Raw genomic sequence first — 72,089 nt, 5'->3', positions numbered from 1 at the left:
CTATTTATTACTGATTTTTGTCCTGCTTTGCACAATCAGTTCATTTACATTCCTTTCTCCATTTACATTTCTCTCTTTTATCTTTTACTTGAGGATAGTTGGCACTACCGATAAGTAGAAATTCTGCCTGACCCGCAGGAAAAAAGAATTTCAGGGTTGCATGTAACGTCATGCATGTACTCTGACAATAAATCTGAATTTGAACTTTAACCTGTTCTTGACATTCTCTCTGCAAAAAGCGCATGGAATATATGGCTTTCATGAACTAAATTATTAGGCATTTTCAGCATTATAGAGAGTAATTGTCATTCACGACACGCAGGTCTTTCTAATGATGTGTAAAGGATGAACCTCCTAATCTGCTTTGTACAGTAAGTTTTCTTGTCTTATATGAAATAAATGCAACAGCTCAACTATTTTAGAGCAGGAGATTAAATTGAATGCATTCATTTGGAGGTTCATTTAGAAACATGGTCACATTCATTTTTTTGTAAACAGGTTTAATGGAGAAAGCTCGTGAGATGCTGAGATAAAAAGAAAGAACCTTGCTTTGATGCAGTATGTCCATTAATATTTGTTTAAAATATCTTCCAATATCTAATGGCATTATTCCAAACAAACTCCTCCTGTTTTTTAAATAACCAGCAAAATCAGAAAATGCTAGAAAAACACATAGGTTTGACAGCATTCTTCAGGACAGGAGTATAGATGTCATTTCAGGTTGATGACCTTTCATCAGAATCAGAAAAGTGGAAAGGTGCTTTAATTTGCAGAGACAGGGATCTGTGCTATGGTGCAGGCCAAAGTTATCAAGGTAGCCAATATTTTTAACTCTCAATTTAAATACAGCATGGTGAAAGCTGATTCCAGCCATTGAAACCAGTGCCATTTACACTCAATTAACCTACAAACTGGGCATGTTTTTGAAGCATTGGAGAACCCACTGATATGTGGAGAATGTACAAACTCCTTATAGACTTTGCTGGATTTGAATCGGGGTCGTTGGCACTGTAATTGTATTGTGCTAACCATACCGTGCCACTCCAAGTACTGGCTGAAGAGACAGAAGAGAACATGTGTTTAAAGTGAGTAGAGGAAGTTTTTGAGGAGATATTTTTCCTGGAATGCATTTATAAGGGGGGTGGTTGAGACATATAAGGCAATTGAACAACTGAAAAGTGGCAAAGCAGCAGGTATGGATGGAATCCCCCCAGAGGTCTGGAAGGCTGGCGGCAAAACTCTGCGTGCCAAACTGCATGAGTTTTTCAAGCACTGCTGGGACCAAGGAAAACTGCCTCAGGACCTTCGTGATGCCATCATCATCACCCTGTACAAAAACAAAGGCAAGAAATCAGACTGCTCAAACTACAGGAGAATCACGCTGCTCTCCATTGCAAGCAAAATCTTCGCTAAGATTCTCCTAAATACAATAATACCTAGTGTCGCTGAAAATGTTCTCCCAGAATCACAGTGCGGCTTTCGCGCAAACAGAGGAACTACTGACATGGTCTTTGCCCTCAGACAGCTCCAAGAAAAGTGCAGAGAACAAAACAAAGGACTCTACATCACCTTTGTTGACCTCACCAAAGCCTTCGACACCGTGAGTAGCAAAGGGCTTTGGCAAATACTAGAACGCCTCGGATGCCCCCCAAAGTTCCTCAACATGGTTATCCAACTGCACGAAAACCAACAAGGTCGGGTCAGATACAGCAATGAGCTCTCTGAACCCTTCTCCATTAACAATGGCGTGAAGCAAGGCTGCATTATCGCACTAACCCTCTTTTCAATCTTCTTCAGCATGATGCTGAAACAAGCCATGAAAGACCTCAACAATGAAGACGCTGTTTACATCCAGTAACGCACGGATGGCAGTCTCTTCAATCTGAGGCGCCTGCAAGATCACACCAAGACACAAGAGCAACTTGTCCATGAACTACTCTTTGCAGACGATGCCGCTTTAGTTGCTCATTCAGAGCCAGCTCTTCAACGCTTGACGTCCTGTTTTGCGGAAACTGCCAAAATGTTTGGCCTGGAAGTCAGCCTGAAGAAAACTGAGGTCCTCCATCAGCCAGCTCCCCACCATGACTGCCAGCCCCCCCACATCTCCATCGGGCACACAAAGCTCAAAACGGTCAACCAGTTTACCTATCTCGGCTGCACCATTTCATCAGATGCAAGGATCGACAACGGGATAGACAACAGACTCGCCAAGGCAAATAGTGCCTTTGGAAGACTACACAAAAGAGTCTGGAAAACAACCAACTGAAAAACCTCACAAAGATTAGCGTATACAGAGCCGTTGTCATACCCACACTCCTGTTCGGCTCCGAATGATGGGTCCTCTACCGGCATCACCTACGGCTCCTAGAATGCTTCCACCAGCGTTGTCTCGGCTCCATCCTCAACATTCATTGGAGCGACTTCTTCTCCAACATTGAAGTACTCGAGATGGCAGAGGCCAACAGCATCGAATCCATGCTGCTGAAGATCCAACTGCGCTGGGTAGATCACGTCTCCAGAATGGAGGACCATCGCCTTCCCAAGATCGTGTTATATGGCGAGCTCTCCACTGGCCACCGAGGCAGAGGTGCACCAAAGAAGAGGTACAAGGACCGCCTAAAGAAAGCTCTTGGTGCCTGCCACATTGACCATCGGCAGTAGGCTGATATCGCCTCAAACCGTGCATCTTGGTGCCTCACAGTTTGGCGGGCAGCAACCTCCTTGGAAGAAGACCGCAGAGCCCACCTCACTGTCAAAAGACAAAGGAGGAAAAACCCAACACCCAACCCCAACCAACCAATTTTCCCTTGCAACTGCTGCAACCGTGTCTACCTGTCCCGCATCGGACTTGTCAGCCACAAACGAGCCTGCAGCTGACGTGGACATTACCCCTCCATAAATCTTCGTCCGCGAAGCCAAGCCAAAGAAGAATAGGGTTAGTTGCTGCTGGCGACTGTGGTCAAGGGACTCGCACTAGGTGGCAGACTGCTGGAATTGGCTGAAAGGGGGACCAGGTATCGAAACCTCAATAAAAGGTGTTGAGGGTGCTGAGGGCTTCCTGATCATGTCGAAGGTTCGGATCTAGAGCTTGGGTTGCTAATGGTATGGACCGGAGTCTGTGGAACTGCAGAGGCTGTGGGAGAACTGGAGTCAAATCCATGGACACTCCGTGACTCTCAGGGAACTCTCTTTTGCTTCTCTTTCTATGACTGTAAAGAATGCCGGGCAATTTCTGCTGATGGAAAATCTTTGTCTGCCTAACAATTGACAGAAGAAATTTAGTGTAATATTACATTTTCTGCTTTATTACATGGCAATAAAAAATAATCTTGAATTTAAATGATTTAAGCACATGGATGTAAGAAGAATAGAGGTGGGTAAGGGTAGGATTGTTGTGGAGAAGGTTTATTCAGGTTGTTGCCACATTGTGGCCCAAAAAAGGGCCTGTTCTGTGCTATAGTATTCTGTATTTGAGAGAAAAGAAATAAAAGAAAATAAATCTGGATTATTCAGTATCATCTACAGAGTTTTAAAAAAAGCTGGTTACTTGTAGTTGTTGAATTCCATGTGGAATCCAGAGGACTGCAAAATGGGTGGATGAAAGTCAAGCATTGTTCCTTGAGCCTATGTTGGGCATTGCTTTCAAAATTTAGGAGACCAAAGGCAGAGAGATCAGAGTATGTGGGGACAGAAAATAAAAGCATTAGGCATCTGGAAGTTCAGGTCTGCCCTTGTAGATTATCGGTAAAGTAGGCTGCACTTTCCTGATTAATTATGGATATTGTTTGAGCATGAGGGAGGATGGAGAGAAAAATCCGAATCAAAATTTATTGTCATGAACATGTCATTTTTTTTGTTTTTTGTTTTGCAGGAGTATCACAGTGAAATCATTTCTATAAATCTGATGGCAGAGTGGAAAAAACTGTCCTTGTGCAGCTGAGTGCTTGTCTTCAGGCTCCTGTACCTTTGTCCTGAAGGTGTTAGAGTGAGGAGAGAATGGCCTGGTTCGTGGGGGTAGAAATTTTTGAGAGTCTTTGGTGACATATCGAATCTCCTTAAACTTCTCACAAGGTATAGCCACTGACGAGCCTTCTTTTTCTTGACATGGAGGTTCCAGGACAGATCCTCAGAGATGTTGACACCCAGGAATTCGAAGTTCTTGACCCTCTCCACTGTTGACCCCTCGACGAGGACTGGTTTGAGTACTCCTGATTTCCTCGTCAATCATCTCCTTGGTTTTGCTAACGTTGAGTGCCTGGTTGTTGTGACACCACTCGAAGAGCTGATCTATCTCAAATTATTATCTCAAATAATGGCAGAAATGCAGGAAAAAAATTGAAGAATGAATCTGACTGAATTTCTCTTACAGCATTGTTTTATGACCCCAGAGGACTCTAAAGCCCAGCAGCAATAGAAATTCACCAAGACACAGGTTACTTAAACAAAAGTTGTTTTTAATTTTCTTTAAACATAAAAACTGGATCAAACTTTAACTTATTACTATTAACTTAACTTAACCCCATTCTAATTCTAAGCGTGTGTGTAAGTAATGTGTATATGTTCAGGAAAGTTCTTTGTTTTACAGTCCAATCTCACTTCTCTCTTCTCTAAATTCATCAGTATCAGGCAATTCTCATACTGTGCACATAATTCAATATTTATGAATCTCTACCAGGCTCTAGTGCTTAAAGCTAAATGGTTACTGCTCAGGAAGGTTCTGGTTGGCTTCACAGTGTATTTGTTGCTCATTGGATACACACAAAATGATTTCCTCCAATCAGTCACTTCAGTGACTTGTCAAAGAAACCTGCCCCATCATTGTTTTTCCAAGTGATAACCTCTTCTTGCAGGTCACCACAAAGTTCCTCGTTTCCCTTATTTCAGGAGAAATGCTCTAGCCAGCTATTTCCTCTTGTAAGGACCACAAAGGTTTTGAACAGGCTGAACTCAGAACTCACAACCCATCTTCAAAATGGGATCTTTCAACAAGCCTGCCAGCTTGCCATTTTGCAGTCTCAACTGCTACTGTAGAACTGACTTCTCTCTCTCTCTCTCTCCCTAAGAGAAGAATCCTGTTTATTCTTTCCTCTCTCTGCTTGTAAAGCCAAAACCTTTCCCAAGGCTCCAAACCCAATCTTTGAAAGATCTTATAAGCTCTTGAGCCCGGACATTTCCATTTGCACCTGCTTTTGAAGTTCTTTCCAAAACAGTTCCATTGGTTTTGCAAAGCCAACCAAGGCCTGAATGTCTGGCTTCAGCAAAGCATTTGCCTTTTAAATGAGATGAAGTGTTATTCTGTTTGTCAAGTGACCTACACTAAACCCCCATAATCTATCTCTTTTAAAGACCTATTTACTCATAACTATATTAATATAACCTGTAACAGCCCAGATGGCCCAGATGATCTCCTTTCTTATCTCAGCAATTTTATGATTCTGTTTGATGTACAAGTCCCTGGGTAGATGAAGAGTATTGTATTTGATTTTGATTGAGGTGCTTTACATGGTGGTTTCAAACTGAGTGCTAGTTAAACTATTTCAGCTCAAAGTTTACCACATTCAAGGAGGCAATGTAATCTCTTCCACTTATTTTAATTGATTAAATATCAAATTAATGGTTTTGTTTTAGTGATCAATGTTATTAATTTGGTGAAGAAAGTATAATGCATAGTTATTTTCTGCATTACTATTTACTTTAATTTGAGGATCTTTTTAATTTTACTTCCGCTTGGTACAGCCTTTCTAAATTCTTTTAGGAGTCAAATTTATCTTTTGATTCCCTCCACTTTCTTTTCTACCTCCATTGCATACATTTTCCAGGGATTCAGAGAATAACTTAGGTGCTGCACCTTTAGTTTATGTGAATTAAGTTTGATTTCAGTCCTTCATTGATCCATTTCATTCCTTTATCCTTTTGTCCTTTTTCTCTTCAATGTGGTGTACCACCACTCATATTACATTGCCAAAGAACATTAGCAATATTGCTATTTTGTTCAATAATAAAAGGGACTCATTCCCCAGACACAAATATATTTGTACAGATGCCCATCCGAAAACTCTTTTAACCAAAGTGAAAGCTGTAGTTTGACAGTATAGCAGTACACTTGGAGGGAGTGGGCAGAACCAGCGCTAATAGCTCCTCCTATCTACTGGCAATTAGCCATTACTGCCACGAGGCATAGTGATTCAGCAGAACCTGCAGGTCTACTGACAATTGCTCATGTCATGAGGTCGTTTGCCCTTCATATGTCATGACACCAGGTCACATGTTGTGTGTTTATATTAAGCCTGACAGCACAGCAATAAATACTTGTACTCTTCTCTGGCTGACAACTTCGGGTGTGGTCTTGTTATTCCTAACACTTCAACATGATGGCATATGAGCATAATTATTATCCGCCACATTGCTGACCCCAATATGGTATCTAGACCCTACAAAGAACACTCTGCAAACCCAAGCTCAAATTAATTTGCTTGCAGCAACAAGCAGCTTGTTTGTAGAAACAGCAAAAGCCAACATCAAACAATGGACTGCCAAACCCAGCCAGCCATGCCCCTTCCCCACCTTGATGGAAGACTGAGACCCAGGTATTAATATGAGAATGAAAACTTTTTAAAAGTGCTACCTGTCGATGATGATTCTGAGACCTTTGACTGCCGACAAAATAGTTTACAGCAGGTTTCAGTCTCCTGTTCAACACAACATCACCTACCAGCCCAGCGGTTGGCCAGCAGACTTTAAGCACCAATGGATTGTCACTCTGCAGAGTGCCACCTACCAGCTCTTGTGTGTCATTGCAGACTTTAGCAGCTACTTGACTTTCTAAAGTTAACTCTTTGCTACCAGACTTTCGGATTAGCACTGCAGACTCTCACAATTACCAACTACCTGCTTACAGTATGAACTTTCAGTTTTGGTAATGCATCTCAAATGTTTGATACTGTTCTGGATTTCTCATGTGCCTTAACTGTAATTATGTGTAATCAACTCTGACGTTTTGCAAATGTCTGTGATTACCTTTTGCAGAGGTTAAGTGTCTCACATGATTCCTACTGCAATTTATTTGTGTTATAAACTATTGTTTTTCAGCTTTCCAATTGATTGAGCCCTGTTAACATGTTTGATAAATGTCACTTCCACCCCCCGTAGCCTTCACACACAATGCTCCGGCATGGTGCCATACACGGCAAGTGGGTTTCGCTCTCACTACACGATTCTACGTGAAATGGCCACATTAGTTCAAAACCACTGAGCCAATTGGTCTCTTACTGCTGGTTCTGGGGGAACTGTGTAGCAGTATGCTTGGAGGGAGTGGGCAGAACCAGCGCTAAAAGCTCCCATCTTATGACGGCTAGAATCAACAGCCTCCTATCTACTGGCATTTAGCCATTACAGCCATGAGGCATATTGATTCTGTAGAACCCGTTGCTCTACTGAGAAGCCTTGGCCTACTCAACATAGCTATGTCAAGAGGTTGTTCGCACTTCAGATGTCATGATGCTAGGTCACATGATGTGTCTATATTAAGCCTGACAGCACATCAATAAATGCTTCTACTCTTCTCTGGCTGACAACTTTGGGAACTTTGGCTATGGTCTCGTTATTCCTAACAGGATGGCATATGAGCCTAAAGATCATCCGCTACAATGGCTGCCATTAAACCTATGGTTAGAAGAATCACTCCAGCAAAGATTTTCATTTTTTGTTCCATAGTTTTGGCAAGAATGGGGAAAATAACGACAGAATTCTGAATAATAACTGAGGTTTTAAATAGAAGCATGTTTTAGCACTCCATGAGCAGCATTGAAATACAGTATGTGATTTTTATTCTGAGAAATTTTGGCCAGTGTATAATTCATAACATGAAGGCAGAGATACTCTAGCAGCATTCAATTATGTGTTTAGTTTCACTGTGAAAGTAAGTCCCCACCTAACCATGGTAAGACAAAAAAACTCAGCCATTAATTGCTGGCTGTCATAGACTTCATCAAAACAGCTATGTTGTTTAGGGTTTTTCCCAACCAGAAGCCCTGGATGAACAATGAAATCCAGATCCTGCTGAGAACCAGGTCACAGATATTTAAGTCTGGAGATCCAGATCAACACAGAAGGAGCAAGTATGACCTACAAAAAGTCATCTCCCAGCTGAACTGGAGATTCTGGATGAAATTGGAAACAACAAGGGACACCCAACAGCTGTGGCAAGACCTAAATTATATAACCTGCTACAAAACCAAATCCGGACCAGTAGCAGATGGCAAAGATTCACTCACAGAGGAGCTTAATCCCTTCTACACCCAATGTGACCACAGTAACATGTAAGAACCACAACAGCTCTGCACTCAATGTCACCAAAGCCAATTTGCTGATTGTTGACTTCAGGATGGGAAAGCCAAAGGTATATAACCCAGTGATCATTAGGGATCAGAGGTGGAGCGGATGAGGAAATTATGTTCTTGGGAGGCACTATCTTGGATGATCTTTCCTGAACCTAGCACACTAATGCCATCGTAAAGTAAGCACGTTAGCGCCTCTACTTGCTCAGAAGATTGTGGATGTTTGGTATGACATCAGAAAACCTGGTGGAAAGTGTGCTGACTGACTGCATCACGGTCTAGTATGAGGACACCAATACCCCAAGCATAAAACCCTCCAAAAGATAGTGGACACAGCCCAGGATATCACAGGCAAAACCCTCCCCACCATCGAGAGCATTTACAGGGAACCGTGCCGTCAGAGAACCAAGGATCCACACTTCCCAGCACACGCTCTGTTCTCACTGCTACATCAGGAAAGAGGTATAGGTGCCACAAAACTCACATGACTAGGTTCAGGAACAGCTGCTTCCCCTCCACCATCGGATTCCTTAACAACAAACACAACAGGGACTCATTTAATTTGTTGATATTTGTTTTATTCTCTCGCCATTGTACAGACAGTTTGTTTACATTTTTGTTATCTGTTTACATTTTTTTATTTGTTTACATGTGTACGTTGTGTAGAGATTCTTTTCTGAACTCCCAATAAGTGATAATGCTGCCTTACCATATGGTAAAAGAATTCAGGGTTGTCTAAAATCTGTATATGTAAATGAATATATTTGGGCAGATCACACTGAGCAGGTTTTTTTTTTCAGTTTCTTTGTGGATATAGCTACATAACAAAAGCAGAATTCTGATCTGTCTCCTGGCAAAGCCTAATCAATTTTAATTTTTCCCTTGTAGATTTGCAGCCCTGAGGGATATTCTAACAGAAAATGCACATAGACATTGCTAGTAGGAAAGGAAACCAACAAGCAACACATAGGCTGTTAGCAGAGCAAATTCATCATATATATATTTTATTTCAGTGCTGATACCTAGGTGAGATGGTGCTGAGACAGCAACTTTGAGCTCTAAAGCACTGTGTCGTGGAGGAGATGGGATTCAAGTTCAATCCTCCACTTCGCTGGGTTTTCAATCTTAGTTGTGGTGCAGAGAGGATATTGTTAACTAAAGGCCAAGTACTTTTCTGTGGGTGTACGTGCAAAGTGGAATGAAATGGAATCTGCCGCAGACTACTCCCATTTGAATATCCACCTGAAGAAAAGCGCAGAGAATGTCACCCTTAATTCCTGGCCTCACAATGCTGTCAGAAAAATCATTGATTCACAGTGTACTTGAAGAAATAGGTATTAATCAGCCTTAATAAGTATTTTCTTTATTATTGCTGCCACATTCATATGGCTTGCTTCTGATCTTTGAAGGAACCCTGTGACTAATAATTACAGAAAGTGTTTTTTTCTCCATTTTTGACATTAATTTTGCAATTACTCATCCAAATGTATTAGTAATATTTATTACTCACAAGGTGGTTGTTCCTTGACAAGGAAATAAATCCTGAGGTTATTTGGTTCTTACTGTGCACTTTTGAGAATGCAGCACTTAAATTCTTTAAGCAATAATACAACCATATGCTGTACCATATCAAACCATATCCAAGCAAGCCTACATCCGAAATTGATCTGTATTCAATTTGCTGCTTGAGTAAATCTGCCATAAAACTTTGAAATCATTATGAATGCATCAACTGATACTTTAGAATAGATCCACTGTAACAAACTTAAGCTGCAGTGATTTGTAACTCTTGTATTTTATGCAAAACACACAATGCTTGGCATAAATGAGAACTTTGCATGCAAGTGGGATTCAAAGTAATCCTGTCATTTTTTGATCAAATTTGGGCTGGATAAAATATAAAATTGAAGTTGGGCATCTTATGAAATCTAATTAAACTGCAGTCATTGGTGTCTGTCGATTTTATAGTTTTAAATGGACTGGAAAGGATATACAAAAAAAAAAGACTGGTCTGGTTGAAGAGAGCCCAGTCGGCATATATGGTGCTGTTACTCCATTTTGTGGGTGGACTCAGTTTGGCAATGTATGAAGCTATGGATAGACATGTTGGTGTGGGTATGCTTTGTGGAACTGAAATGATTGGGCTCTAGGAGTCCTTGCTATTGCAACAGGTTTCGTTCTCCAACCCCTATCAGCCAAAAGTTTCTCCCTTTTTACACCTCATCCTGCCCTGAAGGTGCTACCTGTTATTGCAGGAGAGTTCCTCTTCCCTTGACCCTTTTCACCCTTCAGCACAGCTCACGATGCCAGCCAATCACAAAGCATATAAGAATTGCAATACATTGATATCTAATCAACAGCATTTCATCACTTCCTTTAAAAATACATTCTATAATTTAAATCAATATTAAAACTTGCATTTTCAGGAGATAAAAATCATTCCATATCATCTTATCGTGTCAAAATACATTCCTTTATCACTTAATTTGGTTCTACTTTTCAAAACAGGAATGCAAAATCTTTATGACCTCGGCTCCCGTTCGACAAACCCTTTCTTGAAAATGATTTGCTTTAATAGTCTGAATGATCAGTGAGCAATAGTATAAATAGTATAATTTTCCATCTATTCTGTTTGTGGTGACAAATCAAGTCATATTTTATTAGTTCAGTATAGAGTAAAAATTGAAACAGCGAGCATATAAATGTGGGTGTTTAACTTTTTTGTGCTGTTTATTACTGATTTGAAAGTATGAAAGCATAAATTATGTTCGCATATTGTGTACATTTACTTATAAAATTAATGATTTAATTTGACTGTTGCATGTAGTATTAGATTAGATATCAATGTATTGCAATTCTTATATGCTTTGTGATTGGCTGGCATCGTGAGCTGTGCTGAAGGGTGAAAAGGGTCAAGGGAAGAGGAACTCTCCTGCAATAACAGGTAGCACCTTCAGGGCAGGATGAGGTGTAAAAAGGGAGAAACTTTTGGCTGATAGGAGTTGGAGAACGAAACCTGTTGCAATAGCAAGGACTCCTAGAGCCCAATCATTTCAGTTCCACAAAGCATACCCACACCAACATGTCTATCCATAGCTTCGTACATTGCCAAACTGAGTCCACCCACAAAATGGAGTAACAGCACCATATATGCCGACTGGGCTCTCTTCAACCAGACGGCATTAACATTGACTTCTGCAATTTCTGTTAACCCCCTTCCCTGAGTCTTCCTCTTTTCTTCTCCCTGTCACTTTTCCTCTAGCCCCTTCCTCCTTCCTCTCTCCCCTCACCTTTTTATTCAGGTGCCTGCCTGCTTTTGGTCTAATGAAGGGCTCAGGCCTGAAACCTTGGCCACCCTCTTCTTCCTCTGGACGCTGTGTGACCTGCTGAGTTTCTCCAGCATGTTGATGTAATGCAAAAGCAAAGCTCCAGCAGTTATTGCTCATTACTGGTACGAATCTTGTGAATAGTAAGCTTATCTGTTTGGTTAGAAGAAAGAGCTTGTGTGCTGTTTATTGACCTTCATTATGTTTATTTTTCACACTCAAATGTATCTGCAGCAATTCCCTTTTATAAAATACAGTGAACCAGTTGCTTCTGTTTCCATAAGGATTAGATGCAGATTTAGATGTGATCACCACCAAAACACATAATTTAATTAAGTTTTGATTATCAAATATTCTGAATTGCAAATCAATAGGATCAGAGTTAGTTTTACCTGTCTTTCCCTCTCAAGTATTTGGCATTTTATGTAACATAAAATACATTTTGTTTTTGTGTTCAAAATGGAAGTTCAGTTCTTGATATTAACATTACAGCCACATTTTCCATGTCTTTTTCAAACTTGGTACAATATAATGCACTACAGTTATTGTTTTTTTGGTTTCCACTGTAAAGAATCAATTGAAATTTGCTTACACCTTCTGCAATTAACTTTGGTTAAAAAAACATCTGAACACAGTAGGGCTTTCAAAATGTTGTAGTTCAAATAAGCTGATAGATAATTGCCCAGTGACTCATTGCCTTTATGTTCCTATGATTGAAAACATCAGAAAAGTCTCCGAAAATTATAGATAGAAGAAAAAAATCTCAAAGTTGTGGTTGGCGAGTGGGACGAATTTTAAAAATTCGGATTTACATCAAGGCTTGATTAAATATTTCTCAATCAATAGAGATTTTTACACAGAAATCCCATGATATTGCCGTAAGGAAGACTCAGCATTAAGCTAACTTTGGTTGTTGGCGCAGAACCGAACAGTTGAGCCACAACTGAGATGCAAGACAACAAACTGGCAATAGCCTCTGGAACCTTGGCTTAGGCTAGCCATTGCTGTGCGGTGGTATGCTACCCTATGTAACTATCAATCCATAATTTGTATTTTTGTGTCAGTGTGGCCACTGAGTGTGTGTTGGTATGCCAAGTTACTGGAGCATTGAAGAAAGTCCTATTTAAACATTTTGGTGACCTGCCAAGTGGTGCACGTCTTTAGGAGGCAATGGATAGAGTTGAAGAATGGAGGGGTCCAATGTGTGCTGGTGCTATTGATGGCACATTTATTCCCATCAGAAACCCTCACCCCCCCCCACCCCAAGGATCCACCAACTTACTATAATCGGAAAGGGTGGCACTCCATTATTCTTCAAGCTGTTGTGAACTACAACCCATGGTAATGATCAAAGCCCAAGTTATAATTATTTGCCTTTATCAATTAATGTGTTTCATATGTCGATCTAAACACAAACTTTTTGTTGCTCCAGCTTTACAGATGAGTATGTGGGTTGGTCTGGTCGCACACATAATGCTCGAGTTTTAGCCAATTCACCAATCTACAGAAAAGCTGAAGATCGGTGGGGGGGTGTGGTTATCTCTTCCCACATGGTAAGTTTATATACCCCTCTGTACAGTAACATGTGTGGATCAATCAAATCAATCAATCAATTAGTTGTGTTTTGTTTTGTCATATAACCATATAGGATATAATGACAATTAAATATAAATATATGTTAAACTGAAGGAATGGCTGACTGACTCAACTTCAAATGAAACATGACAAGTGTAATGGTCAGTTTCTATCCTATTATTGTAAAACGGCCACTAGAAAACATTAGTGTTTGTGATTTCAGAGGTTGCACAAAGTACTTATAACTCTATATTCCTCTGCCCACAGAACTGTTAACAGAGTAGAAATCCCCGTGCATCTAATCGAGGCCCATCTTACCCCCTCAGGAGGTAGCTGATGAAGGGAGTTCACTAACCACTATGCACTCAATCAACGTCAGCAAAGTTTTAAATACCATTTGAGCTCAGCAAAGATGGTGGTAGAAAATGCTTTTGGGCATCTTAAAGATCGTTGGAGGTGCCTGGCCAAGTGACTATATTTGCACCACTTTTATATCAGACGTTATTATTGCCTGTTGTGTTCTATACAATATATGTGAAATCAACAAGGAACACTTCTTGCTAGAGTGGAACACTGAGCTGCCCGATCTCCCTGAGGAGCCTGAGCGAGTTGTTTACTTATCAGGGTGCATAGCCATACAGTCACCAGGCGATTTGTGAGGCAATTATATCCCTATGTAAGCAATTTAAGCAAGAAAATAATAACTTTTAGTAAATATATATTGCACATCAGGTAATTGTAGTGAACAGGAAACATGTAAACAACAATAAAAAGGTTTAATTCAATTGCATATAACTATTTACAACTGTCCAAATATACAAAATACCAATAACCATGTGCTACAATAGTAACTGTCACATCACTCGAGCAGCTGGAGGAAGGAGGAAGAAAAAGGTGATTGAAATGTCTTCTATGCTTTGTCTGTGTGTTGCATGCTGTCATTCTGCTGTGGTGCCAGAGAAATATACTGGAGTGTTTGTTGCAGTACAGTGGGAAGATGACATGAGTCCAATCATTTCCCGCATAAGTGATGGCTGGTTCTGCAGCTCACACTGGAAGTCCTTGAACATATTGCCGAACCCATTCATTTCCTCAGGTCGCTCACATCTATCGGACTTCTGTGCTGTTGTCTCTGCCTCCTGCCTCTGTCTCCTCAGCTGCTCCTCATGAGTCTTCTGGACCTCCAATTGAAGATGCTCCCTCTCCACGTCCTCATGGTCTATAACATCTCCTTCATCTCCCTGGTCACCACCTGGGTTGTGGTAGGTTTCTGTTTTTTCTTCCACAGCAGGCATACTAGAGAACAATAGAACCCCAAGCAATATTAATGAGACCGCTCTTACAAAAATACATGACAAAAATGTTAATCACAAAGGGAATTAAGTTTTTTCTTAGTCCATCATGAGGCACGGATTCTTTTTTGCTGGCCTCTGTATCCATGCTGATAGGTACTCTACTGGACTGCTGCTGGAGGAGGGAGGCACAGCTGGAATGGTCTCAAGGGACGATAGAACCTCCATGCTGCTTAGAAGAGCAACTGAGTTTGCCGAGTGATTTGTGTCCCAGATGGAACAGTACAGATCAAAATATGGCCATTCCAAACACCCTCTACCACTCCTGCCATTGTGGTCGTTTACCTGGTGGCATTTCTTACATAGGGTTTTCAGATTTCTTATCACCTATGACTTGTCCTTAGCCAAGCTGCGGTCTCTAGGTTTTTCAGCAAGCCTCTCCAATAAGCCATCCTTTAATGTGGCATTTAATTTTGTTCTCAGCATGGAGGGTAAGGAGCTCATGATCTCTTTATTTCCACATGCCCTCCCCCCCATCCATTCTCAGACATTGTGACCGTTAGATGCAGAATCCTGACTTGCTTTAAAATTTTCAAATTTCGCATTGATAAATCGCACACATTATGCATCATCACAACGTCATATTCCTTACCCACGTTGGTTCTGGAATGCCAGATTCTCCTTTTACACAGATGGTGTTCGAGGGCTGACTCTGCGCTGGTTGACGGAAAAAATCCCAGGATGGAATGGCCCCACCATTTAGACAGCAGGCATAGTGTAAAAAAAAGCCACAAATATCCCGGAACAAAGCAGCTGTCTAAAAATCTTTAATGATCATTGATTTAATTTTCTGATCTCTGAATATTTCTCTGAGAAGATGGCATGCATTTAACAAAGGGTGACGAGGAGGCAAAGCCTTTATTTCTTTGTAAGAGAAGATGACAAATAAAATTTCCAGAAACTTTATGCATTTTTAAGCTGGCCTCTGAGTCCATTATTTTTTTTTTTTGATAACACAGGGAATGCTACTGCCTCTCAGCTCAAGTGATCTGAATTCAATCTTGATTTCTGATAGTGACAAACTAGAATTTCCATGTTCCACCTGTGATGGGGCGAGCTTCTCTAAGATGCTGCTGTTTTCCCACATTGCATGTTCATTGCAACCTCATCTGGGTGAATGGCAAAGGAATATCAAGGTGGATGAAAGGAGAATTAGAAGGAACTAAAGGAATTTGAGATCACAGGGAAATAAGGGGGAATGGAAATGAGAGTCAGCATTAACTCAATGGGTTGATAGCACCCTTCCATTTGAAAGAAAATATGAAAAATTATAATAATATCAAAGATCCACATATCCAGCTCTGCAGATGATCAAAGGTTGGTAATGTAAAAAACGTTGGAGGGAGAAACTACTGCCTGAAACTACTAAGGATGGAGAGAAAAGCCATTCAACCCAAGAGATCCAAGTAAGCTTCTGGGGGGAAGTTGTTTTAGTCTCTAATACCCATGCTTCACTTTCTCTGTCCATCAATCCCCAATTGATTATTTTTGCCACTAACCTAACCCAAGATAAGATATAATTCACAGAAGCTGTTTAACCTATTAGCATGTCTGCAATTTCAGAGGAAATTAGAGAACACGGTTTCAAGGAGAACATGTAAACTGCACAGAGTTAGCACTCGAGATCAGGAACAAACCCGGCTGGTGCTTCTGCCTCATGGATACAGATTTTGGATTGCTGCAGGTTTTAAGGGAAAGGAGCCAAAATATATGGAGTCAACAATGATCTCAATGAAGGACTTATGGTTTGAATAGCTACATTTGCTCCCGGGTTCCTTTAAACATCTTTTATCTTGCTTCCCGCATTTGTTGTTTTGTAATAATAAATGCCCACCTTTCAAGCAAAAGGCAATTTACTTCCATTAGAAAACCTAATGTTCCAGTCTTCCAAAAAATATATTGCACATTATTAGCAGCTATAAAGTGCAGGAGGTATTTTGCTCATAAACTTGATAATTCATTGCCAAAGCAGGACTGCTATTTTTTTTTTTGTCCTCTCAATCTAAGGCTAAATCCGTCAGCAATAAATCTCATTCCATGCAATGAAGAACAAACAGAATCAAACAAATTGGATCAGTTCTGCAAGCCAGAAATGAGTTGCTTGATGTTTTCAGGTAAATCTAATCTGGTTTCCACTGTTGATGAAAGCTGGAAAATAACTTGGGGAATTTACAGAGTAGACTACATGGTCAAGCAAAAATCATGTACAGTTTCTGATAAAAGAACTCTTAAAATAGGCTGAAGAGGTGAGACAAATCATCTGAGGCTGCAAGTTTTGATTCGGGGGGAAAACACTTCATCAAATTTCACCCTGAAGCATTAGCTCCATTTTATTTTCCAGATTCTGAGGCCTGATCTGCCAAGGGTTTTCAGCAGTTACAGTTTTATTTTAGATTTCCAATCTTATCTGGACACTAATATCAAGCATGTTTAAATGAGTTTATTAGTTGAGAACATGTCAGACCATTAAATAGAAACCGAGAAGAAATGAGTCCTCTTAATTTCAAAGGTTCATCTACTGCAGAATTGTAAATTCGATGCAAAACAAAGCTTTACACTGTATCTCAGTGCTTGTGGCAATAAATAATTCAATTCAATATTGCACCTTTTGTGATTGAGATATTTCATATAATCTTGTTTACATAACTTGTTTGATGAAACTTGGTTGTGTTGGGAAAGCAAACTATTTATTAGAATCTTCTCAAAATATGTTGGATGATCATAATGGATTCTGTTTTGTTTCAAAGTCTGTGTCACTATATCAGTTAAGAATCAGCAGATGATGTAATGTGGATGACGGCCTTCTGTTCTGGTGAGATTGAAAAAACAGTCACTGGTTTCCTTGGAGCACAAGATGTTAGCGAGAGCCTTCGCAAAGGCGTTTAAACATAGAAGGCAGGAGCTGTGACAAACAGAGCATTCAAGTTGAAGATAGCACTTTTCAACAATAATTTTCTAAAGGTTTGCTTCCTGAAAAAAAAATGGGGATTATGATAGACAACATCAAGCTGAATACAAAGATATTTTCAGATTTGCTGAATCAGGTAGGGCGTTAGAGAAACATTAAATCAACTTTTATTGAATTTAACATGTTTAAATGCATAATGATGCTGACACATTGGATTAGTTTAACTGACCTAAAAATGTTTTGTCGCTGATTTTCGTTTGTACTCAGCATCTGATGCCTATCATGCCAGTGTCCGACAATAGTCAACCAGCATTGATGGATTCTAATTGCCCTGATACCACATTTTCATGGTCTCAATGTCCTTTTGAAACCTTTCACCATTTTCAACACTGATTGCACCAAGATAGGCAGGGAAGAAGTCCAAGTGCAAATGCAGAAAATGAATTTTCAATGACATGTTGGACTTTGTGCTTTTGTACGCTTAAAATATGACAGAAAACCACAAAATATGTTATATCTAAAAAAGAGTATATCATAGGAAAATTTTAAAAGGCATTTCGTGATCAGCAGCTCAAAATTCTTAAAATACATCCAGAAGTGTTCAAAAGGAAAAACCTTCATTGCCAAGTGTAATTGGTAGAAGAACCAGGTGGAGATGAAGAAATGTGTGTCAACCAAAGGCTTCAAATGGAAATAGCTTCAATGATATATTTCAAAAAAGGGATTGGATACAAAAAAGGCATTCAGCTCCTCAAGTCTGATTTGCTGTTGAATAGGACTTTTACCTTGGTTCTTATTCATGTACAACTTCATCTTTTGGTTCCCTTAACATCTAAAAATCTATTAGTCTCTGCTTTGTACATACAGAGCCTCCATGACCTCTTAGACAGAGAATTCCAATGATTCACTGCTTTCTAATTGAAGAATTTCTCCTTACGTAGATTGAATGGTCAGTTCCTTTCTTGAAAATGTGATCTCTGGTTCTACCCGAGGGAAGATTTACTCTGCATTCTTCCTCTCAACAATTACATTTGTACATTATTAATGTTCATTTTGATGAGATGACTTTTTCTGCTCCAGAGAGTAGAAACCCTGTCTGGTTACTCTTTCCACATAATACAAAACCCTTTTATACCACAAAAGTCAGTATGGTGAAGCATTGTTGCACCAATTCCATCACAAGTATATCCTTTCTCTGGAAGGGAGACCACTGGTGCACAATATTCCTGATATGGTCTCACTAAGACAGTATATAATTGATATAAAATGCTCCATTCTTCTCAAATCTACTTTTTAAAAAAAGGCTGACATATATATTTGAATTCCTAATTGCGTTCATAACCAGCTTGATACTATTATCTGTCAATCCCTCACGACTGAAAAACTACTATACCATTCCATGTTTTCTGTGTAGGTGTATGTTCTTCATATTATATTCTTTCTGCTATGATCTTTCAGATTTATTTATCCTGCAACTACTTCTCTGAAGCCTTTCTGTATCCTACTTAAAGCACAGATAGCCAATTGCTTGTGTATTATCTGCAAAAGTGGATACATCCCAATCATTGATATGGACTAATGAAATGAACTTGTGATGGTCATTTCGACTCATTTGGTCAGAGTCTCTCAAGCCAAATATAACCTATTTATTTGTAGTTTTTAATTTACTGAAAGTTAACATTTTCTTGATCCACATGCCAGAATATTACCACCAATTCCATGTGGCCTAATCTTGCTTAATAAATTATTGTACATCACCTGATGATCAAGGATTATCTGAAAGTTTATATAACCCACAATAACTAATTTGTACATATCTATTCTGCTAAGTATAATGTCGAAAACTAACAAATTGGTCAAAAAGAATTTCCTTCTCTTAATCCATGAAAGGTCCATTGTTTTCCTTTATTACAAGCTCCTATTTCATTTAGTATGACTCTCACTTTAAGGGCTAGTACTAGCTGCAACCATTCACAGCTGTGGAAAGACTAGATGGCTACATTTAGGATGGACTGTACCCAAAATTGATATCTGGATGAAGAAAAAGAACATCTGTTGCTTTATCTAAGGACACAGGTGGTGAGAGAGAGTCATGTAAGTGGAACACTGAAAGAAACATTCATTATTTATCTGCAGCCATCACATGAAACACTGAGACTCTGTGTGAAATGGACAATTCAGTTGCTTCTCCCTGCCAGGGGAATTATTGAACCACCGTGACCAAGGGAGAGATCACTTTGATCGGCCCGTATCTGAGTAAAGGAAGCAGGAGAATTGCCGCATCAGATTGTGATCCATTGTGATGGTCATTTTGACTGACCTGTGTCTGGATTTTGGAAGCATCATGGAAGCCACACATTTTGTTTCTCCTACACAAGGAAAAGGGGAGTTGTGACAACCATTTGTCCGAAAGGATAGTTCTCAGCCAGAAACTTGACAAGGATACAGGAGTTTTCAGCACTCATTCTCAGCCACCTCCTTCATGATTACTTCTGGGCATAAGTTTAAAGGTCTTCGTTTCAACACAGGATTTCTAAGACTGATCTTTGGAATTGTGCCTAAGCTCTAATGGTTTGGATATACCACACACACCTAAGTACATTCGTGCATACTTGAGGTTAATTTAACTAATGTGTTAGATTTATCAGTAGTTATTAAAAAATATATTGTTTTAAAAGAAAATCAATAAGACTGTCTTGGTGAATTTTTATTGCTGCTGGTCTGCCACGTAACACCCTCTTACTTTTACTTACTGATAGAGATTCCAACATCTCTATTATTAATGGCATGGCAATTGGCATTCAATTTTCACTTTCACTCTCCGACCTTGCCAGAACAGTGGAATTATCTTTGCTTCATTCCAGTGTATGAAAATACTTTTAAAATGGAATCATATAGAATTTTGAGGATGACGTGGTAATTTCCTCTAAAACCAAAGCAACATATAATTGGATCTTGGGGGTTGATGACATTCAAGTCCCATTAATTTCTCCCATTCAAATTTTTAACAAATGCAATTTTATTTGAACTTCTCAGTTACTCTAGAATCTAGAGCAGTGGTTTCAAACTTTTTCTTTCCACTCACATACCACTTTAAGTATTCCCTATGCCACAGGTGTTCTATGATTAATAAGGGATTGCTTAAGGTGATATGTAATTGGTAACAAAAAGTTTGAAAACCACTGTTTTAATCATAGTTAATTGACTTGTTACGTATATGGTTTCATAACTCCAAAGGAGATGGGCCAGTGACAATTTTTCTCAAGCAAAATATTTCAGTAACAGTTAGGTCAAGAGCAGTGATTCTCAACCTTTCCTTCCCACTCACCTACCACCTTAAGCAATCCTTTACTAATCACAGAGCACCAATGGCATAGGAAATGCTTAAGGTGGTATTTGAGTAGAAAGTAAAAGTTTGAAAACCACTCATCTGGAATATAAATTAGTAAAACTACCCAATTATTTGTGAAGTTTTATGTTTCTGCTTCCATGAAGCCAGACACAAAATATTTGTTTAATTTTGCTCCTATTTTCTTATTCTATTTTGGGGATTTGTGAGCAATTACAATCAAAGTTTTCTCCCCCTTGATTTTTCTTAGCTCCACCCAAACATATACTACTTATTTGATTTGTTTATCCCATTTTTTTCTCAACAGGACTATTCAGCATCCTTGTCAATTTTACCTGTCTCCTAAAAGCTCAGTGTCCCAGAATATTTAAACTCTAAACTTGTCCATTATAAGAAACTAATTAAATAGCTCTACAAAATGGTCAGCAGATGATAATGGGCAGATTGGCCTCCTACCACACTGCACAATTCTATTTTCCTCTAATTAAAGGGCAATTGCCATCACATATACCTTCAGCCAAGAACTGATAAAGCATCACAGATCTCACAGTAAGAAATAGTTATTCTTTACTATCTTAAGCAATTACCTTGCAGAGACTTAAACAAAAGGGTGTATTATACGTACTGTTGGGAGTAACATGACATGCACATAGAGCCACATTTTAAGGAAATTACTTTTGCATGTGGAGGAATGTACAAAATAATCTCTGACAATATGAGGACAAGATTAGTAGCACTCCTGTTACAAAACTGCTAGTTCATTAAAGATGTGATAAACAATCAATGGAAGTGCACTTCATGAGAACAGCTGGCTGCAGGAGAACTGACAGAAGATGGAGTGTGATAATGAAAATTTGGTGAAGAGTACTTAATGGAATAAAGAACTGAATGAGATTTAAAGGCTATGAATAATTTAGTTGGAATAGAAAAGCTAATATGTTAGAAAGATAAATTCATTTCTTGAGCATCAAATATTTACATGTTGTGCTCTGAGGAGAATTTGCTGACTATTATGTGTTCTTTTACACCACATATAAAATTCTTCCTTTTTGAATAACCTTTTGCAGCCCTTTTAAATCAGGCTGTTAATTATCAAAGATACACTGTCAAATATCAGCACTGTAGATTATCAATAGATTTTTATCTTGAACCAATGTACCAAACTAGGAAAACTTTTAATATTAAATATGTGTGTGTATATATATTTTATGTATGTATATATGGGTCCTCTACCGGCACCACCTACAGCTCCTAGAACGCTTCCACCAGCGTTGTCTCCGCTCCATCCTCAACATCCATTGGAGCGCTCACACCCATAACGTCGAGGTACTCGAGATGGCAGAGGTCGACAGCATCGAGTCCACGCTGCTGAAGATCCAGCTGCGCTGGATGGGTCACGTCTCCAGAATGGAGGACCATCGCCTTCCCAAGATCGTATTATATGGCGAGCTCTCCACTGGCCACCGTGACAGAGGTGCACCAAAGAAAAGGTACAAGGACTGCCTAAAGAAATCTCTTGGTGCCTGCCACATTGACCACCGCCAGTGGGCTGATAACGCCTCAAACCGTGCATCTTGGCGCCTCACAGTTTGGCGGGCAGCAGCCTCCTTTGAAGAAGACCGCAGAGCCCACCTCACTGACAAAAGGCAAAGGAGGAAAAACCCAACACCCAACCCCAACCAACCAATTTTCCCTTGCAACCGCTGCAATCGTGTCTGCCTGTCCCGCATCGGACTGGTCAGCCACAAACGAGCTTGCAGCTGACGTGGACTTTTTACCCCCTCCATAAATCTTCGTCCGCGAAGCCAAGCCAAAGAAAAATATATATATATATATATATCTAGAGAGAGAGAGAGAGAGAGAGAGAGAGAGAGAGAGAGAGAGAGAGAGAGAGAGAGAAAGAGAGAGAGAGACAGAGAGAGAGAGAGAGAGAGAGAGAGACCTGTCTATTTATTTATTTATATAAATTTCAATCACCATCTGAGTGGAAAAAACTCCTCTGTTTATTCCATAGAATCTCAAGGTGGGGCATGGGAATAGTTTGGTCAGGTTTTAAGAACATTTTATTGGAGCATAGGAACATATTGGGAAATAATTAAAAAGTTGGTTTGTAAAAAATAAGCTTGTTATGTTGGTTTGAAAGATGTGACTTGGCACATCTGTCAGTACAACACAACTGTAGTAACTTCCAAGTAAAATTATTTTATTTTTTTATTTTCATAACGTGTTTCTGTTGTTTCTTTTATTTTAACTGTTGTAATCCTTGGTTAACGTTATAATTATATTTTTTCTGACCAGTCTTATTATCATCCATTCCAAATGATCTCATTGGTGATGAGGATTCCAAATTATCTCAACAATCATGTGTCCATCTATACGCCTTTACTTTTTCAATTCAGTAGTGCATTTTTGTGCACTAGAATATTGGTGCAGGGGGGAGGGGGTGACAAGGAGGGGGGGTCTGCCTGAGGTGCCAGCCAAAAGTGGAAAAAATGGAGGGACCCCAGCAAGTAAAGCATGAGGCTAACGCAGTTTTGATACACTCTCTGCGAGAAAAAGTCAGAAACTGTTCTAGTATTTTTTTCATGTTTTTTGGGGGTCAGTATTCTTCCTTTGAATCGACCATTACTTTTATTACATTTTTCAATTCTAGGACATATTAAAATATCAATTAACCTGTTTCAGGGAGCTTGCACGATTGTATATTCAAAATGAGCAGACCAAGCAAGCAAAAAGTTTGTCAATATTCAGTGGAGATCTTGAAGTTTGGGTTTGTACCTGCTGTGCATGATGAACATGCACCTTTTTGCTATTATACCAACAGACTTCAACAAATGAATCAATGCAGGTCATCTTGAAGCTTATTTGAGGATAAAACATCTTAACCATGTTAATTCGAAATTGGAATATGTTAAATCACTGAAAGAGAAGTTTGAAAATAGATCAAAAATCACTTCATTATTTGCTGCACAAACTACAGCCCTGAATCATACCCTTGAAGTTAGGTTTGAAATTTCTCTGCTGATAGCAAAACATGGGAAGAATCATACGATTGAGGAGAAACTGATTAAACCTACAATATCTGTTTCTCAATACAATTCTACAAAAGGATGACAAAGATGTCTGAGCAATGCCATTGAGTAATAGTACTGTCTGCAACAGAATAGATGACATGGGTCAAGATGTTGAAAAACAAGTTATTGAGAAGTTGAAATCACGAAAGTTCTCAATACAACTGGATGAATCTACCGTACAGTAGAGGCTCTGTAATTGGCATATGTGAGATATATTGATTAGGAAGAGTTTCAAGAAGAGTTGTTGTTTTGTGAATCATTAGAAACGACCATTACTGCAGTTGATATCTACAGCAAGCTCAAAAATTATTTGATGAAAATGAAATGCTAAAAGGAAACATTATATCTGGTGCTGCAGATGGTGCACCTGTGACGATGGATTAAAAAAAAAAACAAGTTGTTTAAAATTAATGAAGGATGAAAATCCAAACATGTTTGTTGTGCATTCAGTTATCCACAGAGAAAACTTAGTGGCCAAGAAAGTTTCCTTTGTTCTTCATAAGATCCTGCATTCTGTGATCAAGTGTGTGACAGAGTATTTAGAGGTGGTTTGGGATGATAGTTAGAGCAGGTCACACACAAACATTTTAAAACACAGAATGTTTGCAGGACTTTTGTAGAGTGCTATTTTGCAAAAGGCAACAAAGTAGCAACGTATAGCAGCAGCTTGCCTGGAAGAGCATGTGATCTTTGCAGGCAGAGGCAGAACAACTTTGCTCTCAGAGAGGGAGGGAGTGAGAAAGAGAAGAGAGGAACAAGCTGGCAAACTTTGGAAGACTGCCTGGTCAAAGGAAAAGACTGGCTGTCTGAAAGGAACTGTGTGGTGACCTGAAAGAAAGGGGATCATCTGGAGAACCCTGAAGAGAGCAAGTTTTGTCATCAAGACTGATTAAAAAGGAATCAGGTGCGGATGTCCTGGATCAAAAGGAATCTCTCTCTGAAAACCAAAAAGAACCCTCCTGAGAGGTAACCGTTTGCCTTTTAAGCACCAAAGCCTGGTGAACTTTATTAATGCTAACTTCTGTGCACAATACAAGAATTGCCTGCAACCAATGACATTGGACTGTGAATCAAAGAACTTTTCTACACTTATAACGCACATGTGCACTTAGAATTAGAGGGGGTTAAGGAAGTTAAGGAAGTTGGTAGTAATAAGTTAAAGTTTGATTCTGTTTTCATATGCAAAGATAATAAAAAGCAACTTTATTTAAGTAACCCTTTATCATGGTGCATATCTATTGCTGCTGGGTTTTGGGGTCCTCTGGACTCCGTAACAAGTGTATCAATGCCATCAAAGCTAATGCCAAATGTGAATGTCTGTCTGAGCAGTTTTGTGTTGATAAAAATGCAGAACATGTGAGATTATTGCTTCACACTGAAGTAAGGTGGTTGTCAAAAGGAAACTGCTTCAAAAGGTTTATGAAACTGTTTGATCTCATCAGCGAGTTTTTGAAGGACAAACCTGAAAAAAAGCTCTTGCTAACAACAGATGGAAAAGCTTATGTGAATTACTTGACAGTTATTTTTGAGTAACTTAGTACATTGAACAAGCAACTTAAAGTAGCAAATATGACGCTAGTTCATGACACTTCTAGAATTTTGCCAAAGAAACATTTCTGCAAGAAATTTCAGTCAATAAGTGTGAGGTAATTAATGCTGCTACAAACATCATTTTTGACCATTTGAAAATGTTGGTTACCAACTTCAATGATAGATTTTGTGATTTAAAGGCAATGGATTTTCTCTCTTGGTTAACTCAGCCATTGGTGGTGGACTTATCTGAAGTTCCAGTGCGATACCAAGAGGAGTTATCTCAGTTGCAACATGATGAATCTGTGAAAACTCTGTTCAAAGTGAAAGAAACCATGATGTGGTTATCTAACGAGATCGAAAAGAAATACCCAAACTTGACTACTTTAGCAAGGGAACTATTGTTACATTTTCCATCGTCTTATTTAGTAGAATGTGGATTCAATGCTGTTAGTGATTTGCTACAAGTAAAGAGAAATTGACTGGAAATTACAAAACATGGAGCTTTAAGGTTGAAACTAACAAAATTAGGCCCACAAATCAAATAAATCTCGAGCCAGCATCAAGAGCAAGGTTGCCACTGAAGTGACGACAATTATTGAATATGTGTTTGAGAGGGTTGACATATTGAAGTAGTAGTTGAATATGAAATATGTGTTCCAGTGTATTCCCAAACTTAATTACATTGAAATACACTTGCAGTAAATGATGTAATTAAAGCTTCTTTCCGCTTTTTTCCGCTAATGACGGGATGTATGTTTTTTGAAAAATTAAAGTGAGGCCTTAGGTCAAAAAAATTTGAAAACCACTGGTTTCGAGGGAGTAAACTTTATTCCCTCTAAGCCAGTGGTTTTCTAACTTTTTCTTTCCCCTTACATAGCACCTTAAGTATTCCATATGCCATAGGTGCTCTGTGATTAGTAAGGGATTACTTAAGGTGGTATGTGAGTGGAAAGAAAAAGTTTGAAAACTACTGTAGTCCAAACCCTTCATTCTTTATCTTAAATATATGATTATAGATACCTGAGCTATGGAGAAGAATGTAGTCCTATTAAGCCTATCGATGTCTCTCATGATTTTGTACACCTCTATCAGGTCCCCGTTAGCCTCCTTCACTCCAAGGTAAACAACCCCAGTTTCTCCTCATAACTGAGCTGCTCCATCCCAGACAACATCCTTGCGAATCTCCTCTGCACCATTTCCAGAGGAATCACATCCTTTCCATTCGGAGGCAACCAAAACGGCACACAATATTCCAGATGTGGACTCACTAATGTGGAGAAAGATGTTCCATCAAGTGGCATATCAGGTGGTGGCTTTAGGTATTTCCTCATGGATACATAGGAAAGTGCTGGCAAGTTTCTCTTTTTTGCAGCGGCCTCTGATGTTGTCCACTACCTGGTTCCCCATGTTAATAGCTGCAAGAAGGGGTGAATCCCACTATGGCCCGAAGGGGTAGAAACAACCAATCTGCTTGTGCCATCCTGACATTCAGAAAGTGCAGAGAAAAGATGGATTTCTTTTAAAAGGACATGCGTTGATACATGAGTAAAGTTACAACTGAAGGAAGTAGGTTGGTTGTGCACTCTTGGAATTGAGTGTACATGTGGTGCCATGCAATTTCTATTGTTGATGGAGGCTATATTGACTGCTTTAGAGTTAACATTTCCTCAGGGAATGATTAATCACAAGGTAATAAAGAGGAAAAGAAAGCAGATGTGTTGTTATGTGAAATAACTGTTTGAGGAAATGGTCCAATATTTAATCGCAGAGTGGAAGGAACTAAAGCAGTGGTGTCAAAGGATGCTGCATCATTCAGAGGGAAAAATCTGCCATTGGTTTTCATTGCCAACATTCAAGAATGATGTCCAGTATGTGTGCTCTTGTTCAAACATTTTATCTCATTGCTTTTTACATATTATGATATTCTTAAAACAGTAGACACATTTTATATTTAATGTGATTACATCTTACGTATTTTTATTGATTGTAGAGATAAGTAAAATCCATGAATTGTTATACAATTTATTTTTTGATTACCATGTATTAAGGAGCAAAATGTGAGAGATAACACAGGCAACCTTCCACCTGTTTGGAATCTCCATATTAAGATGGCTATTGCATTGCCTTTGTCAAAGCAGACAACACACTAGTCACTACTCTTTCCAACAAAGGGACTTTGATTATTCTCCTGAAGAGAATGAAATGAACTGAATGTTTTACTGTCATACTATAAAAAACATGGTTTTGCATTCTATCCAGGCAAGCCAACCCAAGGTTGTTGGAACAAGCAGTGTTTTTTATTTAAAGTGCAGAGTATAGTACTACGGAAAAAAAGTTCAGTTAAAACATACAAGAGCAATATCATTTAACTAATAAGAGGTCCAGAGTCTGATAACAGCAGGGAAGAAATTTGGATGAAGCTGGAGATGTGAGTTTTAAAGTGCATGTATGTTCTGCCAATGGGAAGTGAGAGAATAGAATTTAATTAGGGTATATTGGGTCATTATATATTTTCTCTGCTTTCCCAAGGCAGTGGAAGTGTTTCAGAGTGGAATTGTTTCTACATGCTGCCTTGAGCTGAAATTTCTTGAAGTTTAGGACAGAGCAGACCCTATTCCAGGCTGTGATGGATCTGACAGGATATTTTATATGGTAACTCTAAATATTGGAAAGAGGCATGGGGACATGCCAAAATCTTTTAGGCTTCTTATGAAGTAGAAAGCACACACAATGCTGGAGAAGCTCAGCAGGTCAAACAGTGTCTTTTGTGTTGCAAAAGTAAAGATACGTAACCGATGTTTTGGGCTTGAGCCCTTCATCATAGCATGAGAAAATGCTGGCAAGCATCCTAACAAAAGAGTGGAGGGCAATGGCGCCAAATGTAGGAAATGATAGGTGCAGGAAGGAGGGAGGGGACAGCAGGAATGAGGGGGAGGAGGGACGATTGGGTGGACGGAGAAACTGGAAAAACAGGAAAAAGGGGAGGGGAAAGAAAAGGTGAGCAGGTTTAGTGGAAGGCAGTAAAGTCAATGTTCATGCCATCTGGCTGGAGGGTTCCCAGATGGAAAATAAGGTGTTGTTCCTCCAATCTGTGGGTGGTCAGGGTGTGGGTGTGCCTTCTTGTCATGTCACTCTTGGTCGGATCACGAGAGACTGTTGGTGATATTTACACATAAAAGTTCTCTACCTCTACCATCTCCACCTCTGCACCATTGGTTAAGGACTAGGACGTACTCCACCTCACTTCCTGGGTTCGATGACCAGCTCCTTTCATTTGTTAACATTGAGAAAGAGGTTATTGTCTTTTCAGTATTCCATATGCCTAAGTATCTCCTTCCTGTATGCCATTTCATTATTGAGTTCCAGCCTTCAATGGTAGTGTTTCCTGCAAACTTTTGGATGGAGTTAGAGCAATACTCGGACCTGGACTGAAATCCTAATTTTAAAATTGTTTTTTTAATGTAGTCTGTCAGATGGAAGAAACCAATTGAATGTGTCTGCCTCAAAGGCCCATAAACTTTGAGCAGAGTCCTTAGGGGGGCACACCAGCTAAAGGTTGAGAATGGTTTTTGTTGGGATTATGTACAGAAAGCAATGTCACCAGTTTCACTCATGCCAGGAAGTTGATTCAGTCGTGGAGGGTGGTGCAGAGACATAGATCTAGGAATTTGGAGATGAATTTGTATGGGACTAAGCTGTTGAAAGCTGTGATTGATAAATAAGGAGTCGTCTGGACCTAAGCAACTTAGTATTTTTCTGAAACGGGAGAATTTACATCTAATCAAGGGAATTCCAGGTGAATTATTTTTACAGTGAATGATGTCTGAGTCTCCTTTTCCAAGTGTCACATTGACAATAGAATAGAAACCTCTGCCAATAGGGACTGGTAAGGCTGCTCTTGAGAAGTCTTGATTGTAAATCGATATCAACAGATGTTTTGTTGTCTGGCTCTGTGAGAAACAGAAGCAAATGGAGATGGAAAAACATGAATTGGAGCATTTAGAAGCTTTAAACAAGAGCTCAAAATTTCTGCAAAGTAGCTTTGCTGGTTGCAATCACCAGCCAATTCTACACTAAACCCACACTTAACTTGTTCCAGTTCTAAGCAAGAGAAGGCCTCCTGATCATAAATCCCATTAAATTGCTTTGAGCCCCAGTTAACCCACATCCAATTACTGAAACTTATATCAAAGAAAAGCCATTCCAAAACTACATTATGGAGCTTTTAATTTTTAATTCTTTTTAAAGAATTAAAAATGTTAAATAACTTTAAAGACACAGCACTAGAATAACTAATTAGGTACATTGAAATTAAGAGATGTAAATGATCTGAAATTGCCTTTTACCCATAGAAGTGTCCTCTTCCATCAAAATGTGTGGAGTTATTTGCAGTGGGTGTAAACTTTGTGGCCTCAGTGAGGAGGTTTCTCTGTCTAATTATTGATAAATGTTGAAAGTTCTGGTTTTGGCTGTGAGCTTATGAGGCTGTTCAAAATATTCTCGTCTTGATAGTAGCAGTCATACATGCACAGGCAGTAGTGGAGGTGAGTACATTTGTAATGTTTGAAAAGCATTAAATGGGTATGGGAATAGGAAAGGTTTGGAGGGATATGGGATAAAAGAAGATAGATGGGTCTAGCTTGGGTAGACAAATTGGTTGGCATAAATGTTGGGCCTAATGGCCTTTTTCAGTTCTATAAAACTCTATGACTCTATGCTCTGTTCATCTTTCCTAGAGACCAGATGCTGGCTGTAGATAGATTACCAGTTGCACCACTGGATTTAGATGATCATAATTAGTCAACTGTTGCCTCTTAACTCCAGCAACCAGGGTTCGTTCCTGGTGTTGTCTGCGTGGAGTACACAGTATTCTCCCCGTGACTGCATCATCTTCCTCTGAGTGCTCCGATTTCTCCCCACATCCCAAAGATGCATGGGTTGGAAGGTTAATGAGCCACCGTAGATTGCCCCGAATGTATAGAATCTCTGAGAAGTTGATTGGAATGTGGTGAGAATAAAAATGGGATTAGTGTGGGATGAATGAGCATGGACTCAGCCCAGACAAAAAGTCTTTCAACCCCCTGTATGACTCTGTGACACCTACCACCTTGACCATGTGCAAATAATCCCAGTGTGTGAGGAAGGGTGAATCGCAAGAAAGATCAAATCAATTTATGGGAAATGTTTTACAGATTAATCAAAAATATTGAAAGTTTGCCCTGTATCTGCAAATTAAGAATTTGGCAAATGGCAAGCATGTTCATCATTATAAATTTGGAAAAGCTCCACCACACATTTTTCATATTAGATTTATGTATTCTCTTAAGCAAGTACTGTCATACTCATCACTTTAGAATCCTCCCTTCCAACCTGAATATACAAAAAATTAAACTCTTATTGTATTAATCATGACTGACAGTATTTTGAATTTTTTTAAATACACTAAGGCCCTATCTAAATTGGCATTTTGTGGAAATGTTCAATTGTAATATTATAACTCTTCCACAATATTTTGGTTCAAGCCATCAGTTAGTTCTGAGTACTGCCCCACTTACTTCTTCACGTAGGGAATTCCTCAGTCACCCTCACATACTATTTTGCTTTCATACACAGATACTCCCCACTGACTCTCACAAACATTGACTTTCTCTGTCACACATTCTTCCACATACACGGATGCTGTCTCACGTATTGACTCTCTCTGGTACATTAACCATCTACTATGTGCACCAATTCCCTTACACATTGGTCCCTCTTGCTTTACACCAACTTTCTCATAGTCTACCTCTTTCTCTCATTGGCATTGCCTCGCACACACTGATATTTGTCTCTCACACTGACACTCTCCCTTTGTTACATACCAGACATCAGCAATGGAAATTAGCACAGACAGTGTTATATTTAAAATAATACTTTTAATTATTAACCATAATATAACACCTTATCTAATTTATCTACACTTATCTAAACTTATCTTAATTTATTTAAACTTAACCGCCAACAATGCGTGAATATACTTGTGTGTGTGTGTGTGTGTGTGTGTGTGTGTGTGTGTGTGTGTGTGTGTGTGTGTGTGTGTGTGTGTGTGTGTGTGTGAGTGTGTGTGTGTGTGGAATGCTTTTGCCACTACAGGTCAGGCCTAATTCTGGAAAGGCAGTTCAAAGTTCAGTCTCAGAAAATCCAATGTTGACACATGGGTTTTAAATCGATGCAACATGCAGGCTTCAGATGAATGCAAAGATGTTCACAAAGTAGGTGGGAGAGACTGGGGTGACAAACAGTTTATTAAGTCATGACATCCTTGTCGCGGTGCTCCAAAGAAATGTTCTTTTCTTTTAGCCATGATGGGATTCAACATATCCTCTTTCAAAGTGACCTTTCCTTTTTTGGTCACAGAGTGGTATTCTCATTCCCCTATAACATGGAGGATCAGACAAATTGTTTATCATCACATGAGGCAACATTCAGCAAAGTATTCCTTCAAAGGATGCTTCTCCAAGTGCTGTCTCCTTAAAATGGCTACTACTCATTCCCCTATAACATGGGGAAATCAGACAGATTGTCTATAACCATGAGGCCACTTCAGTACTGCAATATTTCCAAGAGCTCTGCTCCACAGCACTGCTTCCTTAAAATGGCCCCTGATCCAGCTGTGTACCATGACTTGAATCTGTGGGTTACATGGTCTCTGCCCCTGAGTTTTCCAGGGCCACTTCCTTTCTCTTCCGATGTATCCAATTTAGGAACATGCTGTCCTCAGCATGACTCTCAGTTCACAGTCAAACTCCAAAGCCTGCAAGGTTTTGTTAAATTTGTTCTCTTAAAGTGGCAGTCCCACACAAATCGAAATGAACTAAAAATGGGAGAATGTAATAATAAAATGGCCCTATTCATTTCCCTATAACACAGAGAAATCTGACAAATTATCTATAATCACATGAGGCCACTTCAGCACAGCATCCCTTCAAAAGGTACTTTTTCAAGTGCTGCTTCCTTAAAAATGGCCCTACTCATTCCCCTATAACACGGAGAAATCTGTCAATTATCACACTGATATTTGTCTCACACACTGACACTCTCCCTCACAAACTCTCTTTTTCTCTCTCACACACACATCATCTCACTTTCTCTCATTCACTCTGTCACACACATCACACACACACACACACACACACACACACACACACACGCGTGTGCTCACAGGTACACGCACACACACTCCACACTGACTCTCTCAATCATAATGACTTTATCCTGAGCACACACGATCTGGCACTCTTTCTCACACTGACATCTCTCACTCACACCTATGATCTCCCTCAAACACACTGTCACTTTCTCTCACTGATACTCTCATGCACTGACTCCCACCTTCTCACACTCTGGCACCTGATCCTCTCTCATATTCTGACCTCTCTTTCACAGACTGGCGCCCGCCCTCACTCACGCTTTCTCTTTTTCTCCCTTACCTCCTAACTCCCTTTTTGACACACTCTGTCTCGCACAAAGACATTGCCACTGCTTCACCCATTGACTCTCCCACACATACGGGGACAGTGGCTGGATCGGGCTGAGCGTTGGAGCCATGCCTCCCACAGGTGAATGTTGGGGGTGGGGGGGGGTGGTGGTGCAAACAAAATAGCCCCACCACTTTGATTGTGAATGCTGCCCTGTTCGATCTCTGGTTCTCGATCAGAATGACAGAACAAGGATGGATCTGGTGTTCTACAGAAACTACACGATAACAATCATTTCATATATTTTAAATACAGTCAATGTTTAAACTCTTTTCTTCCCAGAAAAAAATATGCCTGCTGTCTTTTGCAAGAAACCGCTATTAATATGAAATCGATATTAATTTTCTGAAATTTTATCTGTCATGTTCACAATTCAAATGCAATTTCTTTGAAATGCATCCATAATTTAAATTAATCTAAAATATTAGTTTTAAAGTCTAGATTTTTCAGACTTTATTTTTCCTGTATGTATCTGTGTGGTTTGGAACTAGCGATGGTTTGAAGTGTAGAGTTTTGTGTGGGATACAGGTTCTGTGAGAGAGGGGGTGTGATCATGAGTGGAGAGTTTTCCACATCAGCAATGGATTTGATCATTTATTACAGAATGGAGTAACAAGATAAATCTATAGCATCATGTCAAAGGAAAGGAAAATAAAAGATTGTGAGCAACTGTGCGCTTAGTTTCAAGCGATTTTGTAGGATTTAGCCAAATTTTAATGAAATACAGAATTAAAAAATGATTTAAATTCAATTAACACTTAAGTTAATGATGTAAATACAAAAAATGATGTGAGAAGTGGTGTAATGATGCTGCAGTATTTGAGAGCCTGCGCACACTTTTGTTTAAGGTGATTAAATGTACCTTAAAGACCTGTGGCTCAAGGAGCCACAATTTCTTGTTGAGTATGCAGATAAGATTTAGAATGGGAAAATCAGAAAGATGTTGAGTAACTTGGGGACAAATTGAAAAGCAGAACCTCAAAGGTTGTCATTTCTGACAAATCAGAAATAATACTTCAGAAGAAGAATTCCTGGAATATGATGGGGTGGCATTCTAATCAGCCAACCAGGAACGATCAGAAACAGAAGAATTCCAAACTGGTTGCAAATATTCCTTCTCAAAGATTACAGTAACTTTCGAAAAGTGTTAGTCCAATGAAATGAGGAATTAAAGAAACTGAATATTTGTAAGAAAATAGGGCTTGACAAATTGTAAACACTGAAAACTGATAGATCCCCAGGGTCTAATCATTTACTGAAGGAAATGACTCTCAAAATAGTGATTATAATTTTCCTGATTTCCATAGATTATCAATCTGGATAAGTGTGAGGTGATGTAATTTGGAAGGTCAAACTTGAAGGCAGAGCACCTGGTTAATGGTAGGATACAGTCTGGAAGAACAGAGTGATCTTGGGGGTCCAAATCCATAAATCTCTCAGGGCTGCCGTGCAGGTTGCTAGGGTCATTAAGAAGGCCTATGGTATATTGGACTTCATCTGTCAGGGGATCGAGTTCAGGAGGTGTGAGGTGATGTTGTAGCTCTATAAATCTCTGGTGATAAAACACTTAGAATATTGTGTTCATTTCTGGTAACCTCATTATAGGAAGGATGTGGAAGCTATGGAGAGGTTGCAGAGGAGATTTATCAGGACGTTGTCTGGATTGGAAAATATGTCTTATGAAGCAAAGTTAGTAGAGCTAGGGCTATTTTCTTTGAAGCAAAGAAAGATGAGAGGTCACTTCATAGAGGTCTCCAAGATTATGAGATAAGGTAGACAGCCAACACCTTTTCCCAGGACGGGAGCAGCAAATATAAGAGGACATCTGTACAAAGAGGAGGAAAGAAAGTTTTGGGCAGACATCAAAAGTAAGTTGTTTACAAAGACTTGTGGGTGCCTGAAATGCATTTCCAGGGGGAATGGTGGAGGCTGGACCAATAGGGGCATTTAAGAGAGTTAGACAGGCACAGGGATGAAAGACAAATAGAGGCTTATGAAGTAGGGAGGGCAGTTATATATAGGTCAGCACAACATATGTTATATAACCATATAACCATATAACCACTTACAGCACAGAACAGGCCAGTTCGGCCCTACTAGTCCATGCCGTAGCAAATCCCCACCCTCCTAGTCCCACTGACCAGCACCCGGTCATATTAGAGGGTGGCAAATGTAACCTCACCATTAGAAAAGGAAAGAGAGAAAGAGAGAGAGAGAGAAAACAGGAAAATACAGTCTTATTATCTTTCTAGCAGTAGTGGGGAAAACGAGTAAGGCTGAAAGAATGAGAAAATAAGGAGTAAGAACAAACAAAATAGGAGCTGGAGTAGGCCATGTGGCTCGTTGAGCCTGCTGTGCTATTTAATAAGATCTGATGATAGTCTCATCTGTTGCAATCGCGTACTGACCTTCATCGGGAGAGGTGCCAGCTGCCGCTGATGATGAAAGCGACGCAATGCGTGGAAGTAATAGCACGCACGTGTGTTAAACCTCTGTATACAGATGTAGAATCTCACACGCAGAAGGGGGAGAGTGAGAGCTTCAAGATCACCCGTGTAGCAGTGAGCCAGTGAGAAGGTAGAGAAGTTTGGCTGGGTGGTGTTTGGGGAGTTGAAGAAGGTTGTGTCTGGTAAAAAAAAAGAAAGTTAATTTCGTGGTATGCTGAAAGAAACAAGTGAGTCCATTCTTTCTTTGTAAGCTATGGTAAATCAGCGTCATTATGTGGTGAGTTCACAGTAGCTTCTAATTTAAAATGGATAGTGGTAAGGATAAACCCCTTACAGAAGCAGTTGGGAAGGTCAAACTGAAGATTCCCCCCCCCCCCACTTTTTGTTAATAATGCATCAGCATGGTTCACAATCCTTGAAGCGCACTTCTCTGCCCTCAGTGTAATGTCTTAGTGGATCCGGAAGGTAATCTCCCATATGAAATGCTTAAGGCTTCTATTCTGCGGCCCACTCAGCCATCTAGGGAGACTCTTATTGCCCAATTATTAGCTGATGACAGCCTAGGCTATGGGCAACTGTCACCAAACATTGAGGAGGTGGCTCAGGCTATCTGAAACAGACCCTGTCGAAAGCGATTTTTGGAAACAGAGGTTCCTTTGATGTTTACCTCATCATGTTCAAGATCATTTGAGTGTATTTGAATGTCCATCATCTATCAGTTGGTGGATCATGCTGACCTCGTTATGTCCACAATCTCCGCATAGAAGATAAAAGGACTGGCATCTTCCCCCTGTCAACAGGAGCAAATGGACTGGAACAACTGTTTACTGTACCTTGTGAAGCGCCAGCATCTTCTCAATCAAAGATAATTGAGTTGAAGCAGCATATGGTAGCACCAACTACACAGGACCAGGTTTTGGGCCCACAACAAAATTCCTTCTGTTGACCAGGTTGGAATCGTGGTGGTTAAGGACATGGTAGAGGTGACAGACAGCGTATTTGTTGGAAACATCGAAGATTTTGTGCTGCTGTCTGGTCCTGTCAGCCACCTTGCGACTTCTACAAATGGCAGCCAGGAAATGACCAGGCCTGGTAGTAGAGGTAACTGCTCCCCAGAGGCACATTGGATGCCTCAAAGTCCATCTCTCTGGTGTTCAATTTCTTGTCAATTCTGATGCAGTGATTTCAGTGGTCCCTCCGACCAGGTTGGAGGAACACAGGCACCCCAATATGACATGTGTTCTTTCATCCACGAATGATTCTTATATTCAAACATACGGCCAGAGGTCATTCACATTGGATTTCAGTCTCAAGAAACCTTTTTGGTGGGTTTTCATGGTTGCAAACATGACAAATTCCATATTGGGAGTGTATACCTTGTCAAGTTTTTCTTTGTTGGTGAATTTGAAAAATCACTGTGTCGTGAACTACAGTTTTTATATGCATATGAAGTGCATTTGATGTCCCTCTAATGTAGTCAGCTGCCTGATGAGCCTTCAACCAAGCTCCTGCCCTTTCCTAGCTTTGCTCAAGTGTTGCCCTTGCCTCGTGACCCCATCATATCATCATACAGGTTTTAAACAAAAGTAACGCACCATATAGAGACTCCGGGTCCTCTGGTGGTAGTGCAGGGTTGTAGATTAACCCAAGACTATCTTAAAATGGTGAAATTAGAATTGAAACACATGCACCATTTGGGCATAGTCTGTAGATGACAGCTGCTGGGCTTCACTGTTGCATATGGTTCCAAAAAACCTCCTGGGTATTGGCAGCCTTGTGCCGATTATCATGCCATGAACAATTCTACCGTGCCTGACTATACAACATCCCCAATTTGCAAGACTTCTCAGCAAACCTCCACAGCAAACATATATTTTTGAAAATAGATCTAGTACGTGCTTACTGTCAGATTCCAGTTGAGCCTCCTGATGTCCTGAAGACAACAGTAAATATGCCTTTTGGCACATTTGAGTTTCTGTGAATGCCATTCAGTTTATAGAATGCATCTTACACATTCCACTGGTTTATGGATCACGTACTCGCCGGCCTTGATTTTGTGTTTGTTTACATCAATAATAAGCATGGATGAAGGGGAGCGCAAGTGCCATCTCATCTCATTGTTTCAGTGGCTTGACATTGTGATCAAGCCCAGTAAATGTATTTTCGGTTTGGCTGGTCTTATATTTTTGGGACATAGAGTTACACAACATTGCATTTTACCCGGTAAATTGAAAGTGTGAGAGATACAAGAATTTTCTACACCCGTTACATTTAGCCAGATGCAATGTTTTTTAGGCATGATGAATTTTTATTGCCGATTCAGAATCAGAATCAAAATCAAGATTTATTGTCATGAACAAGTCATGAAATTCGGTGTTTTGCAGCAGCATCGAAGTGAAAACATACATTTATTACAATCTTATGACATGACTGTATAAAAAGAGCAATAATAGTCCACGAAAAGTAAGGCAGTGTCTTGCTTCGTTGATTATTCAGGAATCTGACAGATAAGAAGCTGTCCTTGTGCCGCTGAGTGCTTGTCTTTAAGCTCCTTCACCTTCTTCCCGATGGCAACAGAGAGAAGAGGGCATAACCTGGGTGGTGGGGGCCTTTGAGGATAGAGGCTGTTTTTTTGAGACACTGTCTCAAGTAGATGTCCTCGATGGAGTGAAATCTGGGACCTGTGATTTCACAATCTGAGTTAACAACCTTCTGGAGTTTATTCTTGTCCTGAGAGCTGGCTCCTCCATGCTAGGCAGTGATGCAACCAGCCAGAATTCTCTCCACGGTACACCTGTAGAAGTTATTGATAATCTTTGGTGACATACCCAACCTTCTCAGGCACCCCACAGAAGTATAGCCGCTGACTAGCCTTTTTCATGATTGCATCAAAATGGAGGTTCCACAAACTGATCCTCAGAGATGTTGACTCACAGGAATTTGAAGTTCTTGACCTTCTCCACTACTGAGCCCTCGATGAGGACTGGGTCATTTTCCCCTGACTTCCTCTGAAGTCCACAATCATCTCCTTGGTCTTGCTGACGTTGAGTACAAGGTTGTTGTCGTTACACCATTCAACGAGCTGATCTATTTCCCTCCTGTGCGCTTCCTTACTGCTGTTTGTGATTCTGCCGACAACTGTGGTGTCATCAGTAAACTTGTAGATGGCATTAGAATTGTGCCTGGCCACACGGTCATGGGTGTATAACAAGTAGAGCAGTGGGCTAAGCACACATCCTTGGGGTGCACCTGTGTTGATGATCAGTGAGGAGGAGACATTGTTTCCAATTTGTACTGACTGTGTTCTTCCGATGAGAAAGTCAAAGATCCAGATGCAGAGGGGGTGGGGGGGGGGTGGTGGACAGAGGCCCAGAGTTTGTAGCTTCTTGACCAGTACTGATGGAATAATGGTATGTAGTCGACGAAGAGCAGCTGTATGTATGAACTGCTGTTTTTGAGGTGATCCAGAGCTGAGTGGAGAGCCAGCGATATTGCATCTGCTGTGGAGTGATTGTGATGATGGGCAAATTGCAGTGGGTCCAGATCTTTACTTAGATACGTGTTAATTCTGTCCATGACCAACCTCTCAAAGCATTTCATCACAGTCAAAGTTAGTGCTACTAGGCAGTAGTCATTGAGACAGTCCATGCTACTCTTCTTGGGCCCTTTTGAAGCTGGTGTGAACCTCTGACTGCCATCATGAGTAATTGAAAATGTATGTGGTTGGCACAGATTTTCAGTACACTGAGAGGTACACCATCAGAGCCTGACAACTTGCTAGGGTTCACCCTCTTGAATGATGTTCTGGTGTCACCCTCAGAGACAGGTATCACAGGGTCCTCAGCCTTCTCAGAGATTCTAGTCGACACTGTTTGGTTCTTCATCTCAAGGCAGGCACAGAAGCTGTTCAACTCATCAGGTGGTGAAGCATTGCAGCAATCTGTAGAGTTTGTCCTCGATTTGTAGGCTGTAATATCCTGCACTCCCTGCCATAGCTGGTGTATATCTGTCTCTGTCTCTAGCTTTGTCCAGAATTGCCACTTTACTTCGGAGATGGCCTTCCACAGGTCGTACCTGGACTTCTTGTAAAAATCTCAATCCCTGGCCTTAAATGTCCTTGTTCTCGCCCTCAGCAAGTTGTGGATTCTCTGATTCATCCAGGTATTCTGGTTGGGGAACACCTGGTATTTTTCATGGGCACACATTCATGCACGCAGATCTCTACGAAGTCGGTGACACTTGTTGCATATTCATTCAAGTCTATGGATGAATGTTTGAATATTACACAGATTCAAAGCAGTCCTGCAGATGCTCCTCCACCACCCTAGACCATACCTTTACTGTCTTCCCCAATGCTGCTGTGGTCTTCAGTCTCTGCTTATATGCCAGGAGATCAGATGTGCCAAAGTGTGGACATGGTTTGACTCGGAATCCATTTTTCATGGTGGAGTAGCTGTGGTCGAGTGTGTTGGTTCCCCTAGTCCCGCAAGTGACGTGTTGGTGGTAGTTTGTCAGAGACTTCAGGTTGGCCTGATTGAAGTCCCCTACAATGATCGGGAAGGCATCCAGATGTGCTGTCTCATGACTGTTTATCACAGTGCTCAGTCCTCCAAAGGCAGCCTGACATTAATCTGGGGTGGAATGTACACTGGGACCAGGATGATTCCTGCCCAATGCTGCAGCATCTCCATTAGCCCTTACTGAACTTAAAAGGATCTGATAAGACCATGTCCAAAAGATCATTAACTTTGGGAGACAATGCTGTGTGTGCTTTCATCTATGTGATGACGGCGCTTGCAAATAACACGATACTTGTACATCAAAAGCCCGATGCCTTGCTCTGTCTTACCACAGATGCATTTGTCAGTGCTGTGGGAACAGTGTTAGAACAATGAGTCTGTGGGCGATTGGAACCTCTGCCATTTTTTCAGCCAAGCTGTCACTGCTCAGGCAAAGCATAGTTTGGTCGAGAACTCTTGCCATTTTTGAAACATATCCATTTTTTTATTGGAAGGTCATCCTTTCACCATTTATACAGACCACCAGCCTCTTTTGCATACCCCGAGTACAACCACACATCTCTACTCACCCAGAGAGATTCAGCACTTGTACTTCATCTTACCTTTTTTATCGGACATACGGCATATCCAAACAAAAGGGAATGCCATGGCCGACGCCCTGTCTAGAAATGACATTGATGCCTTACATACAACTACAGCCATTGATTTCACTGTCATAGTTCATGCACAGCACATTGATCCTGTTCTTACCCAGTATTGCCAGATGAACTCTGGTCTCCATCTTCAAGATGTGACCTTGGGTAAATCAGATGAACAGTTAGGCTGCAAAGTTTCCACAGGAAACATAGTGCTGGCGGCTATGAGACAGGAGATTTTTGAGTTGCTTCACAATCTATCGCATTCTGGTACATGAGCATCAATCAAATTATTATGGAATGTCTTACCTGGCTTCCTGTTAAACGGGATGTTGGATTATGGGCAAGGATGTGCTTGCTGGGTCAATGCTCTGAAGTCTCCAGATACATGAAATTCAAGCTGGGGTTTTGGTTTTTCTGGATTTCTGTTTCCACCACGTGCACCTAGACCTAGTTAGCCTGCTTCTGCCATCTCAGGGTTATCTGCTCACCTGTGAAGACTGGACTACTAGGTGAAAGGTGGCCATTCCTATCACTGACATCTCTGTGGGGACGGTCACAAGGGCTTTTGTGGATCATTGGATTCCATCTTTCAGTGTTCTGGTCACTATTACAATGAATTGAGGATCTCAGTTTGAGTCAGTGTTGTCCCAAGCTCTCACTGATCTTCTGGGCATTACCCGTATTCACACTATGGGTTACCACCTGCAAGCCAACGTCCTTGTTGAGCATTTCCATCAACAATTGAAGGCAGCATTAACAGCAGGTGATGATGCATCTACGTGGAGTGAATGTTTGTCAATGGTTCTTCTTGGCATTTGTACTGCTCTTAAGGGCAATCTTGGACATTCAATAGCAGAGCTAGTATATGGCACTATGTTAACCTTGCCAGGCAAGTTTGTGAATCTGAGTTCAACCACAACGCTCTCTGATCCAGCTAGTTATGTCGATCATCTTTGGGAAAACATGAGATTACTCCAACCTACTCCTACGTGGAAGGCATCACCTGCAGTTTATGTGCTGTACTCATGATGCTGTTCACAAACCACTTCAGCCCATTTACAATTTTCAGGCCACCTGAAGAATTTTGTGATTGACAGGAATGGAAAAGCTGACACGGTTTCCATCGACAGGTTAAAATCAGCGAATATTGATGCCTATGTTCCGCATCAGAGCCAGAGTCAGTGGACCAGTTGCACCCTTGCCAGTTGGACCAGGCATCGCCTGCCTTGCACTATTGTACGAGGTCAGGCTGAACTGTCAGCCCTCCAGACTGTTTTGTAGTGGGACAGTTCCAATCAGTTGCCTCCTTTCATGGCTTGGAAGCGGAGGGGAGGGAGGTGGGGGCTGTTGCGGTCACATACTTACTTTAATTGGGGGCAGTGCCAGTCACCGCTGAAGACCTAAGCAAAGCAAAGTGCGGAAGTAATAGCGCACATGTGTGGGTGTGTTAAGCGTCAATATATGGGTGATGGATCTCAGATGCTGGAGGAGGGGATTGAAAGCTTCAGGATCACCCGTGTGCCAGTGAGCCAATGAGAAGCTCGGAGGAGTTCGGCTGAGTGGTGCTTGGGGAGTTGAAGAATGCAATGTTATCTCGTTAAAAAAGTAGAAAGTTGACTTCATGGCGTGCTGAAAGAATCAAGTGAGTATATTCTTTGTTTGTAAGCTGTGGTAAATCACTGTCATTACATATCTATGCTTACCTGTCATTTCCCCCCTATAAAAATCTTATCCAACCTTGTCTTAAATATATTTACTGAGGTAGCCTCCATGGCAGAGAATTCCAGAGATCCACCACTCTCTGGGAAAAGCAGTTCCTCTTCATCACTATCCTAAATCTAGTACCCTGAATTATGAAGTTATGTTCCCCAGGTCGGGTCTCAACTACCTTGGAAACAATTTACCTACCTCTTAACTCTGCCTTTCATAATTTTGTGTTTCAGTAAGATTCCCTCTCATTCTTCTGAATTGCAGCAAGTACAGTGCCAGAGGATTCAATCTCTCCCTTCACCTCTGGAATCAACCAAGTGAACCTCCTCTTCATTGCCCCCTTAGCCAGAATGTCCTTTCTCAAGTTGGGAGACCAGAACTGCAGGCAGTACTCCAGATGTGGCCTCAGCAGTACACTGCATAACCTCCCTGCTCATTCTAAAATATCAACAAGTTTAGATATGTGAATTCTCCTTGGAATCAAGTCTGCTGCATAACATTGGTAAGTAAAATCTTGCTGAGACAAGGAGACAAAATTTGCCCACAATCCAAGTGGAGTCTCATCAAGGTCTTACATAATTGTGGCAAGACTTTGTTTCAGCACCCAAATTGTGCTGCTATGACTGCTGTCATACAATTAACTGATGACTGCACCTGAATGTTTGCTTTCAGTGACTGGTGTGCCCAGAGTCTAAATGATTTTAATGCATCAACACGAAATGAACTGATTCAGTATATAAGAGTAAAGGACAAAAATTTCTGTTTATTTTTATTAAGTGACGACATTGTTTAACGGGTTTAATGTTTCTTATAGATTGAACTTTAAATAAATGGGAAGGGGGGGTGAGGGAGGGAGGGAAGGGAGGGGGGAAAAGGGGAGAAAATGGCACTGTATATATTCAAGAGAAAAAATGTCTGTATGTATTTTGGTCAGTATGGTTTACAGTGTGAAATTTTTTTTTTTAAATTTAAAAATTGTAAAAAAAACACTTCCAGATGTAATACTACTTAGTAAAAAAATCTAGCAGATGCTGAAGAACCTGTATAACTCTGAAGTTATCCACCTCAGTCAGAAAATCAGTGTACTATTGAAATGGTGTTAGATTAGGTCAGGCAGCATCTGTCGAGAGCAGAACAATATGGATTTAAGACAGTGGCCTTCCCATTACATTTAAAATAGCTGGGCAGAAACATTAATTCTCTTGTTCTCTGTTTTTAATTCCTTTACAAAGTCTCAGGCAGGGCAGGTGGTGTGATTTCAAGAATCCTTCATGCTCTGCTGCCTCAAGTATTTTTCAGATGTTTTAAAGATGTAACAAGTGACCCGTTTGGCTGTGGTTGTTATGGAGTAAGATGATGTGTTTTCAGTTAGGGGAATTAACCCTAAGCAAGAAAAACATCAACTTTCGATTTCTGTAATATCTAATTAAATGTTTAATAATAACAGCTCAATCACATTCAAAGTCAAAAGTTTTTAAAATTCCCTTATTTCATTGTTTGTGCCCAAGCACCTATTCTGATACAAATTCTTAGCAAAATAAGAAATATTAAAATATGTAAAGTAGTAAAATATATATATACATAAAACATGAAAGAGGACTGAAATTGAGTTTGGCCCTCTGATTCAATCCAAATGGGATCTGACCAAAAGGGTGAAGGTTTGTTTGGGATGGCTGTCTATTCCCATTAAAAATCTGGGCTTGATCTCATCCCAGTACTTTATCTGGGGTGAGTTGCTTGGTAATAAAATAACTTACAGAAAGTTAAGTGTTTTTATGTGTTTTATTCTCCAACAGATCACAGTATGTTTGACTATGTTATATTCATGATAATGGTGAGGTCAGTATGAAAAGGTTGAGATGGGACTGAACATGGTTGGATTAGGTTAGGTTTAAATTTGGGTCAGGTGTAATTTTATACCTGAGTACATCTCTCAGGGTTGAAATGCAGATGTCCACATTTATGATAGAGAAAATCCATTGTAATAACTCACGGTGTATACTTTTAACAAACCTTCAGACATTGAAACCCATTTTTTCAGTCATTAATAACTTGTAGGTCAGAGAAGGAACACCACATTATTTTAAACACTGTAATTGGATTAAGCATGTTCCAAGAATTGCATTTACAGCACTTCTTGACTATTTCCCTGTGAGAAACACTTAAATATTAAATTATAATGTTTAAAAATTTAGGAAAAAAATGTATTTCTATGCAAAGGATTAATAATGTACTATCAATCCAGAACAAGTCCTGCCCTGGCTTAACTTCCCAAAATGCACCAAATGTCTGAGTGAAGTCCATCTGCTATCCCTTTCCCACTTTTTGAGTTGATCGAGATTCTGGTGTGACCTCAGAAGGTTTCACTGTCCACTATACCACCAATGCTAGTGTAATCTACAAACTTAATATGCCACCTTTGATCTCATCCACATCATTAATATATGTGACAAACCACAGGGGTCCCAGCACTGATCCTTTCCATATATCTGACTGGGAGTGCTCCTCTCAACACCAGCCAAGCATCGGTGATGAGGCATACTGGACTGTTTGCACAGTGATTCCTCATCTCTCAGTTTCTGCAGCATGTTCCATGCTGACTGCTACCTTGTGGTCAAATGTGTTTGTCTGGAAAGTATTTCCACAAAGAATAAGTGGTCTGGCAAAGTCCAGCTGAATGGGACATTGCACAACAAAAGGGATAGACCCATCCATTGCAACTCATGGGACAGGTAGAACCTTAGCACATAGTGGCCTTGTACATTGGTTCCATCCACAGCCTGACGCAGCCCTGCACAAAGGTGTTCATCAGGATGAGGGTCGCATTTGGTAGCCCCTGTCCCCGTTGCTTGGTTACTTGGACAAGGCCACGTGTTGAATCCTTTTAATTTTGGATCCCAGATAAATTGGAAGACAGCTCTGGTGACCACCAGGGGAGAGGTGTGGGGGACGGACCACATCTGCACCATGTACAGCAGTACCAAGAGCACCTCACACATATCCCTGTTATTGAGAAGGAGCACCACACCCACAGACCCAATTTCTGTGAACCTTTGCAATCTGCTCTGACCAATTTTTGTTGAACGCCTCAGCCCCTCCAACACCTTCAGGTAGTCAGATCTGACTATGAAGGATACGGTGGACCAGTCAGGCCAGCTACTGAAGAGCATTACCTTGTTCTTCTGATTTACCCTGGTACCCAATGCAGATTCAAAATAGCCACAAATGCTGATCAATCTGCAGAGCAATCGTGTGTCCAAACAGAAGATGCAATGTCATCCATATGCAGGGAGGCCCTGACCTGAGTTCCTCCACTACCTGGCAATCTCATTCCTCCTCTGCCCTCATCCTTCCTGATGGATTCAGCAAAGGGCCCTATTAAGCATGCAAAGGAAGACTAGAGAGAGCAGGCACCCCACCCTGATTCCAGACTTGATGGGGAAGCTATTTCATTGATTTGGATTGCATTGCAGATGCTTGTATCGAGCAGTTTAATCCAATTATGGATTCCCTTCCCAAAGCTCATTTTGGATCATATGCTCCATGCAGACTTGAATCAATTGGCAATGGCTTTGGACAGCATTTTGTTGTCAGTGTTTAACAATGATATGGGTCTCTAATTCCTGATATCCTCCTTCTTCCCCTTATATTTGAAGATGAGAGTGTTAATGCCCTTCCTCATAGAATCTGACAAGCTTCCTGCCAGGAGCATAGTTTTGTATACTTCCAGCAGGTCCACACCCACCCTGTCCCACAGAGCAACATACAACTCAGCCAGTAAGCCACCAAGGTTCACTTGACCCCAGTGTAGATGGTTGGTTGAGACTCTCCCACTTGCTTTCATCATCTAAGATCTTTGTAATGAGGACATGAATTTTTGGGAGACCATTCTGCCTTAGTGTCATTCAGTTCAGCATAAAAGGATCTAATGATTCTCTCTACGGCCATCTGCAATGATATGACTGAGCCATCCTCTTAAGATTGTGGATCACAAAGCTCCCTCTGTAAACCTTTTGGAAGAACAAGTGTGAGCACTTTTCATCCTGCTCCACATTGCGATATCTGGATTGGAAGGTGATCTTGAAGGACTCCAAGGTGAAGAGCGCAGCTTGCTGGCTCGTTTCCTCTCGGAGTTTTTCTCACACACCCACCCCTCTTGACTGCAGAAGGAGTCATTTTTGCTGGTCATTATGGAGTTGGCTCAGTTCCTTAAGTCTTTGACTTGATCTCTAAACACACTTGAAGATAAAGAACCTCAATGTTCCCCTTAGTCACTTCCCACCAATGCTCTGGGGAGTCAAAGAAGGGTTTCATGGTTCTCCAAGCAGTGTATTCCTTCTTTAGTTCTTTTACATTCTCTGGAGACAGCAACTTGATATTTAGCTTCCATGTTCCCCCGCCCATCTTCTGGTTCTCTTGTATGTGATAAGAGGAGCAAAGGAGGCAGTGATCAGAGAAGAACACTAGTGTGATGTCAATGGTTCTAACTATGATGTCCTTCAATATGAACATGGTCTACCCAAAACTAGGTTGAGCTGTCCAGATGGGCTGTGGCAATGCTCAGGAAGGCTTCAGAAACTCTGCAGGTGGAGCACAGCTGCAACCCACCTTGGTGGTTCAACCCAGTCTCAGGTAGACTTTACCATCTCTATCAGGAGTCTCAAGGTGCTGTCCAGTTTGCTGTCAGCTCCACAGGATCGTCCTGCCGCATAAATCATGCAGTTGAAGTCACCTGTCTGGACATCACCAAAAATGGTGGGAAATGCTGGTAAATGGCCAGCCCCTTTCTCTGCATAGGCAAGGCATACACATTGATCAGCCAGAGCCAGGTCTTGTGGTACTTTAGATCCACTACAAGGAGACACCCCTCAACTACCTCCTTTGATGATTACAAAATTGTCTGCATACAGCAAGATACCAAGACCCAATCCATGACAATCATTCCCTCCCCCAGACCCGACCACACCACAATCCAAGAGAACATCATGCACCATTTCTATCATCTCTGAAGTGTAGCAAAGTCACATCTGCCTTAACTTTGGCAAAGTATTGTAGAGAATTGACACATTGCTTAGTGCATTTGACATTGCATACATTTAGGGTTGCATTTTAATCTCCATTTTGCAATCCTTACAGTCCACTGTCAATCAGCCTGAACCCTCATGCCCATCGCTTTGGTGAACTGCAAAACTGATTTTGGCTTCAGATCCTAGAGGGTCTGTGGGGTATCTTCAGGCTGTGGGGAGACATGCCTGTGCTCTTCCTACTCTGTCACCTGACAAACATAATTTCCTTCTACCAGAGCTCAGGTAGGGGGTGTGTAACTGGTTCAGCACTGCTCTGGTCTCCTAGAGTTGGGGATGGGGGAAATGACCTATACACTGCTCCCAATCTCTTGGAATTGGGGGTGCTGTACATCCCACAGTTGAGCTTACCTCTGTCGTCCTCTTTTATTTCCCTTCCATCTTTTGTAGAGCTCGTCGAAAGAACCAAAGACTTGTTGATCCAAACCAAGGCTTTTATTAGCAAAAGACCGGAGCTCTTCACAGGTGGCCGACCAGTCCGGAATGATCCGACCTGGCTAGGGACACAACCCTTTAAGGCCCAGACAATAGGCGTGGCTTAGCTCTCAGCCAATCGCTGTAAGCACAGTCTAGATACAGTAACTATATACACTATGTACATTGATGATAGATCTGTACTATCACATTCACCCCTTCTTGGAGAATTGACCCTGGGGGAAAAAAAACAAAAATGAGGGAGAGAATGAAAGGAAGGGGTAGGTCAAGGACTGTAGCGGTCAGGGGGTCTGACCATCCGGCGTGACCGCCGTGGTGCCGGGATTGGGGTCGCTGGAGTGGTGTCGCCAGCGGGCTCGTCGGGTGCGACTGCTCCGTCGCTCAATTCCCCTGTCGTTTTTCGGCAGGGTGGCCCGGGTCATTGGGGTGCTGTTGGTCCTTCTGTTGCGGCACGGAGCCTGGAGAATAAGAAGTTGGGGGGTTTGCTGGGTCTACCGCGTCCTGAGCTAGGTCTCGCACCGAAACAGTGTCCTCCCGCCCATCTGGGAACTCCACGTATACGTAATGTGGGTTCGCAAGGAGTAGAGTCACTCGGTCGACCAAGGGGTCGTTCTTTGAGTGCCGGACGTGGCGTCGCAAAAGGACGGGGCCAGGGACGGTCAGCCATGCCGGTACAGTGGTTCCCGATTCGGATTTCCTCGGAAAAAGGAACATCCTTTCTCGGGGGGGTTGGCATTTGTTGCAGTACATAGGAGGGAGCAGATGGAGTGTAAGGCACTAGTGAGAACCGCCTGCCAGTGAGAGGTGGGGAGACCTTTAGACCGGAGAGCCAGTGTAACCGCTCTCCATATGGTGGCATTCTCCCTCTCGACCTGGCCATTACCGCGTGGGTTATAGCTTGTGGTCCTGCTTGAAGCAATACCACACTCCAGAAGGTACTGTTGCAGCTCTGCACTCATGAATGAGGACCCCCTATCACTGTGGATGGAATTGGGGTACCCGAAGATGGTGAAAATACTGTGAAGGGCCTGTATCACTGAGGTGGCAGTGGTGTCTGGGCAGGCCACAGCGAATGGGAAGCGGGAGTACTCGTCGATGGCCGTAAGGATGTAGGTATTATGGTTGATCGACGATAGGGGCCCCTTAAAGTCTACGCTAAGACGCTTGAAGGGGCGGGTGGCTTTGATAACGTGGGAGCCCTCGCTCTCATTGGACGAGAGCTCTGGGGAAGAAGAGTTTGAATGGGATAGCGGCGATGGGGCTTCACACGAGGCACTGTGTTTGCTGGCGGCCATTTTAGACCTACAGACTGCAGCAAAGTGGCCGTTTTTAAGGCACTTCTGGCACCTGGCTTTTCTTGCTGGGCACTGGGACCTGCTGTGCTTGTCCCTCCCGCAGAAATAACATTTCGGGTTCGCACGGGGCAGTGTAGCAGCAGCCGACAGGCCGTCAGTTTCTCTTGGGGTGGTAGGGTAGAAGGGCACTCTACTCACATCAGAACGAGGGGTCCAGTCCCTAGAGAGCTCGGTGGACTTTAAGGCTGCATCCTCCATTGTGATTGCAATCCGGGCCACGTCCTCTAGTTTTTCTACCCCTTGTTCGAGCAAGCGCAGCCTCACTTCATTTGATCTGAGCCCAGCCACATAGGCATCCCGGACGAGGTCATTTGTGATCTCGGCAGCAGTTTTGTCCACACAGTTACAGTCCTTGCCCAATGCCTTTAATACTTGTAAATATGCCCTGCTGGACTCACCGGGCTGTTGCTTCCTCGACGCAAGCACAAGCCGGGCATGAACTCTGTTCACCGGTTGATCATACAGTCCTTTCAGTACCTTTATGGCTGCGGTGTAAGTGGTCTCGTCCTGGATGTTCTCGTAGACTCTCAAGGACACCATAGACAGCAATGCTGTTAGACGCTGGTTATCCTCCTCCACCTCAATGAGTCTCAGGAAGTTTTCAAAGTTCAGCAGCCAGAAGTTAAAGGCTTTGAAGGCTGTAGCTGACTGTGGGTCGATATCAAGTTTTTCTGGCCGAGTTAAACGCTCCATCCCTTTCAAAAAAAAATTCTTTTTGCTAATAAAATTGTAGAGCTCGTCGAAAGAACCAAAGACTTGTTGATCCAAACCAAGGCTTTTATTAGCAAAAGACCGGAGCTCTTCACAGGTGGCCGACCAGTCCGAAATGATCCGACCTGGCTAGGGACACAACCCTTTAAGGCCCAGACAATAGGTGTGGCTTAGCTCTCAGCCAATGGCTGTAAGCGCAGTCTAGATACAGTAACTATATACACTATGTACATTGGTGATAGATCTGTACTATCACACTGAGGTGTAGCAAAGTCACATCTGCCTTAACTTTGGCAAAGTATTGTAGAGAATTGACACATTGCTTAGTGCATTTGACATTGCATACATTTAGGGTTGCATTTTAATCTCCATTTTGCAATCCTTACAGTCCACTGTCAATCAGCCTGAACCCTCATGCCCATCGCTTTGGTGAACTGCAAAACTGATTTTGGCTTCAGATCCTAGAGGGTCTGTGGGGTATCTTCAGGCTGTGGGGAGACATGCCTGTGCTCTTCCTACTCTGTCACCTGACAAACATAATTTCCTTCTACCAGAGCTCAGGTAGGGGGTGTGTAACTGGTTCAGCACTGCTCTGGTCTCCTAGAGTTGGGGATGGGGGAAATGACCTATACACTGCTCCCAATCTCTTGGAATTGGGGGTGCTGTACATCCCACAGTTGAGCTTACCTCTGTCGTCCTCTTTTCTTTCCCTTCCATCTTCATCCAGCACTCACGCTGGCTTCATCTTCAGGAGATAAAGGGTTGTTGGCTTCTGTTTGTGCCTTGACCATTCTCTTTCAACTGCTTTGCAGTGTTGAATGCAGGTGATTTTTGGGTTTTCTTTCTTTTCTTCACCATCTACCATTTTTCCTCCACAGTTCCCTCCTCCATCAACTCTGCCACTTCAGAAGGGGCCTCTGGCCTTGTAGCTAGGGTTTGAGGTGTATTTGCTTGGGGTTGCCTCACTTCCCTTCCCCCCCCCAGTCTTGAAGTCGAGGTGAGGGGGGAGCGGAGTTAACCATGCTGGTGCTTGTGATGTTGACCATTTCCCCTCTTATTGCCTGTATGTAGGTGGCTATCCATTTTGGACAGGCTCTGTAGAGATGACTTGCTTACCCCCACAAGTTGCAGCACTTACTCTCTGCACAGTCCTTGGTCAGGTGGCCTTCCTGCTTGCAATTCTTGCAGCGAGCTGCGCTGCATTGGATCACCTCATGCCCAGTTTGTTGCAGTTTTGGCACACTCTCGGCTGTCCAGCATAGACGTTACCCACGACTCTCACCAATGGTGAACACTGAGAGGCTTTCAACCACGGTGTCTACAGATTTCGTGTTTTAACACCGATGAGTGGGGGGGGGGGTGGGAGGAGGTGGTTAGATGATGGCCCCTTTGCTGTCTTCTCTCAACTTTATGTTCACTTGGCATTTGCTGTTCCACATTCTAAATCTGTTTCTGACGTCCATGCAAGTCCCTGTCCTTGAGGCATGATGGCCCAGAAGGTGAGCAAGTCCACCAATGGCACATATGGACTGAACATGTGCATCCTAATCACTCCTTCCTTCTGCACTGTGCCTCGAATAGTGAGAGTGGAGCCATGTTCCCTTACTCCTGGAAGAGCCGATGCATCCTCCGCCATGCGCCACATCGAAGTGACTATTATCCATGGCATCCTGTAGGCAGTAGATATTTTTGCCTCAAATTTTCAGCATTGAATCAAGACCTTCCGGAGGAGATCCTGTGAAAATGGGGAACCTTTGCTCAGGTCCTTAACTGCCACCCTGAAGGTGTTCTGGATTTTTTTGTCCTCCTGAGGGGACAAAAGATTTGCTGCCGCAGTATCTGCAGCATGGCACAGCCAGATTTGAGTTTCCGACCTGATCCCTTCATTGAGATAAAGATTTATAACCAAACATTTTGGTCTGAGCCAGGAGTGAGAAAAACACAGACAGGCCCCTGAATTAAAAGCCTAGAGGAGGTGGGAAGAGAAAGTGTCGGGGGAGCACAGGTCAACAGAGAAAAGATGCTAATAGACATAGATAGGAGGAAAGGTGAGAACTTATCAGAGGAATGGGTGGCTGTGGGAATGCAGAGCTGCAGGAAAGGAGACAAGGAAAAGGAAAGAGAGAGAGAGAAAGAACTAGAGGAAAAGATAAATATGGATAAGGGAAGGGGAGAGACAGAGAGGAGAGGGGGAAAACGGAAACTGGAGGAAGCAATGTGAATGCCATCTAGTTGGTGGTGCCCAGATGGTATTCCTCCAATTTTCAGTGCATGACAGAGATGTGAGCATGAGAATGGGGCAGTGAATTAAAATGGGTTGCCACTACAGGAGCACTGGATGTAGTAAATGACCACTCTTGATTCACAAGTGAAGTGTTTATTCACTTGGAAGGACTGTTTGGGGCCCCAAATGATGGTGAGGGAGGAGGTGTAGATGCAAGTGTAGCATTTCTTGTGGTTGCAAGGGCAGGTGTCAGGAAGGGAGGAGTGGACAAGGGAATCACAGAGGGATCATTCCTGACAAAATGTCTGGTGGTAGAATGATGACAACAGAAATGGTGAAGGATGATATGTTGCATGTGGAGGTAGTAGGATGTTAGGTGATGACTAGGAGATTCCTCAGATGATCTTGCTTGGAAGACCTTGTCCTGGGAGCAGATACAATGAAGATGGAGGAATTGTGAGAAAGAAATGAAATCCTTGCAGAGCACAGGAAGTGAAGAGATATATCTGAGATAGCTGTGGGAATTGGTGGGTTGTAGAAAATGTTTGTTAAGAGTTTGTTTCCCGAGATGGAATCAAAGAGATAAAGAAAGGGGAGAGTTTTGCTTGAGATGGACCAGGTAAATTTGAAGTCAGGTTGGCGGCAAAGTGGATAGTTGACAAAATTATCATGAGTGCAAGACGCGGCACCAAAATAGTTGTCAACAAAAAAGAGAAGAGTTGAGGAATCTTACCTGCAGAGGGTTATTGCATATTGCTCCACAGAGCCAATAAAAAGACAGACATACTGCAACTGGGGCCCATTCAGGTACCCATGGCTACTCCTTTGATTTCTCTGGTTTCTGTTAGCATCCCCCCATCTCTGACTTTCTCCTATCCCTATTTTTCCTTTCTCCAAGCTGCCTCTCTCTCTCTCTCTCTCTCTCTCTCTCTCTCTCTTTTCCCCTCTATCTCCTTTCCTCCAGCTCTGCATTCACAGAGCCATCCCTCCTCCAATCAATGCTTGCCTTTTGTCTCCTGTCCTCCTCTTCATATCCAATTATCACCTTTTGTCCATTGGCTTTTTCTCCCCTGTTCCCCAACCTCCTCTTCCCTTCTCCCCCAGCCTTTTTATTCAGGCATCTGCCTGCTTTTTACTCATACCTTGAAGAAGGGCTCAGGTTCAAAACATCAGTTATATATCTTTACCTCCTCTGCAATGCTATGAGCCCTGCTGAGTTCCCCTAGCACTTTTGTTTACTGCCTGAACAATTTCATGATTGATGTTTACTTCATCCTTAGCCCTTCCTCTGTGTTCATTTGTCACTGTTAATGCCATCTGGTTAAAGGTTTTAGATTCACAAGCAAGGCCACATGTAAGTGCTCTGAAAACTGACCAAGAGTTCACAAGACTGTACTGTTAACAGATGAGTGTATCATTTACATTTATTTTTGATGGAACCTTAATTTTCTTACACATTTGCACCTGTACATTTACTCTTCTGGTCTTTTTTCTACAAATCACCAGAGCTGCATCACCGATCAGCAAATCCAGCAGCTAAATGGGATTGATCATTCATCTCTGCAATTTGGAAGCTATGTAAAATGTCTCAGCAAAATTCTGCATGATTGGTGTTATTTGGTTGGGCATTTATATTGGGAAGATAGAACCCTAACTTTTCCTCTTTGGTCTTTTGGAGTATTTTCCATTTTCTATTGCTTAAAAATGGAAAATTCAGACTCAAAGTACATACTTTATGTATATCGATTAAGTACAAGTCAATATATCACCTCTTTCTCCATTTCTGGCTGTGTACCTTTGACAGAACAGCTGTGGTTTCTGTAATTAATGCAATGGGCTTACAGCAGTTGAATTTTCTACATTTGTACAGCTCTGTGCAGCCTATGTAAGTTTATTGCAACTTCATGCTGACCTCGCATCTTGTCATAATGCCTTATAGTCCAATTATGCCTTTTGACTCTTTATTTTTCCAAATTAGAGTAAGCCTCTGTACTTTTTCCACATTTAAAAATTTTTTTCCAACTCTGTTTAGCAATCCAACAGAGCAAAAATGCTCAACACAATTCACCTACTAGGCACATCTGTTTACCAGTAGAACATGGTGGGATTTTACAAAGAATGGTGTTAAGGTGGATAAACAACCAAATTAAAAATGTTTATGTTTGACAAACAAAGTTTAGGGAACATATCCTAAAAGGATTAAGTTTTTGGGTCAATGATGTGAATAATCCCCATATTTAAATCCTGGGCAGATGTACACTTTCCAACTTACTTAAATGATCCTAACTAGTTAAATATACAGGAAATTTAGACTCAAACAATCATACAACCGTGTTAGTTCATTCTTCCTAGCTCTAAAGAAATAACAATTTTTCTTCCTTTCCTCCCTGGCGTATTTGATTTTAAGTAGAGTATATTTGCTACGTTGATAAAGAAATCAATTAAAATCCCAGGATTAAAAGAAAGCTGTTTGAATAACGGCACTGTCTTAAATTAAATTTAACTATGTAAAAGCATACGCTAGCAGGTGCCAAGATATTCCATTGCATAAGGCTGTTTCTTTTCAGTGTTGTGCAATTGGAAATTATTTTTTGTTTTCCAGTGTGAGGCAATGTCCACAGTTTTCGGTTGTCTTTACAACATTCTGAAAATTCATTTGGCCACTCCTGTCTTGAATCCATTATGACCCTGCTTCAGGAGCACACAATATGACATGATTACTTCATAACAATGCCTGTGATAGATTGCAGGGAAATTTGGACCTTGTTGTCCTGGGGGCGCCTGCCAATGGGCATGGTCTTCAGGATTGAGAAGGCTTAGATAAGTAAAGTACTTACTTGATTACTTAACTCCCCACCTTCACCTTGAACAAACCATCCATTTCACCCCTTCTCATCACTGTGATCTCCAAAGATAACTTTTTTTGAAGACTTCAAAGAATCCCCTGTTTCCTCCCACCCCACCAAATCCATACAGATTGACCACCCAGTTATTGAGCCCCCTACCCACATCCTTCCAATTCACCATAAAAGGTCCCCTAGAATTTCTTGTCATTAAACCTGTACATTCAGAGCTGAAAATGTAAGAATAATGGCACATGTTCAAGGCTCTCATGGATGAGAGCTGCCCTCTGATAGTTGATCCCTTCCAAGACTCTGTTTATCTCGACATCCTTTCTCTCTTACTTCCCATATACTACATCTAACTTTATTTCAATTGAAATCATGATGTAAAACTCTTTTCCTTTAATCAGACATTGTCCTCTATGCTGAGAGTCTAAAACATCTTGTTGGGAAACACCACATCCCACCAAACAGGGAACATCTCTGTAACTTTATGCTTTATTTCCAATCTTGCAAAGAATGACTGATTTGAGTAAAATTCCATCCACTCTCAACTTTGATCATAATGTGATTTTGATGATAATAAAAAAACTTCTGAGTCCATTTAGACAACATCTATGGATAATCATTTGTTTAGATCAATGGTTGCTCCTCAAAATATTGTACTAATACTGTCCAATCGAACCAACCTGGAAAAGTCTGTTCTAACTGATATTTGATCTGAGCTCAAACACACCGCATTTGGCCAGGAACGATTTCTCCTCATCTGATGTTGACTGTTCTAATTTCCCCCTTCTTAAAAAATTGAATTGTATTTACAAACTTTCATTCTAGTGACATCCACAGAGTTTTGTCAAATTATTTATATATAATCTATTTGTAATTTCCTAAGCTACCTATTTCAGCTTTTGGGTGTGGAAACTGTAAGGATATGAAAATTTGTTTGTCAATGCATTAATTTCTTCACTATCTTATCATTACATGTTACATCCATTATGTTCTTAACTTGGGTTTAATTTTAAGCTTCCTTGTTATTTTCTTTTCCTCCATTGTGAAAACTGGTTAACAAGTATTAATTTAACATATTTTCCTTATTCTTTTTTTTTATCTTTCAAAACAATAATCATCTTCAAAAGCAACTTAATGGATTTTAAGGAATTCCTGAGATCAAAAGGAACTCAGACAAAGATTCACCATCAGCAGATATTGCCCAACACCCCTTATAGTCAGAGAAAGAGAAGCAAAAGAGAAACCACCAATGTCGCTGAGTGTCCATGGATTTGGCTCCGGTGATCCCACAGCCGCCATAGCTACAATTACTTTAGTCCAAACCATTGGCAACTCGAGCTCCAGATCCATACCACTGACATTATCAGGAAGCCTTCAGTGCCTAGGGCATCCTCTCACGCTGTTACCCCTTCAATCAGTCTCAAGCCAGCACTCTTCAGCCCAGAGCAAGTCTTTTAACTGCAGTCACGAGCAGCCCACAGCCTTTATGGATTCCTTGCCTTGAGTCACCAATAGCCCGCCACCTATGTGCTCCTCAGCCATAGAGCCCCTCACTGGTCTGCTGCTGTGGTCACCATCCCAAAGGGTTATCTCCCTTGCTTCTTTTCAAACAGAGGGTGGTCTCCCTTTTTGGTGCTTTATCATCCTTATTATCCCTCCATTTGTATACCTCCATTTTCTTTCCTCCAGTGTCACTTTTAGAGCTCGTAAACATGGGCATTTCACTGTCTGCATTCATATCTCCCAAGACCACAAAAGGATTCCTTTTGTTAACTCCTTGTACTCCAGCAGTCTCCACATTCATATACCCTGCTATTTCTGTTACCTCCAATATTTGTACTCCTCTTTCACTATTGTATTTGTGGAACTCTGGCTAACTTCATTCTTATCTCTTCCCATGATATTATTCTACCCAATTGCAAGTAATGTCCTTTTACTGTGGACATGATAGACCAAATGGCCTCCTTCTATTTTATAAACCTCTAACATTATGTGATGTCTTTGCTTTTATTGTCTTTTCTATGAATTTTAAATTAAAAATGGCTTTGAAGAGAGGTGAGCATGCAAAATTAAGACTTTCACTGCATCTTTAAAAATGGAACAATAAGCTAATTTTATATTGTCACCTCTTCCATTGTTCAGTGTCCAAGTGGAACCATACTTTGATTTGTGCATTTTTATTTCAATTAATTACACTGAATATATCTTTGTGGTGCAACCCCTCCTCAAAAATGGCAAGATCAAATGCCAACCAGGTGATTGTGGTGTTTCTTTTTTTATTCTAATAAAGAAACAGTGTTTCTTTATTAGAATAATATGTATATTTTAATATACATATTAAAATCTAATCAATATAAATTGAAATGTAAATATTCTGAGTATAACAGCCACTTATTAATAAAAAAATTATAACTATCATGTGAAACATACATAATTTTTTCCATTATTAAACAATATTTCATCTCATTATGCCATCTATTAATATCAATCATATTTGTATCTTTCCACGTACTAGCAATACATTTTTTCGCTACGGATAAAGCTAAATATACAAAAGCAAGCTGGAATTTATCTAATCCCAAGCCTTTCAGAGGTTGCAAACTACCTAATAAAAATATTGTTGGATCTAAAACTATTTTAATCTTATACAGATATTCTAAATATGATTGAATTTTCTTCCAAAAAGATTGTATATGTCTTCTCTTCTTCTTTCTTTGGCTTGGCTTCGCGGACAAAGATTTATGGAGGGGTAATGTCTACGTCAGCTGCAGGCTCGTTTGTGACTGACAAGTCCGATGCGGGACAGGCAGACACGGTTGCAGCGGTTGCAAGGGAAAATTGGTTGGTTGGGGTTGGGTGTTTGGCTTTTCCTCCTTTGTCTTTTGACAGTGAGGTGGGCTCTGCGGTCTTCTTCAAAGGAGGTTGCTGCCTGCTGAACTGTGAGGCGCCAAGATGCACGGTTTGAGGCGATATCAGCCTACTGGCAGTGGTCAATGTGGCAGGCACCAAGAACTTTCTTTAGGCAGTCCTTGCACCTCTTCTTTGGTGCACCTCTGTCTCGGTGGCCAGTGGAGAGCTCACCATATAACACGATCTTGGGAAGGCGATGTTCCTCCATTCTGGAGACGTGACCTACCCAGCGCAGTTTGATCTTCAGCAGCGTGAATTCGATGCTGTCGGCCTCTGCCATCTCGAGTACTTTGATGTTGGAGATGAAGTCGCTCCAATGAATGTTGAGGATGGAGTGGAGACAACGCTGGTGGAAGCGTTCTAGGAGCCGTAGGTGATGCCGGTAAAGGACCCATGATTTGGAGCCGAACAGGAGTGTGGGTTTGACAACAACTCTGTATACGCTAATCTTTGTGAGGTTTTTCAGTTGGTTGTTTTTCCAGACTCTTTTGTGTAGTCTTCCAAAGGCGCTATTTGCCTTGGTGATTCTGTTGTCTATCTTGTTGTCGATTCTTGCATCCGATGAAATGGTGCAGCCGAGATAGGTAAACTGGTTGACCGTTTTGAGTTTTGTGTACCCGATGGAGATGTGGTGGGGGGGGGGGGCTGGTAGTCATGGTGGGGAGCTGGCTGATGGAGGACCTCAGTTTTCTTCAGGCTGACTTCCAGGCCAAACATTTTGGCAGTTCACAACAAGACACAAGGGCAACTTGTCCATGAACTACACTTTGCAGATGATGCCGCTTTAGTTGCTCATTCAGAGCCAGCTCTTCAGCGCTTGACATCCTGTTTTGCAGATTGTATATGTATCCATAACCAAACATATCACCACATCTAAAACACAAATCTAATTCATTAAAACCATATTTTTTTAAATTTTTCAGGTGTCGAATATAATTGATGTAAAAAATTGTAATTAATAATTGCATTAGATGCATTTATCAATCTAGTTACACTATCATAACAAATATCTAACCAATCATCCGCAGAAAAAATAAAACCAATATCTACTTCCCATTTAATGTTAGATCTATCCCAACCCTTTTTATCCATACCTTCCTGTAATATTTGATACATAAATGAAATATAACCCTTCTCTGGTACCTTCATAAGAAAAGTCTCAAATTTAGTCATTTTAGGTAAAATCATATCTCTACCCAACATACATTTTACCAAAGATCGAATTTTATAATAAAGAAATAAAGAATTCTTATCAATACCAAAATCTTCCCTCATCTGATTAAAAGACAAAAACTTACCCTCTTTAAAACAATCTCCCAAATTTTTCACACCTTTAAATCTCTAATGCAATAAACTTTGATTATGTATTGAAAAAGAAATAAGTGGATTATTATACAACGGAGTCAAAGCCAATAATTTACCCCTAGAGCCTATCATTTTATTTTTCTTTATCCATAACTTCATTAAATGTTTTAGTATAGGCACATTATATTGTTGCAACAAATTTATATTCCACCTGAACAAAAATTGTTGTATTTCAAATTCAGAAATACTTGCCAACTCAATTTTAGCCCAACTAGGAGGCCATACCAAATCCATCAATGAATTAATAAATTTAAGTTGGGCTGCCTCATAACAATTTTGAAAATGTGGTAAACGTAGTCCCCCTCACTCATATTTCCAAGTTAATTTATTCAAAGCTACTGGATGGGTCACGTCTCCAGAATGGAGGACCATCGCCTTCCCAAGATCGTATTATATGGCGAGCTCTCCACTGGCCACCGTGACAGAGGTGCACCAAAGAAAAGGTACAAGGACTGCCTAAAGAAATCTCTTGGTGCCTGCCACATTGACCACCGCCAGTGGGCTGATAACGCCTCAAACCGTGCATCTTGGCGCCTCACAGTTTGGCGGGCAGCAGCCTCCTTTGAAGAAGACCGCAGAGCCCACCTCACTGACAAAAGGCAAAGGAGGAAAAACCCAACACCCAACCCCAACCAACCAATTTTCCCTTGCAACCGCTGCAATCGTGTCTGCCTGTCCCGCATCGGACTGGTCAGCCACAAACGAGCCTGCAGCTGACGTGGACTTTTTACCCCCTCCATAAATCTTCGTCCGCGAAGCCAAGCCAAAGAAAGACTCTCGAAAATTTACCCCTCCATAAAAACTCCCTCATCATTTTATTTAAATCTCTAAAAAAAAATTTATCAAGTAAATATGGAATAGATTGAAACAAATATTGTATACGCGGAAAGATATTCATCTTAATTGTATTTATCCTTCCCATTAAATTAATAGGTAAATCTTTCCATTTAATCAAATCAGTTTTAATTTTTTTCAATAACAGAGCATAATTTAATTTATATAAAGATTGATAATTAACATTCAAAATTATATCCAGATATTTAATTCGATCAGTCCACTTCAAATTAATAATATTCTTATAAATTGAATAATCTCCTTCACTTACCGGTAATATTTCAATTTTTCCCAATTAACTTTATATCCAGAAGGACATCCATATTGTATTAAACATTCCTTCAAGTGCAAAAGTGACTGAGCTGGGTATATTAAATACACCAATACATCATCATCAAATAAATTAATTTTATACTCCTCATCTAAAACTTTCATACCTTGTATCTGTGTATTTTGTCTTACCAACTGTGCTAAAGGTTCAATCACTAATGCAAACAAAGCTGGTGATAAAAGACAACCTTGATGAGTTGATCAAGTTAACTTAAAAGATTCCAAAATCAAACCATTCGTCAATACTCTAGCTATCAGTTTACTATATAGAGCCCTTATCCAACCAATAAAAGAAGGACCAAACTTAAATTTCTCCAAAACTTTAAACAAAAAATTCCGTTCAACTCTATCAAATGCTTTTTCTGCATCTAAGGATATCACCATCGGATGATCTAAAGACTGTCGAAATCTATTAATCAAACTAATCATGCGCAAAATATTATCTGAAGCAGATCTATTCTTTATAAAACCTGTTTGATCAATATGAATCAACTTTGGTAAAAATTTAGCCAATCTATTCGCTAATATATTAGCTATTATTTTATAATCTACATTTAACAACAAAATTGGTATATATGAAGATACTTTCAAATAATCTCTATCTTTTTTAGGAATTACTGTAATTAAAGCACTAGAACAAGACTCAGGTAATTCATAATGTTCTCCAACTTGATGTAATACATCCCCAAACACTGTAGATAAATCATCATTAAAAATTTTATAAAATTCAACCAAAAATCCATCATCATTAGGCAATTTACAGTTCAGCATTTCCAGCATAGCCATTTTAATTTCCAAATCAGTAAATGGTTCTTCTAACTCCTGTATATCTCCATCCTCTCATATCGGTAAATTCAACTGTGACTTTTTAAAAAATCAATCGATCCAGTTTCCTGTTTTCCTTCAGATGTATATAACTTTTTATAAAATTAATAAAACTCATCATTAATCTCACGAGGTTTATAGGTAATAAGAGAATTCCGTCTAACAGCATTAATAGTCCTCGATATCTGTTCTTTCTTTAATTGCCACGCCAATAGCTTATGTGCTTTCTCTCCCCATTCATAATACCGTTGTTTAATCCTATTAATCACACGTTTAAATTGATAAGATTGCAAAGTTTTATATTTCAATTTCAGCCTAGATAATTCTATTTTCTGATCTTCTGTAGCATCTTTCTGAAATTCCTTTTCTAACTCATCGATCTGTTTCTCTAATTCAAGACTCTGATTTAATCAATTCTTTTTTTATTTTAGAAGTATAACTAATTATTTGTCCTCTTAAATAGGCTTTCATAGCATCCCATAATACAAACTTACTTTGAACAGAATTAGAATTTTCTTTCAAAGCAAATTAATTTGTTTTTTTCAAAAAGTCAATAAATTCCATATTTTTTAACATTGTATTAAATCTCCAATGATAAGCTATTTGAATTTTCTCAGAAGTCTCATATGTAAAATATAACAGAGAATGATCTGAAATCACCCTACTTTTATATTCCACTTGTTGTATTTTCCCTTCTAAATGTGCTGCTACTAAAAAGAAGTCAATCCTTGAAAACGATTCATGTCTAGATGAATAAAAGGAAAAATCTTTCTCTATTGGATTAAGACGTCTCCAAATATCTTCTAAATTAAAATCTTTCATCAATGCTTGGACCTGAATTGCCATCTTGGATTTTTTAACTTTCTTTGGAGATTTATCTAATAAAGGTTCCAAAACACAATTAAAATCACCACCAACTAAAATATTAACATTAGATGACCCAAACATAAAAATGCATCCGAAATAAATACTGCATCATCTGCGTTTGGAGCACAAATATTAAGTAAAGTCCAAAATGCACTAAAAATCTTACAATTCAATTTAAGAATACATCCTGCCTTTTTCTCCATTGATTGTAATTCAAAAGATAAATTTTTATGTATCAAAATTGCTACACCTTTAGCTCTAGAATTAAATGAAGAAGAATATACATGCCCAACCCAGTCCATTTTTAATTTCATGCTTTCCTTCACATTCAAATGTGTTTCTTGTAAAAAGGCAATATCAATTTTCATTTTCTTAATATACACCAAGACTCGCTTACGTTTAATCAAACTATTTAATCCTCGAACATTAAAAGTAAATACCAATAATATCTTTATATAAAAACTCAAATCAACATATATAGGCCATCCAATTTAAAAAAAATCACAAATTAAAAATTAAAAATAATAAAGAAAAACTACTAAAAGATAGTAATCACCTAAACAAAAATTGGGTGTGGGTCACCCACCAGTGGCTAATGACTAGTAAAGAACTTAGTGCAAATCTTTCCCAATCAATAACATCAAAATATCATAGTAACAAAAGAAAAAATAGAATAAGAAAATTCTTCTTTTCATGCAGAAGATTCCAATCTCTAAGATCCCATTTCAGAAGGAAGTAGACTCTTTCCATTCCTGTTTTTCCCATTTCTGCCATTTCTTCCGTTTCCATGGCAACCAGATTTTTCTTTAGGAGATAATGGTGGACTACGTCTTTGTCCTCATATCTGGCAATGAATCAGCAAAAATCATTGCTTCACAATCAATTTCAAAAATCCAAAATTGATAGCCTCCATAAAACACCTTCTACACTGCAGGGTAACAAAAAGTAGACTTATAACTTTTACGCCACAAAACTTCTTTAACTGGATTGAATTGACGTCGACGTTGAATGACCTCTTGACTCAGATCAGGATTTAAAAAAAGACTCGCTGTTCTGAATCAACAATGGGGTTTGTCGTTGCCTCGCATTTTGCACTGCAAGTCGAAGTATTGCTTCTCTATCCAAATAACACAAACATTGAATTATTACCAGTCTCGGTGGTTGACCAGCTGAGGGTGTTCTTCTTAAAGCTCTATGGGCTCTTTCCAGTGCCAATCCCCCAGAGAAAAATTCTTGCCCTAATATTTGCGGAATCCATTCTTTGAAGAAACGAAGAGGATCTTGTGTTTCTATACCTTCTGGCAAACCAACAATTTTCACATTATTCCTTCTGCTTTGATTCTCCAAATAATCTATTTTTCTTTCCAGCTCCATCTCACGTTCTCCTAATTCTATGACTGATATTTCCACCTTCAACACTTTTTTCTGTGTTAGAAGTCACTTGTTGTATACAGTCCAAAAAAGCAGAATCTGAATTTTTTAAAATTCTTCATAAGATGCATCCACACGTGTCTTAACCATATTTAATTCTGAACTTAAACCAGCATTCATATGAACCATTTCACTCATTTGAGATGTCAACAAATGTTTTATAACAGCTTGAATAATTGCATTCAATTGCATACACTGTCAGTCAGTAAAGCTCAACTCCGCTCTCTCTGACATAGTGGCAGAACAAGGTAACTCCAGCTCCTGATGCAACTCAACAGAAGGCATTTAAAAAGTTTTACTGTGAGTCTGGACTCCTACCGACAGCATCCCGACTTCCTCAGGGGTTCGCCGCTGGTCTCCCCCGTATCTCATTGTCTTTTCATCAATTCACGAAGAAAAACGATTTCTTCAGATTGAAATGCTACCTGATGTATTTCCAACAATGGAGTCGTCTTCCTGTATGCTCCCTCTGTTAAAATCGAAAGGCTTTCCAAATTGGGGTCCACTTCTTGGGAACACGCACCTTCTTCCGGAGAATGGATAATTCCAGCGCCATCCTTCATTTGGTGAGCAATCGATTTTTTTTCAGCCCCCACAGGCGATCTTTGGGGTTTAGACAATGAAGAGATTGAGCCTGGGGCTGTATCAAGTCCCAAATCTTCAGCACTTCAAAAATGTAACTTCTTATGAACTTGAGCATTAGTCTTTTTACCATTAGTGGCCATAATAATTCCTTAATAATTTAAACTAAAATTTAAAAAGTTTAAACTTGAAAACAAAGGGTTAAAAAATGACTATTTAAAAGTCTGGCCAGAGAGGTCGAGATTGCACATCTAGAATCTATGCCATCTTGCCACGCCCCCCCCCCCCCATTTATTTCTACATGATCAATTATCATATCAACATTAGCTTTACAAATTTCTTTAATTGGGAATTTGGCTGCTAAGGCAGTTAGTTGATTAGCCAATAGTTTACCTGTTTTATCTCCATGGATATAAAATTGACTTTTTGCTTTTAAAAGTTAACTTTCAATTGGATACATTAAAAGAAGGTCATACTTAGCTTTAATTTCAATATACCGTTTATATAGCATAGGATCTGAAGCCAGACCATACCTTTGATCTAATTTTTTCAGTTGGTTAGCTAAGTCAGTTTTCTCTTGATTGGCCTTTTTTTCCTAATTTTTATAGAATAAAAAATTATTTGTTCCCTAATAAAAGCCTTAAAGGCATCCAATACAATAAGACTCTTCCATAGTACTTTTTTAAAAAGAGACTAATTTGTTCCTTCAAGAAGTTTAAAAATTCCTTATCAGACAATAAAGTAAACTGAAATGTCAAAGTCTCTTTATTTGAGGAAGACCCGGAAAATTTAAAGGTAGTAACATAGAAGCATGATCAGAATGAACTATATTTACACTTAATTATCAGCTTTTGAAGTTATGGGATCAAAAGGGTATTAAATTTGTGCAAGATTGTTATGAAACCGGAACTCAAAGAATGAAAGAGAAATATGATATTGCTTCAAATACTCTTTTTTCTTAATATCAAATTAAAGCTTTATTGTTGTATAATTTTGAACATACTTTACAAGTCTAAGTTTGAAATTTTACTTACTGAGGGTGGTAAGAAGGAATTTATAATGGAGATGTATGCTTTATTACAGAATAAAATGCCTAAGTTGGATTTACATAAATCTCGATTGAAATGGGAGAAAGATTTAGGTATACTTACTCCTCAGGTTGATTGGATGAATTTATGTAGGGATAGTGTAACTAAAATTATAAATGTAAGGTATCGATTAGTTCATTATAATTTTATTCATCAATTATATTTAACCCCAGAAAAATTAAGGAGATACAATTTTATTTCTTTGGATTTATGTTTTAGATGTCATAAGGATGTAGGTCCTTTTTAACATTCTAATTGGCTACGTGAAACAGTAAATTCTTAATGGAATCGACTTAAGGAACTTTTAGAAGTTATTTTTAAAGTGAAATTTTCATTAGAACCTTCAGTATTTTTGTTGGGTAATATTAAGAGGTTGAGTTTAGAACTAAGATTAAATAGATTCCAAATTGCATTTTAAGCAAATTGCATTCTAGCTGTGGCTAGAAAATGTATGGCAATTACTTGGAAAAATTAGACTGATTTGAGTATTCAGAGATGGCATATCTGTATTCCACTGAAGAAGATAACATATAATCTACATGATAATTATCTTTTTTATTGTAAACTTGGACCCCTTATTTAGATTATACAGGTTTGAGTTTTTGAACCCCATGGCCGCACAGTAGTGGTGTTACTCCAATCCATGGTAATTAATTGATAAATTCTGTTGTTATGGTTGATCTCCTCTTCTTTTTCTTCTTTCTTTTTTCCTTTCTTTAGGGAAGGTTAGTGGGAGGTGGGGTTGGGTAGGTGGGTTAGGAAGGGGGGTGAAGGGCTGTAGGGGGTTAGTTTATTGAAAATATCATGTGTATTTTTGAACTGTTTTTAAGTTCTATTTATTAATTGTATGTTTCAATATATGCATTATGATTAATCAAAAAAAGAAAGAACTATATTTTTCTGTTCACAAGAATGATATAACAAGTTAATAGTTTGCCAATAAAAAATAGTCAATCTGTGAATATGTACAATGAACAGATGAAAGAAATGAATATTCCCAGAGTACTGGATGAAAAAAAGCCAAATGTCAATAATACCGTATTTTAATAAAAAGTATTGAAAGGATAAAGACTTTTTTTTAGGAGAAGAATGATGTAAAAATAGGTTTAACCAGTAATTAAAGTCTTCCCCCCACCACTCCCCCCCCCCCACCCCTATCACTCATAAATAAAGACTTAAATCAGGTAAGTTTGAAAAAACAAGATCAAAATCCAGGGTCATCCACATTTGGAGTAGATACGTTAGCAAACACCACCAAGTTATTATATCATTTCCCTGTTACAATAACAAAAAGACCATTTATGTCTGAGACAACATTATGTTGAACAAAGGGAATTGAATGAGCTATAAAGATTAACGCCCCTCTGAATTTACCCTGGACTGAAGAGTGATACTTCAGTCCATTCCATCATCTAAAAAGGTATGTATGCATTTCTTGTAGAAATATAATTGTAACCTTAAATTTTTTTTTACGTAAGTAAAGATCTTATTTCATTTTACAGGCTGATTCAAACCATTAATGTTAAAACTAATTAAATTAATAGCTTGACTCATTTTAAATACTTTAAAAAGTTTTTTTTTTAAAATCTACATAAAAACGGATGTGTTTCTTCATGGCCAAAGCAGCTTCCAAGAAAGAGTTAACCCCAACTACATCCTCACCCCACATCCAGAAATCTGACCAAAAGACAGATAACACACTAATAACTAATATACCCATTCCCAAAATTCCTGCTGACAAAACTCTAATATTATAATGAATCCTAAAATGTGTTCCAAACGAAATAAAATATTTCTACTGAAAATAATGCCAAGGTCAGACTTTCTCAGAACTGAGACTGCATTTTAAACCATTGATATAAGAAAAAAACTTAAATTAGATATACACAAATTAAAATGTTGACTTAAATTGTTAAAACAGAATCAGTAAGCTAAACATTACAAACCAATTGATTAAAAGAAAATAGTGTCAAAATTATTACTGAAAATCTCAATTAAAATGTATAATCACGTCATTAATTCATTGATGCCTTATTATTTAGAGGGGACAACAGTGTTGAGAGCTGAACTCTAGACGATGAATAGCATTCTAGCACAGAAGTTAAAGCCGTCCAAATAAGTCAAAGCAGAGTGAATCACTGTTGAAATGGAATCCTCAGTTAACCTGTTAGTGTGGTAGGAGAATCCATAGTGGCAGGCAAACAGGATTGCCGATGAGATAAGACCATGAGATAACACTTTGCGATGATGGGGGTAAGGGCAACTGGACGGTAGTCATTTTGACTCATAGCAGTGGAGCGTTTCGGCTCAGGCACGATGGTGGCAGTCTTAAAACTCATTGGAAGAACTGCCTGGGCTTGGGACAGATTGAAAATGTCTATAAAAACCTTGGCCAACTGTTCTGCATTGGCTCTAAATCCATGGCCAGGTATGCCATCCAGGGCCAGGTATGCCATCCGGACCAGCTGCATTCTGTATATTCACCTTACTCACTGTGATCTATACATCAATGATGGAGATTGAGAGAGGTATTCTATCATGTAAAAGATCCACATTGAAAGTGACCTCCTTATTCTCTCGGTCAAAGCAAGTATAAAAATAATTAAGCTCCTCAGAGAATTTTAGGAAATCACAACTAGAAGGAGGCGCAATACCAGATGATTTATAATCAGTTATAATTTGTATGCCCTGCCATATGCACCAAGGGTCCGAGGATATGAAATCTTTTGTTTATATATATGCTTAGCCCCAGAGATTCCCCTCCTTAAGTTGGTCCTGGCTAATTTGTAAGTCTCTTTAGGAAACAATTACTCAGATTGTGATATAATAGCTGGCAATTCATCATCTAGAAATTTTTGAGCAGTGTCGAGAGAACCAAACAATTTATTAGATTTGTCCTTCAGTGCAATTCACCCCCTTGATTGTAGGATTCCAACATGATCTTCCTATATTTAAAATGCTCCTTCATAACCTCAGCTGAGTAATCTTCAACAGTACAAATCTTCTGCCCTTTGTAGTTGATCATTCCTCTGCAATGAGATTCACATAGCAAAAGCTCCTTACTTTGAAATTCATGAAAACTGACAATAACAGATTGAGGACTCTGGTTGGGCAATGGTTTAAAAACCAGTGATCTCTGCGCTAGTTCTATCATCGGGAGAATCGGCAAAACTCCAGGACCAAACACTTAGAGTAAAAAATTTGCAAAGGATTTAATGGGTTGCCCTGCCTCAGTAGATTCTTTCAAGACCAGAATTTGCAAGTTATTTCTTCTATTTCTGTTTTCTAAATTCTTCTGTTTTAATTCTTCATTATTCTTTGAAAGCTCTTTATGTTGCTCTTGCACATCCTCCATTCTTCTTTCCAAAACACTTGAAATTATTTCATTTTCTTTAATATGTTTGTCTTGATCATCTTGGGTATCTTGAAGAGTCCAATTTATCCTTCATCTGCTTAAACTCCTTTTTGAATTCCTTTCTTAATTGTTTAAATTCATTATAGATTTCTTTTCTTTGTGTCAAAGCTATTCCATAATGGTAGCCAATTTGGAAATGGTACAGAAAGCTGGAGCAACTTCAAAAAGCTGTTACTCCATCAATAGCCAGCAGGAGAGTCTCCATTTTGGTGTATATTGAGTGCCACATACTTTGCATTTGTATGTCTCTCCTTTTTTTTGATGTTTTCCTTATCTCATTTTTTTGATTGTGTGTATGGACACACACTGTGGTTACAGCTATGCCTTCATTTTCATTGGCTTTTGCACTTCCACCAAACTTTTCCGTGTGTTGCAGAGGTAATTGTTACAGAGTTCTGTGTTGTGTATTGGACTATATGTTGTGTGGTTTTATGTTAAAAAGTGACAGTTTGTCTTCGAGGGCCAAGGTGAAGGTAGACTGCTGAGAGAGTGGGAGACGGACCTAGCATGTGCAGAAAATGATCTAAAAATTTCTGGACTTGGATGATAAACCACCACTGGGTGCTGCTGTGGAGTGGAAGAAGACCCAGAGCATGAGTCATGGTCTGGAGGAGAGTTTAGAATGTTGGGATTTCAAAAAGGATGAACATTCCAAAGACAGCCAGAAGGATCCAGACCAAGCAAGTTGTTCCTCTCTCTGCAAGCAACACAAGACAACTTTGAATTTTGTGCTCCCTCTCTCTCTCAAAGATCTTTTGGCTTCAGTTTACCAAACAAACTGAATTTTGTTTATGATCTTTGCTTCGGTTGAGATCAAAGTTTTGTGAGTCTTGTGTGTTTTGTGTCTATGTTTTTTTTTGTGGGCTGGTTGGAAATATAACTTAGACTTTAATTACATATGTTATATTTAGTCTGGGGAATTTATTAATTTTACACTGTTATAGAAATTTGCAAAGTAACCAGTGGGCATTGTTATAAAAGGGAGGGATTTTGAATTAAAGTTTGAAGGTGAATTTTTGTTAATAAAGTAATTGTTCATCTTTACCCCTGTGTGATATGCCTTCTTTGTAGTTGCTGGTTTGATCTTGGAACATAATTCACTGGCGTGGCATATCTTCACAGCGCCAGCTAAGGTAAGGTCTGTCTCTCTCTGCAACCTCTCTCTCACTTTCTTATCAATAATCCCAAATACAATTTGATCACGGATCATTGAATCTTGCAGGGATCCAAAATTACATGTTCCTACTTTTAATTTCAAGTCAGTTAAAAAAGCATCAATGCTCTCTCCCTGCAGCTGTGTGGATTGGAAAAACACGTACCTCTCAAACATTTCATTTTTCTTTGGTGAACTGTGTTCATCAGACATCTCGATATCCTTGTTGCACTTGCCCTGGTTTTCTGCCTCGGCAAACCTCTAGCACTTGTGGTCCCGCCACAGTAGGTAGCAGTGCAAACTTCCATGAATCAGGTTTGCTATCGAGTCCAATGGCTTGCAGGTACAGCATGAATCTTTGTTTGAACAACTTCCACTCATGGTTTTCCAGTTCAATTTACAGCATCACTACCTTCATGCTTTCCATTTCTCTGCTGATAATGACTGCACACTCTGCGCACTCCTGGTACTTCTTCCAATTCTGGTATTATGTGATGCTTCTTTTAATGTAATGAAGAAACTTGGGTTCTTTTAAAGAAACTATACTTTATTAGCTAAAGCACACAAAACTGGATGGAGGCATCCATCCTGAATCCAATCGAAGCAGCAGCCAATCTAGTCTCCAACTCCCTCTAGTGGTCAGGAAGATCATGAGCACTCCATCATTACAGTGATCACTTTGTGGAATCTCCCTGACCCTCACTTCACAAACATACTTCAATCCTCTATTCACTCACTGTGCCTTCACTTTCCTAACCTCCTACATTGTTATCTTTGTGTTTAACTGCGCACTGTCCTGAAGAACAGCATCTCCTCGTGACTCAGTGCATGGCAATTTTCATGACTCATCATGTGATCAATAATTATGAATAATAGCTTGAATATTCCCATTTGCTCCTGCTCTCAATTCATAATTTGTTTACTTTCTTGCTCCATGCTCTTGAGTGTTACATTCCACCCTTTCCTTTTTGTCCCACCTTCACGTTCTCTGCATCACAGAACATTTTGTTTCTAACTTCATCTGATCATCAACTGGAACATTCATTCTGCTTCCCTTGTAACCAATACTGATGGCAAATAAAGCTGGGTGTCATTTGGGAGTGGGGTGGGTGGGGATGCACGGTTGGGGAAGAGGTTGGTTACAAATCCTTTTTTCAGCTCAAAATAATATCTCAGCTATATCATAAACAGCTGCACAATGGTAAAAACTGAGAATTGCTGGAGAAATTCACCAGGTCTTGTAGTGTCCATAGGAGGTAAAGATCTATTATGACATCCTCAAGGCATGAGCAAAAAAGCCACAATAATATCCCACTTGTATGATGTGCATTTGATCATGCCAAACCTTGTAATGATGTCAGATAAATGAGTTTTTGATTGGTGTAACAATAATATTATTATTTAATTAAATTACTGCACAAATTAATGCCTTCTTTTTAAAAATTTGTCATGGGTCTCAGTTAAGCTTTTCAATGGAAAGTAACAGAAAAGACTGGTGAGATAAAGTGAAACATAAAATGAAGGTTTCTTTTGCACTCACATATCCTACTGAGCTGTCTAATTGAGTACATCAACTTATCGTATGTGATCCAACTGTTGTGCATATTATTATTGTTGGGATCCCATAGATGTGATGACAAGTAGATTCCATTATTCTTGCACTGGCATTAATCTCAAGAGAAGCTATAGAAGCTTTGATCGACAGAAGACCCACCTCAGGGAGCCAAACAATATATAAAAAATATCTCTGCATCATGTAGCAATCCTATTTTGTGTTCGAACTGAGATGCTGCAGTCCCTGGAGGTTTCTGGGACATGATAAGCCTTTTAATAAGGCCAGATTTGCAGTGTGATGTTCTATGATACTGTACTTGCAAACACTGCTTCTCAAATCTTATGCCAGATCCAAAACTCACTTCCAAACAACAGGTATCTGGTAGGCAGATAAATATTCTTCCTTTGTTTAAATTGGTAACAGTCTTATACAAAATGAAGAATTAAGTAGGAACTGCATCATATATTTATATTTGCTACTGAAGAAAAGAAACATTTTAATTCTATCTATCAATAGTTTCAACTTAAAACAGGCCTGTCTTCACATGGCCCACCTTTTAAAGTTAATTGTAATTATTTGAATGTTGTAACAAGGTTATTAATTGTGACTTTTTTCTGTTTGACTGGCTGACCAATAAAAATAGTAAAATATTTGTTTTACGTTTCATCATATACCTGCCATGATAATGAATATGCATGATATATATTAACCTGACCAGAAGTCAGATGGTATGCACTGGAGTTGGAAGGTGCAGGATGATGAAATAAGGGAAGCAGGAAAATAAAGAC

At 40.0% G+C, this 72,089-nt stretch overlaps 1 protein-coding gene across 5 annotated transcripts; it reads right to left on the bottom strand.

Moving 5' to 3' along the window:
• Window positions 1-27,428: 27,428 nt before the first annotated feature.
• Window positions 27,429-49,972, bottom strand: LOC138752341 (uncharacterized). Of its 5 annotated transcripts, XM_069915247.1 has the most exons (5): window positions 49,298-49,972; window positions 47,721-48,262; window positions 40,688-40,732; window positions 35,379-35,596; window positions 27,429-29,403 (listed from the first exon to the last, which is right to left on the bottom strand). In XM_069915247.1, the coding sequence occupies exons 1-2, from the start codon at window positions 49,850-49,852 to the stop codon at window positions 48,086-48,088; spliced, it is 732 nt and encodes a 243-aa protein (XP_069771348.1). In that variant the 5' UTR covers window positions 49,853-49,972; the 3' UTR covers window positions 27,429-29,403; window positions 35,379-35,596; window positions 40,688-40,732; window positions 47,721-48,085. The 5 variants fall into 5 exon arrangements, with proteins under 5 accessions (XP_069771348.1, XP_069771344.1, XP_069771345.1 ...); XM_069915243.1 differs by having other exon boundaries at window positions 47,721-49,972; XM_069915245.1 differs by lacking the exon at window positions 27,429-29,403 and adding an exon at window positions 31,482-31,867 and having other exon boundaries at window positions 47,721-49,972.
• Between the last annotated feature and the right edge of the window lie 22,117 nt (window positions 49,973-72,089).

This window comes from Narcine bancroftii, chromosome 2 (genome assembly GCF_036971445.1).
Source record: "Narcine bancroftii isolate sNarBan1 chromosome 2, sNarBan1.hap1, whole genome shotgun sequence".
NCBI classification, from domain to species: Eukaryota; Metazoa; Chordata; class Chondrichthyes; order Torpediniformes; family Narcinidae; genus Narcine; species Narcine bancroftii.
The sequence above is the reverse complement of the archived record's forward strand: the minus strand, read 5'-3'. Positions and strand labels throughout refer to the sequence as shown.

Bases quoted from the DNA above. Each gene is read 5' to 3' on its own strand.
- LOC138752341 (XM_069915243.1), bottom strand. From the start codon at position 49,852: ATGGAGCGTTTAACTCGGCCAGAAAAACTTGATATCGACCCACAGTCA.